The sequence below is a fragment of the Bos grunniens genome, chromosome 1, assembly GCF_055505025.1.
Source record: "Bos grunniens cultivar Pamir isolate PY7600 chromosome 1, Bosgru_T2T1.0, whole genome shotgun sequence".
NCBI lineage: Eukaryota > Metazoa > Chordata > Mammalia > Artiodactyla > Bovidae > Bos > Bos grunniens.
In genome coordinates this window covers 11,700,317-11,771,362 of record NC_141165.1, presented here as the reverse complement: position 1 = coordinate 11,771,362, position 71,046 = coordinate 11,700,317, and the positions used below count along the sequence as shown (strand labels likewise).

The 71,046-nt window shown below is 50.7% G+C and overlaps 1 protein-coding gene across 2 annotated transcripts; it reads left to right on the top strand.

Moving 5' to 3' along the window:
* The first annotated feature begins 34,347 nt into the window (after positions 1 to 34,347).
* Positions 34,348 to 65,463, top strand: COL6A2 (collagen type VI alpha 2 chain). Of its 2 annotated transcripts, none has more exons than XM_086319973.1 (28): positions 34,348 to 34,425; positions 48,002 to 48,141; positions 48,313 to 48,911; positions 49,111 to 49,131; positions 49,846 to 49,911; positions 51,168 to 51,221; positions 51,307 to 51,351; positions 51,644 to 51,670; positions 51,900 to 51,926; positions 52,025 to 52,069; positions 52,629 to 52,682; positions 53,083 to 53,145; positions 53,562 to 53,624; positions 53,909 to 53,998; positions 54,606 to 54,668; positions 55,256 to 55,318; positions 55,529 to 55,591; positions 55,958 to 56,020; positions 56,294 to 56,344; positions 56,589 to 56,624; positions 56,849 to 56,911; positions 56,997 to 57,059; positions 57,203 to 57,238; positions 57,426 to 57,471; positions 57,740 to 57,892; positions 58,059 to 58,511; positions 58,742 to 58,780; positions 64,352 to 65,463. In XM_086319973.1, the coding sequence occupies exons 2-28, from the start codon at positions 48,003 to 48,005 to the stop codon at positions 64,948 to 64,950; spliced, it is 3,084 nt and encodes a 1,027-aa protein (XP_086176099.1). In that variant the 5' UTR covers positions 34,348 to 34,425; position 48,002; the 3' UTR covers positions 64,951 to 65,463. The 2 variants fall into 2 exon arrangements, with proteins under 2 accessions (XP_086176099.1, XP_086176188.1); XM_086320062.1 differs by lacking the exon at positions 64,352 to 65,463 and adding an exon at positions 62,183 to 63,267.
* Positions 65,464 to 71,046: the final 5,583 nt, after the last annotated feature.

The window sequence follows — 71,046 nt, the reverse complement described above, 5'->3', positions numbered from 1 at the left end:
AAATCAACCAATGCAGTTCACTATATTATTAACAGAATAATTCTTTCAAGAATAATATGATTATTTCAATAGACAAAGGGAAACATTTGCCAAAATTTATCAGTTGTTTGTAATAAAAACTCTCAGAAATTAAGAATACTAGGAAATTTCCTCAACCTCATAACAGATAACCACAAAAATCTCATAGCTAATTTCAATATAATGTGAAAGGCTGAATGCCCTCCTCTTAATTATTAATAAGGCAAGAGTGAACTTGCTATGTTAACATCAGCCAAGGTAGACTCACCATCTTTGTTCAATGTTGTATTTAAAGGTCTAGCCTTGTCCTAAACCTGGTCTTTTTTCCAAGAAAATAAAATTCATCACTGTTTCCACGTTTTTCCCCATATATTTGCCATAAAGTGATGGTATGGAACACATGATCTTAGTGTTTTGAATGCTGAGTCTTAAGCCAGACTTTTCATTTTCCCCTTTTAGTTTATTTATTTATTTTTGGTTGTACTGGGTCTTTGTTACTGCTTGAGGTCTTCCCCTAGTTGCAGAAAGCAGAGGCTGCTCTCCAGTTGCAGTGTGAGGGCTTCTCACTGTGGTGTCTCTTGTTGCAGAGCACAGGCTCTAAGGCACATGATCGCAATAGCCACGGAGCACGGGCTTAGTTGCCCTGAGGCATTCGGAAGCTTCCTGGCCCAGGGGTCAAACCCATGCTCCTTGCATTGGCAGATGGATTCTTAACCACTGGACCACCAGGGAAGTCCCAAGCATGTTTTTGAAGAAATCAACAAGATTTCTCTAAAATTTATATGGAAATGCAGAGGACCTAGAATAGTAAGCTGCTGCTGCTAAGTCGCTTCAGTCATGTCTGACTCTGTGTGACCCCATAGATGGCAGTCCACCAGGCTCCCCCATCCCTGGGATTCTCCAGGCAAGAACATTGGAGTGGGCTGCCATTTCCTTCTCCAATGCATGAAAGTTAAAAGTGAAAGGGAAGTTGCTCAATCGTGTCTGACTCTTCGCAACCCCATAGACGGCAGCCCACCAGGCTCCCCCATCCCTGGGATTCTCCAGGCAAGAGTACCGGAGTGGGGTGCCATCACCTTCTCTGTAGAATAGTAAAAACAATCATAAAAAAGAACTAAGTTGGAAGACTTTACCCTACCTGATTTAAAAATTCATTGAAAAATTGCAATAATCAGGAAAGAATGGTATTGATATATTGCTTCATACATAGAAAAGACTATAAAGTCTAAAAATAGACTTCCTCATATATGGCCAAATAGTTTTTGACCAAAATGTCAGGATAATCCAATAAGGAAAGAATAATCTTTCAACAAATGGTGGTGGAAGTTTTTATCATGATAGAAAAAAATGATATACCTTGAACCTTACCTCACACCATACACAAAAATTAACCCAAGTTTCACTGACTGAAATATAAAGTTAAAACTATAAAATTTCTAAAAAAGAAAACAGGAAAAAGTATTTTGAAGCCTTGTGCTAAGCAACAATTTCTTAAACAAGACACAAAAGATGAACCATAAAATATAAAAAATGTTAAATTGGACTTCATGAAAATAAAAATATTTTTCTCTTCCCAAAGCTCTGCTAAATATTTTAAAAGAAATTTTAAAAAAAGCCACAGCCTGAAAACAAGTATTGATATTTGTAGTGCATATATCTGATAAAAGAGGTGTATGCCAAATATGTAAAGAATTTTTACAACTCAGTAATAAGGAAGCAAATATTTCAATTAAAAAATGAATGAAGGATTTGAATAGACACTTTAAAAAACATGTACAAATGATCGATAAGCACATTAAAAGATGCTCAGTATCTATCATCTGTCATCTCAGTTTGGTTCAGTTCAGTCCTGTGCGATTTTTTGTGACCCCATGGACTGCAGCACATCAGGCTTCCCTGTCTATCACCAATTCCCACAGCTTGCTCAAGTTCATGTCCGCTGAGTTGGTGATGCCATCCAACCGTCTCATCTTCTGTCGTTCCATTCTCCTCCCACCTTCAATCTTTCCCAGCATCAGGGTCTTTTCTAAAGAGTCAATTCTTCTCAGCAGGTGGCCCAAGTATTGGCGATTCAGCTTCAGCATCAGTCCTTCCAATGAATATTCAGGACTGATTTCCTTTAGGATGGACTGGTTGGATCTCCTTGCAGTTCAAAGGACTCTCAAGAGTCTTCTCCAATACCACAGTTTAAGAGCATCGATTCTTTGGCATTCAGCTTTCTTTATGGTCCAACTCTCACATCCATACATGACTACTGGAAAAACCATGCTGCTAAGTCACTTCAGTCATGTCTGACTCTGTGCGACCCCATAGACAGCAGCCCACCAGGCTCCCCAGTCCATGGGATTCTCCAGGCAAGAACACTGGAGTGGGTTGCCATTTCCTTCTCCAATGCAGGAAAGTGAAAAGTGAAAGTGAAGTCCCTCAGTTCTTAGGGATCCCATGGACTGCAGCCTGCCAGGCTCCTCCGTCCATGGGGTTTTCCAGGCAAGAGTACTGGAGTGGGACGCCATGCATAGTTTTGACTATAAGGACCTTTGTCAGCAAAGTGATGTCTCTGCTTTTTAATATGCTGTCTAGGTTGGTCATAGCTTTTCTTCCAAGGGGGAAGCATCTTTTAATTTCATGGCTGCAGTCACCATCTGCAGTGATTTTGCAGTCCAAGAAAAGAAAGTCTGTCACTATTTCCATTGCTTCCCCATCTGTTTGCCATGAAGTGATAGGACCAGATGCCATAATTGTTGTTTGTTAAACGCTGAGTTTTAAGCCAACTTTTCACTCTCCTCTTTCACTTTCATCAAGAGGCTCTGTAGTTCCTCTTCACTTTCTGCCATAAGCGTGGGGTCATCTGCATATCTGAGGTTATTGATATTTCTCCCTGCAATCTTGATTCCAGCTTGTGCTTCATCCAGCCTGGCATTTCTCTTGATGTACTCTGCATATAAGTTAAATAAGCAAGCTGACAATATACAGTCTTGACGTACTCCTTTCCCAATTTGGAACCAGTCTGTTGGTCCATGTCCAGTTCTAACTGTTGCTTCTTGACATGTATACAGATTTCTCAGGAGGCAGGTAAGGTGGTCTGGTATTCCCATCTCTTGAAGAATTTTCCACAGTCTGTTGTGATCCATGCTGTGAAAGGCTTTAGCGTAGTCAATGAAGAAAAAGTATATGTTTTTCTGGAATTCTTTTGCTTTTTCTATGATCCAGTGGACATTGGATTTGATCTCTGGTTCCTCTGCCTTTTCTAAATCCAGCATGAATATATGGAAGTTCTCAGTTCACATACTGTTGAAGCCTGCTGCTGCTGCTGCTAAGTCGCTTCAGTTGTGTCCAACTCTGCGTAACCCCACAGACAGCAGCCCACCAGGCTCCACCATCCCTGGGATTCTCCAGGCAAGAATATTGGAGTGGGTTGCCATTTCCTTCTCCAATGCATGAAAGTGAAAGTGAAGTCTCTCAGTCTTGTCCGACTCCTAGCAACCCCATGGACTGCAGCCTACCAGGCTGCTCAGTCCATGGGGTTTTCCAGGGAAGAGTACTGGAGTGGGTTGCCATTGCCTTCTCTGGTTGAAGCCTAGCTTGAAGAATTTTCAGTATGATTTTGCTAGCATGTGAGATGAGTGCTGTTGTGTGATATTTTGAACATTCTTTGGACTTGCCTTTCTTTGGGATTACAATGAAAACTGACCTTTATCAGTCCTATAGTCATTGCTGAGTTTTACAAATTTTCTGGCATATTGAGTGCAGCACTTTCACAGCATAATCTTTTTAGGATTTGAAAAAGCTCAGCTGGAATTCCACCACCTCCACTAGCTGTGTTCAGAGTGATGTTTTTTAGGAAATGCAAATTAAGTCACAATAAGATAGCACTTAAATTCACATACTAGAGCTACTAAAATTTGAAAGACTGCCAATGTTACATATTGGCAAAGATGTGAAATAGCTAGTAGGAATACCAAATGGTGCAACTATTTTGGAAAATTAAAGTTTTTTTTTTCAAATGAAACATATGCTTACCTATGACCTGTTAATTGCACTCCTATATATGTACCCAAGAACAATGAAAATATATAGTGACACAAATATTTATATATGGTTTATATTTTTATAAATATAAATAGAGTTTTGTCAAGAGAACGCACTGGTCATAACAAACACTCTCTTCCAACAACACAAAAGAAGACTCTACACATGGACATCACCAGATGGTCAACACCAAAATCAGATTGATTATATTCTTTGCAGCCAAAAATGGAGAAGCTCTATACAGTCAGCAAAAACAAGATAGAGAGCTGACTGTGGCTCATATCATGAACTCCTTATTGCCAAATTCAGACTTAAATTGAAGAAAGTGGGGAAAACCACTAGACCATTCAGATATGATGTAAATCAAATCCCTTATGACTATACAGTGGAAGTGAGAAATAGATTCAAGGGACTAGATCTGATAAACAAAGTGCCTGATGGACTATGGAAGGAGGTTTGTGACATTGTACAGGAGACAGGGATCAAGACCCTCCCCATGGAAAAGAAATGCAAAAAAGCAAAATGGCTGCCTGGGGAGGCCTTACAAATAGCTGAGAAAAGAAGAGAAGAGAAAAGCAAAGGAGAAAAGGAAAGATATTCCCATCTGAATGCAGAGTTCCGAAGAATAGCAAGGAGAGATAAGAAAGCCTTCCTCAGCAATCAATGCAAAGAAATAGAGGAAAACAACAGAATGGGAAAGACTAGAGATCTCTTCAAGAAAATTAGAGATATCAAGGGAATATCTCATGCAAAGATGAGCTCAATAAAGGACAGAAATGGTATGGATCTAACAAAAGCAGAAGATATTAAGAAGAGGTGGCAAGAATACACAGAAGAACTGTACAAAAAAGATCTTCACAACCAAGATAATCAAGATAGTGTGATCACTCACCTAGAGCCAGACATCCTGGAATGTGAGATCAAGTGGGCCTTAGGAAGCATCGCTATGAACAAAGCTAGTGGAGGTGATGGAATTCCAGTTGAGCTATTTCAAATCCTGAAAGATGATGCTGTGAAAGTGCTACACTCAATATGTAAGCAAATTTGGAAAACTCAGCAGTGACCACAGGACTGGAAAAGATCAGTTTTCATTCCAATCCCAAAGAAAGGCAATGCCAAAGAATGCTCAAACTACCATACAATTTCACTCATCTCACACTCTAGTAAAAATAATACTCAAAATTCTCCAAGCCAGGCTTTAGCAGTACGTGAACCGTGAACTTTCAGATGTTCAAGCTGGTTTTAGAAAAGGCAAAGGAACCAGAGATCAAATTGCCAAGATCTGTTGGATCATGGAAAAAGCAAGAGAGTTCCAGAAAAACATCTATTTCTGCTTTATTGACTATGCCAAAGCCTTTGACTGTGTGGATCACAATAAACTGTGGAAAATTCTGAAAGAGATGGGAATACCACACCACCTGACCTGCCTCTTGAGAAACCTATATGCAGGTCAGGAAGCAATAGTTAGAACTGGACATGGGACAATAGACTGGTTCCAAATAGGAAAAGGAGCACGTCAAGGCTGTATATTGTCACCCTACTTATTTAACTTATATGCAGAGTACATCATGAAAAACTCTGGGCTGGAAGAAGCACAAGCTGGAATCAAGATTGCTGGGAGAAATACCAATAACTTCAGATATGCAGATGACACCACCCTTATGGCAGAAGGTGAAGAGGAACTAAAAAGCCTCTTGATGAAAGTGAAAGAGGAGAGTGAAAAAGTTGGCTTAAAGCTCAACATTCAGAAAACTAAGATCATGGCATCTGGTCCCATCACTTCATGGGAAATAGATGGGAAACAGTGGAAACAGTGGCTGACTTTATTTTGGGGGGCTCCAAAATCACTGCAGATGGTGATTGTAGCCATGAAATTAAAAGATGCTTACTCCTTGGAAGGAAAGTTATGACCAACCTAGACAGCATATTCAAAAGCAGAGACATTACTTTGCCAACAAAGGTCCGTCTAGTCAAGGCTATGGTTTTTCCAGTGGTCATGTATGGATGTGAAAGTTGGACTGTGAAGAAACCTGAGTGCTGAAGAATTGATGCTTTTGGACTGTGGTGTTGGATAAGACTCTTGAGAGTCCCTTGCACTGCAAGGAGATCCAACCAGGCCATCCTAAAGGAGATCAGTCCTGGGTGTTCATTAGAAGGACTGATGTTGAAGCTGAAACTCCAATACTTTGGCCACCCTCATGTGAAGAGCTGACTCATTGGAAAAGACCCTGATGCTGGGAGGGATTGGGGGCAGGAGGAAAAGGGGATGACAGAGGATGAGATGGCTGGATGGCATCACTGACTTGATGGACATGAGTTTGAGTAAACTCCGGTGATGGACAGGGAGGCCTGGCGTACAAAATTCATGGGGCCGCAAAGAGTCGGACATGACTGAGTAACCTAACTGAACTATATTTTTATATATTTTGTTTATAGTAGTTTTATTTATAAATAGCTAAAAACCTGGCCCAAAATGTCCACCAGCAGGAGACTGGATAATCTAATTATGGCACATCCACACCGTGAATAGTGCATATGTGCAGGAACAGAAAGAAACTGACACATGGACACAACATGGGTGAACCTCAGCAGGGTTATGCTGAGTGAAGGAGTACGATGTTATCCATGCGAAACTCAGGAGAAAGGTAAACGTAATCTACAGTGACAGAAATTTCAGTAATGTTTGTTGGAGGGTGGGGGATGAATTAAACACAGAAGGGGCAATGGAAGTGTTCTAAAGCTTGACTGCAGTGCTGTTTACCAAGGTATATACATTGGTCAAAACTCAGCAAAGTTTACACATAAAACTGGTTCAATTGGAGGATATAAATTATATCTCAATAAATTTTGGTTGTCATAAACTTTTCCTTTTTTTTAAATTTCTTTTCTTTTTTTTTTTTATCCACACCACACTGCTTCACACTCACCACACCACACTCAATTCCGTGACTGAGTTCCATTGAACACAGGCCATGGCCATGAAAGCCCAGAATCCTAGTCACTAGGCAACCAGGGAACTTCTTATTTATTCATTTACTTACTTAGTTACTGGAGTCATGGGCTTTTCTTTTGCCACCTTCGTGTATTTATTGACAGGGATGGGGGAAAAAAGGCTTTTTTTTTTTTCCAGTTAATAGCTGCACACCACATCCCGGGGGATGTGCTAATTTGCTCAAGCAATGAAACAACGCCTGGAACAGCAGCTGCAGGTGAGGTCACCTCCTCGGAAGTCCACTGTCATGCTGCAGTGGCCAGCTGTCTTCTGCAGAGGCTGGCTGGGAGAGCTGCAGGAGGACGTGGGGGAACTGTCACCCCTGCATCTTTCAAGTCCTTGGGACTGGCTCTAATCTCTGCACTTCCCCGGGGATATGGCCTTGCTTTAGATTTACTGTTTTCCTGTGTAGAGGCAGTCTTGATGGCTTCTAGTTGGCCTTTGCCAACATAGTAGCCCTCACTGTACAGGTCAGAAAACCAGTGTGGGAATGCTGCCAGCTGTTAAGTATGTCTATCCCAATTATGCTTTCTGGAACTGGGGGAATAACCACAAGGACACATTGACACCCCATGAGACAGACCTGAGCTAAAACCTATGGATCACCTGACTTCCATAAGCCCATCCTCTGATTAGGAGGCCACAGTGATGTTTTCTCCTACTGAAATCAGTGTCAGTCAGTTCAGTTGCTCAGTCCTGTCCAACTCTTTGTGATCCCATGGACTGCAGCACACCAGGCTTCCCTGTTCATCACCAACTCCCAGAGCTTGCTCAAACTCATGACTCCATTGAGTCATGATGCCATCCAACCATCTCATCCTCTGTTGTCCCCTTCTTCTCCTGCCTTCAATCTTGCCCAGCATCAGGGTCTTTTCCAATGAGTCAGTTCTTTGCATCAGGTGGCCAAAGTATTGAAATCAGTGTCAGTTCAGAGCCATTGTCCAGCAGCCCTAGAAATGTCTGATTATTTACTCTTCTCCAAAACACAGTTCAGCTCAGTTCAGTCACTCAGTCATGTCCGACTCTTTGTGACCCCATGAACTGCAGCACACCCGGCCTCCCTGTCTATCACCAACACCCAGAGTTCACTCAAACTCATGTCCATCGAGTCAGTGATGCCATCCAGCCATCTCATCCTCTGTCATCCCCTTCTCCTCCTGCCCCCAATCATTCCCAGCATCAGAGTCTTTTCCAGTGAGTCAACTCTTCACATGAGGTGGCCAAAGTATTGGAATTTCAGCTTTAGCATCAGTCCTTCCAATGAACACCCAGGGCTGATCTCCTTTAGAATGGACTGGTTGGATCTCCTTGCAGTCCAAGGGACTCTCAACAGTCTTCTCCAACACCACAGTTCAAAAGCATCAATTCTTTGGTGCTCAGCTTTCTTCACATTACCCCTGGTTAAATGCTTCCCTGGTGGCTCAGATGGTAAAGCATCTGCCTACAATGTGGGGAGACCCAGGTTCAATCCCTGGGTCAGGAAGATCCCCTGGAGAAGGAAGTGGCAACCCACTCCAGTACTCTTGCCTGGAAAATCCCATGGACTGAGAAGCCTGGTAGGCTACCGTCCATGGGGTCACAAAGAGTCGGACACGACTGAGCGACTTCACTTTCACTTAAAAGCTGTATAGGTCCTTTTCAGGAAAGACTGGGAGAAAGATTAACAGTGTGTGTGCCAGGGTCCTTCTTTAAGGGGATTTGGCTTCCTCTTTATCCAAGAAGTTCTAGGTCTGTAAACTAGCTCAAATCTGGGGACTGACTGAGGGGCCGTGACTCTCTTCTTATGATCTGAGTTACACTTCTGTTCAATTGACCTAGAAGTTTTCTGCTTATACAAGGCAAGTAAGAATTTAGTAGATTTTCTGTGTTTCTCTCCAGGGACATCACAATTAACAGGCTGGTGCTGTCAGTCTATGAGAGTCCGACCATTCTGACAGTTCTTTTGACTCTGCTGCTTGTTATGGTGACCATGCCCCCCTTGCCTTTGGCAGCTGAGCGCCACCACTAGGCCCCTGACACCCCAGCACCCATACACTACACTGCATTCAGGGTTTCCAGTGAAGTGGCTGTCGTTCCTACTATAATGTCTGGGCTAGACAGAAAAACTACCATGGAGCCCCTGAAGGATGCCAGGCTCCCCTCTCAAGTTTACTTCTTACTGTAGTAGGGAAAGTGAGTCTTTTGGACCCTCCCAGGATGAATGTGTAGGTCTTAGTGGCAAATCCACAATCACATTCCAGTCCCATGAAGCCTTTGAGTCATTTCCTCTACTTGAAACCAAGAGAACTCGGGCATTTCTGAATTGCAGACAGTGGGCCAGTTTTTGGTCCACGTCTCAGCCAACTGGCCAGTCACACAGCTCTCCCTTACTCCTGGGGCTGTAACATTCAATGCAGAATCTCTGCCTCATGGACCCAGACCCATAAATTTGATCTGATCCAATTTGACCCTCCTTCCATCATCCTCTCAGGCCCTTAGGATCCATTCTCACACCAGTTCCGGGATTTCTGCTTGTATGAATCAGAACACTCAAGTCCTTCTTTTGGAGTCACACTTCCTCTTGGGTCACACTTTGCTCCTCACTTTTAGGGGCCTGTGGGGACTTGAGTCTAGTTATGGGTCTAAAAGCAAAGGAGAGCGGTGGGTCCTGAGGAGAGTCAACAAGCCACTAAGGTTTCCCCAGAAAATGCGGGGTCAACCCCTCAGATGAGATGGGAAGGCTAACCACCACCATGGGTGAAGACTCCACGGAGGAGGCCATTTCTGCTGGGGTTGATAAAGAGGCCTCATCATAATTTAGGGGCTTAACATCCATAGCTTTGTCAGGTCTTCCCACACATCCCATTACACCCTGTAAGATCCATTTCTTTCACAGTCAATTCCCTCACATTAACAGTAGGTACTCTGTGACGCCAGGAGCAGAGTTCAGCTTGGGCTGTAATTCAGGCAATCACATGGATGCATTTGATTTGAGCAATATCATCCCTTATATCCTTCAGAGAAATTCTAGAAGCTCTACGATCAGCACGCACAGCTGGAGCTGGGAATGTGAATTCTTGAACTCATCTTTTTCTTCCATCACTTTGTCCAGTGATATTAGGAGTAACCAACCAATGTCTTTATATTCCTCAGTTTTCCAAATGTTTGAAAGGATCATATACAGGGCCACCCAGCTCTTTGCCTTTCCTAAGTGGTTGGCTGGGAGCATCCTCTGCAGTACTCCGTGTGTCTCTATAAACAGTTCACGCTGTGGACTATCAGTGCTCTCTTGACTACTGAAAATAGTCTTTAATATCTTTAAATCAAATCAGATTAGAGAGCTAATTCCAGAAACCCCAGAACTAACTCCCCTGGGACCTAGGATATATTTATTAGTCTGGAAAATGCCCTTTTTTCCATCCCTGTCAATAAAGACCACCAGGAGCAGTTTGCTTTCATCTGGCAAGGCCAGCAATACACCCTCCCCAACCTGCCTCAGGCATATCATCTCTCCAGCCCTACATCATAACTTAGTTCACAGGGGTTTTGAGCATCTTTACCTTCCACAAGCTATCACATTGGTCCATCACATTGATGTTACTATGCTGACTAGACCTAGTGAGCAAGAAGTAGCAACTACTCCAGACTTACTGGTGAGGTGTTTGTGTGTCAGAAGGTGAGAAATAAATCCGACTAAAATTCAGGGGCCTTCCTTCTTGGTGAAATGTCTAGGGTCCAGTGAGGTGGGACATGCTGAGATAACCCTCTAAGGTGAAGGATAAGTTGCTGTACCTGGCCCTTCCTGGAATCCAGAAAGAAGCACGATGCCATGAGCCCCTTAGCATTTTGGAGGCATAGTATTCCCCATTGGGCTGTTACTCCAGCTCACCTACCAAGTGGCCTGAACAACTGCTGGTTTTGAGCAGGGCCAGAAAAAGAGAAGGCTCCTTGCAGGTCCAGGCTGCAGACATGCTGCTCTGCTGCGGGCCATGGTTCCAGCAGATCTAACACCTGAAGTGTCGGTGGCAGAAAGGATGCTGTTTGGAGCTTTGGCTGATAGTGCAGGTAATCACAGGGCAGGCCTTTAGGATTTGGGAGCAAGAACCCACCATTCCATGCAGACAACTATTCTCTTTCTGGGAAACAGCCCTTGGCCTGCTATAGGGCCTTAGCTGAAATGAATGTAGCTGTGGGTCACCGAGTTGCTGTGAGACCTGAGCCACCTGTCGTGAAGTAGGTGTCCTCTGATCCACCAGCCACAAAGCTGGGGATGCACAGCAGCACTCCATGGTCCCGTGGAAGCTCAGCCCGTGTGAGGGGCTGAGCAGGCCTGAGGGCGCAGGAAGTCAAGGGGAAGCAGCCCAGAGCCCTGGCCCCACTCCTGCTCCTCTGCCTCCTCCCCGCAGCATGCATTTGCAGCCTCATGTGGAACTTAACTCCCAGGATCGATGGCGGGAGAAGACAGACTCGAGCCTAGTTTACAGATGGCTCTATAGGTGATGCAGGCAGGCAGTGCCCACAGTGGATGACTCCAGAACCCCAGCCCCTCCCTGGCACATCCCCGGAAGTCCTGATCAAGGGAAGCCCCCCAGGGGGCGGGACTTTGGGCAATGCTCCTGGTTGTGCACTTTGCTTGGAAGGAGAAGCGGCCGGCTGTGTGGTTATGCACCGACTTACGGCTGCAGCCCGTGGTTTGGCTGGGCGGTCAGGGACTTGGAAAGACCATGGTTGGAAAACTGGTGACAAAGAAATTTGGGAAGAGGAAAATGGAAAGACCCCTCTAAATTGGGGGACAAGACAAATTATGTCTTGTAGAATGCTCCCCAAATGGTGACATCAGTAGAGAGGGATTTTAATAGTTAAGTGGGAAGGTGACCCATCCTGTGGGTACCATGCGGCCTCTTTCCCAGCCAGCCCTGTCATTGCCCAATGGGCTGTTGAGCAAGGCAACGTGGTGACAGGAATGGGGGATGCATGGGCCCCCCTCTCATCCAGGCTGACCTGACCACTGTTACTGCTGAGCATCCAGCCTGCCAGCAGTGGAAACCAACACAGAGGCCCAGCGTGGCACCACTTCCGGGGTGAGCAGGCAGCCACCTGGGAGCAGGTTGATTACATTGGGCCACTTGATCACAGAAGGGGCAGCATTTTGTCCTTACAGGAATAGACACAATGGATTCAGATTTGCTATTATGCTTCTGCCAAAACAACCATCGTGGACTTGCATAATGCCTTTCCATCACGTACTCCACACAGCTTCGCTTCTGATCAAGGAACTCGATTCACAGCAAATAAAAAAAGTGTGGCAACAGGTCCATGCTCAAGGTGTAATTCACCCTCTCTGGTTGAGTAGACATCCACCTTCTCCCACCCTCAGAACCACCCTCTCCCACCCTAGAATCTCCTGGTTCTGGGGCTTTTGGACCAAGACTTACAGCATCGGTTTCCCAGTCCTCAGGCCTTGGGCTTGGACTGAGTACACCACCAGTTGTACTAGGCCTCCAGCTTGTAGAGGGCAGCTTGTGGGGCTTCTCAGCCTCCGTAATCACTTGAGCCAACTCCTGTAACAAATCCCTTCTTATATATGTGTGCGTGCTAAGTTGCCTCAGTTATGTCTGGCTCTTTGTGACCCTATACTGACTGTAGCCCACCAGGCTCCTCTGTCCATGGGATTCTCCAGGCAAGAATATTGGAATGGGTTGCCATGTCCTCCTCCAGGGGAGCCTCCCAACCCAAGGATCGAACCCATGTCTCTTAGTCTCCTGCATTGGCAGGCAGATTCTTTATACCACCAGAGCTACGAAGCCCCTTCTCATGTGTATCTGTATATAAATAGGTCCTTATACAAGTATCTACAGGATACACATATATCCTATACAGCTATAGATCTGTGTATACCCTATAGATGTAAGGCTATATACGGTTTCTCTGGAGAACCCTGACTGAGCCTCTTGCTGGGTCCCACAGCTGGAGATGCAGCGCCAGGGATGGCCAAGACCTCGGCATCCTTCCAGACTCTCTGGGACCAGGTTGTGCATCCTGTAGCTTCCTTCCCATGGCTCAGCCCTGTCAGCCACCACAGACCACCCCACCTGGCCCACAGGGGTTCACTGTCGACAGTCTCGGGTGGTTTCTCCATTCTGCTGGCTCCCATCCGATGCACCTCCAGCCCTTCTGACTCTAACTAACACAGAAGGAGGGAAAACGGGCCTCTTCCATATTTCAAAATCTTAGTCCCTGAGCAAGCTAGAAGGACCTCAGGTTGGGCAGAAGATTCTAGAAAGATCCTGCTCCCAGATTAAGCCTGGCAAACGTGACTTTGGCAGGAGAATTGACGAGAGGCACCCCGTCCCCCTGGCTGGGCAGGTGTACGGGCCCAGCAGCAAGGCCACCCGAGCTGCATCCTCCTGGGTCCCCACCCAGCACAGAGTCAGAGAAGAATAGGCATCTGTGGTCCCAAGGGGCTCCACCAGAGGAACAGAGGTGACCACTGGGGCCTGGGGGCTGGGCAGGGCACGTCCCTGGCTCCTATCAGCATAGGCCCTGCTGTCTGCCCACTGCCCATGCCTCTGCCCCCAGGGGCCCCCTGGGGTTCCCTGGAGAGGGTCAGAAGATTTTCTGTGACAGAGATGTAACAGCCAGGGGCCCAGGGACACAGAGGTCAGGTGGACGCTGAGCTAGGCTGAGCTGTAAGGAAATGAAACGCGTGGTCCTGGCCCCACTGCACGTAGCTGCAAAGCACGAGGCACCCAGAGGACCAGGACACAGCTGGGTGGGACCAGCTGGGGAGGCAGCCCCTGGAGCCGCAGCCCCATGCTTTCAGGAGGGACCTGGCCTACCACACTGCCAACTCATCGGCCAGACCAAGGACCCAGCCAGGTGTCCTGAATGTGGGTCAGGAGCACTGACGCAGCCACTGCCGAATGGGACCCTGTCAGGTCACCAGCCTCCCAGAGCCCGGCCCTCTCGCTGCCCCATGGTGGATGGGAGCACCAGCCCCTGTGGGTCTGAGGGTCTGAGAGGCTATGAGGAGCTGCTCCCAGACACCAGCCCCCACACATGGCAGGCTCTGTGCCGGCAGGACCATAATTAGAAACAGACCCATATGTGACTCAGAGGGAGCTGGCGCCACCCTCCCCCACCAGCTCACACGGGCCTTTTAACCAGGGTTCACTTCCTGTGAGCCCCCGCCTCTGTCTGGCTGGCATGTGTAGGCTGCACGGCTGATGTCATCCAGCTGGGATATTCTAGTAGGCTCTGCTCCCATGCATGTCCACTCCAACTCTGGGAGAGAGGTCACCAAGTTCCTCATGCCTCCCAAGAGCACCCGGTTACATATGTACACATGCATACATGCACACACATTCCTTTACATGTGTGCACACAAACAGATACATATACACAGACATACTTACATACGCATTCCCTTACATGTGTGCATACACATACACTTACAGGCATACACACATATGCCCCTACATGCATGTATACACACGCACACATTCCTTTACATGTGTGCATACATATACATGCATTCACTTACATGCATGTACACAACCATGCACACACATGCATGTACATGCATTTCCTTGCATGTGTGCACACAGATGCACATATATGTCTGCTTAGCTGCATGCACACAGACACATTTACATACATGCACACAGGGGCATATACATATATACCTACACAGAGATGTATACACATCCACATACGTATGTATGCATAAACATGCACACAGACATGCACAGACACATATGCAAGTATACATGCACACAAACATACACACACGCATTTAATATGGCTACACATATACATGTGCACTTATATATGTGTACTACACATGCATACATAATTCAGACAGGCACATACACCTACATACACATACACGCAGCACATTCTACCAGCTCCTCACCCTTGCAGGGACATGGAATCCCAGCTCACTGCAGTGACCACTCAGGACTTCCAAACTCCTGCCCCAGCCTCTCCAGGGGCTCTGCTTTGGAAAAACACAGATCTGCCATGGGATGAGAGGGACACCAGTCCCTCCTACCAGCCCATGACCCTCTCTCATATCCTGCTGGAAAACAGCCTTCATTCTCACAGCAAATCAGCCCTGCTCTGTGGGTATGCACCATGGGAGTTATGTGTACCATGGGGGAGTGAGTGCACCATGGGGTAGGTACACCACAGGGAGGTGTGCATGTTGGTTGTGTGTACCATGGGGTTTGTGGGTACATGGGATTTGTGGGTACATGGAGTGTGTGCACCATGGAGGGTGTGCACCATGGAAGGTATGTACCAAAGGGGTGTGTGCCTGTGGGGTATGTGTGCACCATGAGGGTGTGTGCACCATGGGGGGTGTGCACATGGGGGGTGTGTACCATAGGGTGTGTGGGTACATGGGGTGTATGTATACCATGGGGGCGTGTGCACCATAAGGGTGTATGCACCATGGGGGTGTGTGCCCATGGGGTATGTATGCACTGTGAGGGTGTGTCCACATGGAGTGTGTGTGGACATGGGGGATGTGTGTACCATGGGGTACACCATGGTACATACACCATGGGGGTGTATGTGCACCATGAGGGTGTGTGTACGTGGGATATCTGTGCACATGGGGTGTGTACACCATGATGGTGTGTGCACATGGGGTATGTGTGCACATGGGGGGATGGTACATGCACCAAGGGGACTACCAGGATACATGCCACTTGCTCCCAGACCTGCCCCTCAGCCTGAACTCCTTCTGTACCCCATCCTTGTGTTGTCTGCTCTTGTTCCCTGGAGGAAGGTCCAGATGAACTTCCCTGGCCACACCCACCTGACCTCTGGCTTCCCAACTCTAGAACCCACTACTATGTGAGTGGGGAATAGCCATGAGCTTCTTCTTTTTTTTTACCTAAGGTGTAATTGGCATAATTAATAATAGTTTCAGGAGTATAATGTAATGACTCAATAATTGTATACATTGCAGAATGATCACCACAGTAAGCCCAGTGTGCCTCCATTACTACACACACTCATAATCTTGTGATGAGAACTTTTCAAGAACCACTCTCTTAGCTACTTTCACATATACATCTTTTTTTATATATACATCTTTTTATTAAGTACATGACATGCCCATGATGGATTCATCTTATAACTGGAAGTTTGTGTCTTTTGAGCCCTTCATTTATTTTGCCCACCCTCTACCACCCACCTGAGGCAACCACCAACCTATTTTCTATATCCATAGTTCAGGTTCTTTGCTTGAATTTTTGGTTTGGTTTCGGTTTTCTTAGATTACACATATAAGTGAAATCATATAGCATTTGGTTTTCTCCATCTAACTTATCTCAGCAAAACGCCCTCTAGGTCCATCAGTATTGTCACCAATGGCAAGCTTTCATTCTTTTTTATGACTGGGTAGTATCCTGTTGCATGCGTATACCAGTCTTCATTCTGTTGTATGCACACACCGCGTCTTCTTTACTTCTACTCACCCATCAGTGGGCACTTAGGTTGCTCCTACGTCCTGGCTATTGTGAATAAGGTTGGAATGAACATGGGGGTGCATATGTCTTTTTGTGGTAATGTTTTCTTTTCCTTTGCATAAATACCCAGAAGTGGAATTGCTGTATCATGTGGAGGTTCTATTTTTAGTTTTTTGAGGAATCTCCATACAGTTCTCCATAGAGGCTGCACCAATTTACATTCCCACCAACAATGTAGGCAGGGTCTCTTCCCTCCCCATGCTCACCAGCGCTTCTTGTTACTAGTCTTTTTGATGATGGCCATTCTGACGGGTGTGAGCTGATACATCACGGTGGTTTTGACGTGCATTTTCCCGATGATGAGCAGTATGAGCACCCTTCATGCACCTAAGCCTGTCCGTGTGTCCTCTTTGGAAGAAACATGAGCTTCTCCCTGGACACTGGGAGCACATCAGTGGGCACCAGGTGGACCAGTGGGATCTGCCAGTGGTCCAGTGGGGTCCGCCACTTGAGTCCAGTGGGATCAGAAAAGCAGTTAAACATTCAGGGCAGGTGCTGACAGCCTGCCAGCTCTGCAAGGACTTGGCAGACGGGGCCCCAGGAAGTGTATTCATTTTCTACAAACTGCGGCTTGAACACAACCACCCATAGCCCGCCATCCATGGGTGAGAACTGCAGGAGCCCTGCTGGTCCTCACATGCCAGCGGCAAGGACAGATGAGCTGGGGTGCGATCGGGTGGGGCTCTGAGGACCCCTTTCCAGGCTCATCCGGGTCCGAGGCTGAATCCAGTTTCCTGTGGCTGCAGGACTAGGTCTTTGGGCCGATGTCAGCTGGGGCCGCCCTGAGCTCCTGCCATGAGTCCCTTCGTCTCTGCTTCAGAGAGCTCCCTCAGGTCCAGTCCCTCCCAGGGTTCCCTTGCCTGCCTCCATCCAGAGAAAACTCAGCTCCGGAAGGACCTCCGGTCAGGTCAGGCCACCTGGACCATCTCCCCATCCTAAGGTCAGCTGACTGGCAACCTTGCCTGCCTCCATCCAGAGAAAACTCAGCTCCGGAAGGACCACCGGTCAGGTCAGGCCACCTTGACCATCTCCCCATCCTAAGGTCAGCTGACTGGCAACCTCAGTTATACTGCAACCATGCCGTGGTGCTCAGGCCTGGCTCAGGGGTCATCTCAGAATCCTGTGCCAAGGGACAGAGCTGGACTCTGAGCTGGGCACCAGAACAGGCAGATCTCCTGGGCAGCAAAGTCAGGGTCCCAGAGGTGGGGAATAAGGGTGGGGTCAAGGGGTTGGGAATGAGCCAATGCAACTATCACACCTTGGACATGCAAAGCGATATCAGGGATGGTGGGATGGGGGAGGAGACGCAAAGGCCCAGTGATTTCGTCTTCAGCTCATCCAGACACGGGGGGCCTGTTCCACAGAAAACGTGGGTGTTTCACTGTTTCCACAGTTACTCACAAACAGCCCAAATTCCTTGATAAATTTGCTGTGACACACTCACCTCGATCCAACCACCTTCGCAACATTTTCTTAGAGTGACTAATGAAGCTCAGCTGCCTGGGTTCTGGAAAGTGCATCGTTACAGGAGCCGCTGTGGCCAAGCTGGCTGGCCCAGGAAAGGGCTGTGGCTGTGTCTCTCCCCAACAGGGTGACATCCCCACCCAAGTCCCACAGGAGACCCTGGCCCCCAACCCTAGGGACTGAGATATGGGCACATAGCAGGGAATAAGGGAGGGAGCCCTGTCTCTGGGTCTCTTCTGCGGAGGAGCTGGTGGGCTGGCCAGTCACCCTGTCTCTGGCACTTGCCCTGCGCAGGGCGCCTGGGCCAATGGCAGCTGGCTCAGAGCTGCACGCGCCTTCCAGCCCCAGGTGGCAGGATGCCCAAGCTGGCAAGAGGCACGTGCAAGCCCTGGCGTCTAGGACAGCCATGGAGACGGCCACTGCCGGCCACCAGCACCACATCTGGAACAGGGTCCAGAGTGGACAGTGGCCCCACCCAAGAGGACTGGGCGGGTAGGTGCACCCTGACCTCTGGGGCAGGCGGATCTAACCCAACCAGTGTCCAGGACTGACTGCTGAGGTTGGTGGAATTTCTCACTGGTGGTATGTGGTCCGGTGATGTCCTTTTACCTTCGTAGCCATTTCCTTGTTCTCGGGTGGAGCCCTTCACGTGGGGACAGGAGAACCTCAACTGATGGCCAGGGTGCCTGCTCCATCTCACTGACCACTTCGCAGGATGTGTCTGCCCATTTCACAGGTGGGGAGACTGAGGCAATGTGGGGCCTAGCAGTTGGCCTCAAGCTACACAACAGATAAGCGGGGCTCCAGGATCCCGGCTCCTCATTAGTGCCATGTGTGGGCAGAGGTCTGCCCACCATGGAGTGACCAGAGTCTGAGGCCCAGGGGGAGTGGTCCCTCTGTCATGCCATAGCCATGCTACCCAGAGGCTGACCATGAGCATTTACCTTGGGCAGTGCAAGAGCCCATGTCCAGGAGGGCAGCCCCCAGGGCCAGGCTGAGTGGGTGGGACAGGAGGGCATGAAGATGGGGACCTCAGGGGCTTCATGTCAGAAACAGCTTTCCACATACACAAGCCTGACCCCCACCCTGGCAACCACTTGCTTGCACCAGCCAGAGCTCGACCACTATGCTGATGGCTTGGCCACCATGGCAGGAACCCTAGGAGGCCAAGGTCAGTCTTAAAGCCGGAAGGCAAGGCCAGGCTGTGGCCTATCTTCCTGGAGGGAGTGACCCAGGCCCCTACCACTCCCTTAGGATCCGCCACTGCATCCCTCAGGTACCTGGGCCCTCCAAGGCCCCACCCTCCCTTCTGACTGCTGACCCAGAGGACTTTGTTCTTGGGCCAGACAACTTCTCCAAGACCCTTCCTGCGGGCCCGGCCTCAATGGCAGAGCTGGGTGGGCAATGGAGGCTATCTCTTTGGGCCCCCATGTCGCCCAGGCAGCCATTCAGACCAGCGGGGAGAGAGGGCTCAGGAGGACCTGGGATCTGGCAGGACCAAGTGAGTCAGCACCTCCTCCAGGAAGACCGCTTAGAATAGGGGAGCCAGGTCACCAAACAGTCCAAGAGAGGCAGACTAGCAGGATCCAGGGACAGGGCAGGGTGCTGGGGTAACCAGATAAGGGGGCTCAGAGCTGATAGAGAGTGGGCTCCAGGAAGAGCTGGCCAAGGTAGGGCTTCGCCACAGGCCAGGCTCAGACCAGTCCTGTAGGCCAGGCCTATGCAGTCCTGTAGGCCAGGTGGGATATGGCAGCTATAGCCAGAGGAACACCCTGGCAGGGTTCTCCAGCCTGGCCAGTCCCTTCAACACTCAGCCACTTCCCCAAGTTTGGAAAGGTGCCCAAGGCTGGTCAGCTGCTTCCCCACCAAGTTCCAGGGTGGGTGAGGATTAGCCCTCTGCAAGAGGGTTGTCCACTCCCGCCAGACAGAAAAAATGACTTCCACACCCCTCCCACCTCTTCGGCTATGTCCACGCACGTGTGGAGGACTAAGTGTATGGAATAACTGAGTGGAGGGAGGGGCTGTAGGGACACAGCGCTGGTCTCTCTCAACCTCATCCACGTAACGAGGAAAGGCCTGCTTGATGGGGTTAACCATCCCCTGGGGCCCTGCAAGGGGAGGTCGGTGGCAGCTGCAGCCTGAGCCCCTCCAGGCCCGTGAGGCCCTGGTCTGAGGGAAACTCGATAGGGCTCGTTTGGCATTTCAGAAAAGCCCACACCCGCAATCACCCTGAGCCCTGGAACCAGGACTCTCTTGAAGTCCCTTCCAACTTGCAAATCCATCCCAATCACCGCCCACAGAGCCGCCCACCCGCAATGTAGGTCTGCAGGAATTCATGACTCTGCTCCTTCGTTCTGTGTCTTAAGGCTGTTAATCCTCAGACAAGCTGGTTCTGTTTAGGGCTTGATTTGTCAGACAATTGAGAATTTTCTTCCTGCCAGAAAGGGGTTCCATCAAAGGGCAGGGACCCTTCTCTGTGACTGATGTCTCCTCCTGAGAGTCAGCCATGGACCAGGGAGGGGACAGAAGGCCTCCAGAGTGGACTCACATTGGGGGAGGGGTCTGCAAGCACCAGGAGAACGCTCATCCCCGGGAAACCCCGCAGGGCCCCAGGTTGGTGCTGTTACACCACCAGCCTTCCTAATTTCTCAGAGCAGCAGCACACTTTGGGGTGGGCATGAGTCCCTGAGTCCTGACTCCATGGGGTGGGAGGACTGGGGGTGCTGTGAAGTGGGTGTCCCTCCAGGTGGACCCTGAGGTTCCTTCCAGGCAGGGGACGCTCCATGTATGACTCTCAGGCTGCGCTCTGTGCCCAGGGCCCTTCTGCCTCCTGAGCCTCCCTGTGTTGGTAGTAGACATCTAAGCAGCAGCAGTCTGACTGACTCAGTGTCCAGGCCCTGGGTATAAGTCTCCCCAGGTCAGTTGTGGCCCCAGACCTCACACTCCAGCTCTGGGGAGGAGCAGGGTCCCCTCCCAAGCCCTATGGTGTCCTCTCCCCTCTAACCACAGCATTTGCTTCGGCACAATCCCGCCAGTCCAGAGGCACCAGGACACAGCTGGGCGGGAGGAGCAGGGAGTGAGCGGGCACCATGGAGGGGGACTGCCATCCAGTAAGGTGCTGACCCCACAGCAGATGCAGTAGAGGAACAGCCAGAGAAGCAGAGTGAGCCTAGGCAGGAAGCAGTCACCATGCCAGCGGGAGAATGAGGAACACATGGGAGGAACCCTCCCAGGCTCGCTGCCAGTGTGAGTGCCATTTCTAACAATGTGAGAACAGGGCTCGTCAGGACAGATGCTGGGTGTTGCTAGAAGCACTCTTAGCTTGTCTCCTCCTCTTCATATGGGACACTCAGATGTGTTCCCTGGGTTCTGCTGGACCGATTTCCCATGACTGTGCCAACCAGCACACATGTGCACCCAGTGGTGACCTGGGGAAGACACCTGAGGGGCCAAGCTACAGACCAGCACTGTCCTGACCCTGGTACCCTGCAGAGTCCCTTACACGTGTGGGATGGCTCCCTGCCAAGAGTGCTAGGAAGAGCCCCGAGACAGAGGAGCAGCCACAGCTCAGGTGACCCCGAGGCCTGGTCAGCGTCACACGGCACAGCTGGGACTCTGCAGTCATGCCCATTGTGACCCGTCACTTGTGTGCCTGGGCCCCAGCGTCCTGACCACCGTCATCACAGACCAGCCAGAGGCAGTGATCTCCCGGACGGATGGGCCAGCACAGGACTGCTCTTCATCTCAGGAAGAGAGATGGGTCCAGCCACACAGGGAAGTCAGGCTCAGACACACCAGCACCGAAGTGGAAAACAGACAAATGAAAGATAAACCACTAAGACAAAAAGCTGATTGCCTGAAAAGATCAATACATTTGATAAAACTCTACCTATACTGATTTTTAAAAAGAGGGACATCACAAATTATCAACATCAGAATGAAAGAGAAGACACCACTACAGATCCAAAAGACACTAGACAGACAATAAGGAACAATAAAGAAAAGTGATGGTGAGAGACTAGAGAAGCATCAGCAGAGTTCCACCAAGCTGTCAACACAATGGGAATCACAGTTAGAAGACCCTGGGCTCGCAGGTTTCAGATTTTTGGTTTTTTTTTTCTCCCAGATTTGTTTTATCCCTGGTTCTTAAGTAATGATGTAAAGAGTTCTTCTCTCTCTACTTCAGTTTCAAAAAAAAAAAAAAAGAAAGAAGAAAAAAAAATAACAATGACCATCATTATGCCATTTAATTTAGACAACTTATATGAAACTAATTCATTGACAGACACAAAGTTTTCTAAACTAACTCGAGAAGAAACAGTCCTATATTTATTAAGGAAATTGAATTCTGTCTGAGAGGGATTCACTGAAGAATTCTATCAACCATTTAAGAAAGAAGAGGCATCAATCCTATATAAACTCTTCCAAAATACAGAGGAAAGGGAACACTTCACAACTCATTTTATGAGGCCAGCATTACCCTGATACCAAAACCAGACAAAGGTATTAAACGGAAAGCACAGAGCAACATCTCTGATGAATATAGAGCCTTAGAAACTGAACCTACCAACTTCCAAAACCATGACCAAGTGGGATTTAACCCAAAATGCAATTTGGAGTTAAGATTTTAAAAAATCAGACAATATAACAGAATAACAGTGATGCACATATTTGATCTCTTCAATAAACACAGAAAATATATTTGGCAAAATATGATACATGTTTATGAAAACACACTAAGAAAACTGGGAACTGAAGATAACTTAGGCTCAAATGGTAGAGAATCTGCCTGCAATGCAGGAGACCCAGTTCAACCTCTAGGTCAGGAAGATCCCCTGGAGAAGGAATGGCTACCCACTCCAGTATGGTTGCCTAGAGAAGTCCATGGACAGAGGAGTCTGGCAGGTTACAGTCCAGGGTGGCCCAAAGAGTCAGACATGAGTGAGTGACTAATACTTTCACTTTTCTCAACCTAATAAAGAACATCATCAACAGTAACCAAAATTCAGTTCAGTTCAGTCACTCAGTCGTGTCCAACTCTTTGTGACCCCATGAACCGCAGCACGCCAGGCCTCCCTGTCCATCACCAACTCCCAGAGTCCACCCAAACCCATGTCCATTGAGTCGGTGATGCCATCCAACCATCTCATCCCCTGTTGTCCCCTTCTCCTCCTGCCCCCAATCTTTCCCAGAATCAGGGTCTTTTCAAATGAGTCAGCTCTTTGCATAAGGTGGCCAAAGTATTTGCATTTCAGCTTCAGCATCAGTCCTTCCAATGAATATTCAGGACTGATCTCCTTTAGGATGGACTGGTTGGACCTCCTTGCAGTGCAAGGGACTCTCAAGAGTCTTCTCCAACACCACAGTTCAAAAGCATCAATTCTTCGGTGCTCAGCTTTCTTTATAGTCCAATTCTCACATCTATACATGACTACTGGAAAAACCTTGACTAGACAGACCTTTGTTGGCAAAGTAATGTCTCTGCTTTTTAATATGCTGTCCAGTTTGGTCATAACTTTCCTTCCAAGGAGTAAGCGTCTTTTAATTTCATGGCTGCAATCACCATCTGCAGTGATTTCGGAGCCCAGAAAAATAGTCAGCCACTGTTTCTACTGTTTCCCCATCTATTTGCCATGAAGTGATGGGACCAGATGCCATGATCTTAGTTTTCTGAATGTTGAGCTTTAAGCCACCTTTTTCACTCTCCTCTTTCACTTTCATCAAGAGGCTCTTTAGTTCTTCTTCACTTTTTGCCATAACCAAAATTACTCCTCAGCTAAGATCATATTTAATATGAAAACAGAAGGCTGTCTCTAAACTCGGAAATGCAGTCAGAGTGCCCCCTCTCACTGCTGCTACGGGACATTGGCTGGGGGGTTTCACTAGTGCACAAAGGTGAGAGAGGGAAACAAGAGAAACCTAGATCGGAAAGAAGTAAGACTGTCTATTCACAGACAACCACAGACTGGTTCCAAATAGGAAAAGGAGTACATCAAGGCTGTATATTGTCACCCTGCTTATTTAACTTATATGCAGAGTACATCATGAGAAATGCTGGGCTGGAAGAAGCCCAAGCTGGAATCAAGATTGCTGGGAGAAATATCAATAACCCCAGATATGCAGATGACACCACCCTTATGGCAGAAAGTGAAGAGGAACTGAAAAGCCTCTTGATGAAAGTGAAAGAGGAGAGTGAAAAAGTTAGCTTAAAGCTCAACATTCAGAAAACTAAGATCATGGCATCTGGTCCCATCACTTCATGGCAAATAGATGAGGCAATAGTATAAACAGTGTCAGACTTTATTTTTCTGGGCTCCAAAATCACTGCAGATGGTGATTGCAGCCATGAAATTAAAAGATGCTTACTCCTTGGAAGGAAAGTTATGACCAACCTAGATAGCACATTCAAAAGCAGAGACATTACTTTGCCAACAAAGGTCCATCTAGTCAAGGCTATGGTTTTTCCAGTAGTCGTGTATGTACATGAGAGTTGGACTGTGAAGAAAGCTGAGCGCCGAAGAATTGATGCTTTTGAACTGTGGTGCTGGAGAAGACTCTTGAGAGTCCCTTGGACGGCAAGGAGATCCAGCCAGTCCATCCTAAAGGAGCTCCGTCCTGGGTGTTCATTGGAAGGAATGATGCTAAAGCTGAAACTCCAGTACTTTGGCCACCTTATACAAAGAGTTGACTCATTGGAAAAGACTCTGATGCTGGGAGGGATTGGGGGCAGGAGGAGAAGGGGACAACAGAGGATGAGATGGCTGGATGGCATCACCGACTCGATGGACGAGAGTCTGAGTGAACTCCAGGAGTTGATGATGGACAGGGAGGCCTGGCGTGCTGTGATTCATGGGGTCGCAAAGAGTCAGACACGACTGAGCGACTGAACTGAACTGAACTGACTATGTACTTAGAAAATTCTATGAAATCTACCAAAAAAAAAAAAACCTGCAAGAACTAATGAGTGAATTTAGCAAGGCACAGGATCTATATACAAAAGTAAATTGTAAGGCAGGACTTAGGGAATGATGGAGTGAGCACCTCTGTGAATTCACACCTTCATACAAGCAATGAAGTAGCTGACAAAAGTAGCTAAATTAACTTTTTCTGAGCTCTGGAGATTAGCCAAAGGATTATAACAATCTGAAGAGCTTATTCAAGAAAAACTACTGTACTTTGGTAAGAATAAACTACTGAAACATGCTGTGAAATGAATGAACCTCAAAAACATTGTGCCGAATGACAGAAGCCAGACACAAGTGTCCACGTGTTATATGTTCCATTGTTTGTTCGTTTGCACTGCGAAGCGTATGGGATCTAGTTCCCTGACCAGGGATCGAACCTGTTCCCACTGAATTGGGAGCACAGAGTCTTAATCACTGGACCACCAGGGAAATCCCTATATGATTCCTTTTATATGAAACACTCAGAAAAGGCAAATCCATACAGATGAGTAGACTAGCAGTTTCCTGGGGCTGAGGTGGGAAAGGGTTGACTGTAAATGAGCCTGAGGGCTCTTGTTCGAATGATGAAAAAGTTCGAAAACTGATTTGTGTTGATTATTACACCACTTGGCAAATTTATTGAAAATCATTGAATTGCACACCATTGAATAGGATGAATTTAGTTATGTAAAATACACCTCAGTTAATCTGTTTTTTGTTTAAGCTACACATAGTCTTTGCTATTATCTCAGTTCAACAGCTAGAATGCTGGACCTTCAAAAGAACAGCAGCCTTGGTAAATATGCCACACTCTCAACTGGGTCACTTAGAAAGTTATGTTCTAAAAGTAAGGAAGAAGTGGTGATAATATACCATTCTTCACAAAGGCATAAACCTAGATTTGAATTACATCAGTTCCTGATTAGAAAAAGGTAATCTGTCCCTAAACTAACTTCCCACTAAAATAAAATTAAATCCTATAAAAAGGAAGATAATATTAAGAAGAATCTCTACAATCTTTCACAAATAACGTCCAGCATTTAATAAAAAATCACCAGGTTAGTCAAGAGACAAGACTATATGGGGAAATAAAAAACAGATCCACAAGTGGGTCTGGTTTCAGAGTTATCATATGTTAACTTTAAATGTGATTAATATCTCATATTATTAATATTGAGATATTATTATTTTTTCCCATAAAATGAAAGATGAGATAGCCAACTGAGTAAGAGAACTGTAATCTAGAAATTGAAGATAAAATGGAAATTCCAAAAATTAAAAAAACAATGACTAATAGTAAGAACTCAATGGATGGGATTAACAATGATGAGACACAGTGGAAGAGAAGATAAAATAATTGGAAAGTTGAAAATGATCAATAGGAAATGGTCAAGACTGAAGGACAAATGAGAAATGGAAAATACAGAAAAGAGCATAAGAGATAAATGCAAATGATGAAAATATCTAACATACGTGAAACTCAAGGCCCAGATGGAGAAAAAAGACAGAATAGGGCAGAGGCAGTATGTGAAGAGATAACAGCCAAGAATTTTCTAAAACTGATAACAGGCATATACTACAAGTCCAAACAAGGAATCCACATATGCCAACCAGGATAAATGCAAAGACCAGCACTCCTACGTATGTCACAGGAAAACAGCTATAAACCCAAGACAGAACATCGTAGAAGCAACCAGAGAAGAAAGGCACAGTATCTTCAAAGGAACCACAGAAGGACGGACTTCCCACAAGTCTGGAAGCCTGAGGTCGATGCCTATCTTCTCTGTCATCTAGCTGAGAGGGAATTCTGCCTAGGAAACAGCCTTCAAAACTGAAGGCTAAATAAAACGTTGCAGAGACGAGTGAGAGCTGACAAGATGTATTACCACCAGACGTACACTAAACTAAATATTAAGAGAACGACGATGGGCAGTGTCTGAAGCGTCCCCTGTGGAACCTGGCAGTGATTCTCTCCCGTCAGGCATTGCAGGGTGGGCTGAGAGGAAGGTCTGTTTGCTCTTCTCTGTCCTGTTGCACCTTTTGAATTTTGCACAATGAACAGGTGTTATCTGCTCCAAAATAAATAAATAATGTTATAAACATTCAGTGTCAAACGTTAGTCAAAATTTTTTAATTACTAAAATCGAAAAGGCCGTGGAAATGAAACACGACTGATAAGGGCACTCCTGCACACGGGCACACTCCCATCACACATTCCATGTGCCTCGTGGAGGGACGGAGGCCTCGCAGGAGAAAAGTCCCAGCCCCTCAGGCCCCCTGCCCTCTCTCTCCCTCCAGTCTGAGGGTGAGTGAGGAACACGTCGTTAGCACTCCAACATGAGCGCACCCATCATGAGTGTCGTTCATCTTCACTCACATGGCAAGGCCTTTGAGAACAGAGGCTGTAACTTTCTAAGATACAAGCCCCTGAAATGGTCAGCACTTGCCTGGGGAGAGAGCATGACGGGGCCAAACGGGATGGAGGCCACATGGGAGAGGGCCTCAGTTGTGGTGGGAGCATTGACCAACCACCGTCACAGAACCTCTGTACCTCTTCCCACACCTTCATTCTTGAGTCATAGTAGTCCTGCGTCTTGCTTTGACCAAAAACATGTGGCAAAGTGATGCAGTTCTTCTGAAATGTGGTGTTGGAGAAGACTCTTGAGAGTCCCTTGGACTCTTGAGTCAAGGAGACTCAACCAGTCCATCCTAAAGGAGATCAGTCCTGGGTGTTCATTGGAAGGACTGATGTTGAAGCTGAAACTCCAGTACTTTGGCCACCTGCTGCGAAGAGCTGACTCATTTGAAAAGACCCTGATGCTGGGAAAGATTGAGGGCAGGAGGAGAAGGGGACGACAGAGGATGAGGATGGTTGGATGGCATCATCGACTCGATGGACATGGGTTTGGGTGGACTCCAGGAGTTGGTGATGGACAGGGAGGCCTGGTGTGCTGTGGTTCATGGGGTTGCAAAGAGTCGGACACGACTGAGCGACTGAACTGAACAGATGCAGTGTGATTTCTGAGCCCAGGTCTCAAGAATCTCTGCAGCTTCTGGTCTCATTCTGTTGCAACCCTGCCATCACATCAACAGGTCTGAGTTTCTAGAGAGGCCACAGCACGGAAAGTCATGACCCTGGCCAACAGACAACTCCGCAGGACTTCTAAGTGATCCCATCCTGGATCCAAAGGCGGTGGTACTGGTGGTGGGGGTGATGGTGGTAGTGAAGGTCGTGGTGGTGATGGGGTGGTGGTAAAGGTGGTAGTGAAGGTGTTGGCTGGTAGTCATAGCAGGAGTGACGGTGGGGGGTGATGGTGGTCACAGTAGTGGTGTGACCCCTCTGGACCTCCTGCTGCTGCTGCCACCAAGTCACTTCAGTTGTGTCCCACTCTGTGCGACCCCATAAACGGCAGCCCACCAGGCTCCCCCGTCCCTGGGATTCTCCAGGCGAGAACACTGGAATGGGTTGCCATTTCCTTCTCCAATGCATGAAAGTGAAAAGTGAAAGTCAAGTCGTTCAGTCGAGTCCGACTCTTGGAGACCCCATGGACTGCAGCCTACCAGGCTCCTCCGCCCATGGGATTTTCCAGGCAAGAGTACTGGAGTGGGGTGCCATCGCCTTCTCCTCTGGACCTCCTAAGTCATCGTAAAAAGACTAAACTTTATTTCACATGGTTTTTGTATAATTTTTTGTGTCCCAGTTCTTTGAAAATCTGTGATGCCTTTGGAATTACTTATTCCTTCGAGAATACCATGAAACTTGTGGGTCCTCTTTCCTGGAAAATGTGCATGGGACAGTTTTGCTCAGACTTTGGGGGTCTGGTGACCTGGCCCTTAAGGCAGACCCACAGTGAGAATCCCTGTGGTGTGGCTGCCTGGCCATCCCATACCCCAACCATCCAGGCCAGCCCTGGCATCCCAGAGTGGCCTTCCCGAACCAGCAGAAGTTGAGTTGCATGACATTCTGGGCCCTTTCAGTTGAGGACAGTACGGCTGGTCAGGAGGAGGCATAAACATTTTGAGGCATTTTGTAAACTAATTCCACGTAGTTTACAAGTACCCAGAGGTGGTGGAGGGGAAAAACCACCGCTGCTGGGGAGATTAGATGTTCAAGACCTAGAACCTTCTTCCCCCAACCACCCTCCCTGTGAGCACCAGTCTCTTGACTTCGAGGCTCTCACAACACAGGATCCATTAGTCAGATGTGTGAAGGGAGCACTCAGGATGCTATCGTCAGCCTGGCTTCACTTCCTAAGACATGACCAGACATGCAGGAGAGGTAAAGACCCCTCAGGAGCATCACGTGGCTGGGTCGAGTCCACCGGGCACTCACAGCACCTTTCCACTCACCCGCCAGCACAAGTCCCCTGACCCTCCTGCCACCCTGTGCCCTGGCCCCTCGAGGGCCCCTCACCGGGGCTCACCGTTGTTCTGGCTCCCCCCAGAAAGGTGGATGGTGGTCCATGCTGAGCTGTCACAGCGCCCAGGGGTTGTCATCAATACAAGCACCCCACCGCCCAGCCCCGCTAAGATGGTCCAGACTAGTGAGTGGCTTTGGCTTAAAACCATGAAAGCTGAGGCTCTCCCGCTGACTTGGGATCCGAGCTGACACACTGCCTCTCAGCATCACTGCTGATGGCAGGTCTTGTTTCTGCGTGTCTCCCTGGAGAGTGGGAGTTAACTCTGTCAGCCCTGAGAGTGAGCAAAGGAAAATGTGAGTCCTCACTCATCTTCTGCACGCATTTCTGAGGATGTGAGAGCCCCGCCCGCCACCCAGAATGGTCCCACCAGAGGCCCTGAACATGAGAAAGCCGCAGAGGGCTTGTCCATACGGAAGCACTTAAGGCCTCCCTGGGCCTGAGAACGTGTGGGCAGAGGAGGAAATGGCCAGCAGGGCCCGCAGCCAAGCACGGCTCCCTCCCCCACTGAGAGCACACATGTGTCTCCTGGAGTCACTCGTCCCAGTCCTCGGAGTGTCTGAGCTGCTGAGGCCTGGGACCAGGCTGTCCACACCCTTCGTGCTGCTTGTCTCCACACCCTTCCCCACAGATTAGAGTGGCCCTGGCACCTGGCTTCCTCCTGGAAACTCTCGGGACTGAGAGCCCCCAGCCTCTGACTGAGCCAGGCCCTTCACGGATGCTGCCTGGACCAGGGGCCATCCTTGAGTGCCCCCTTCTGCACCTCAGAATCCTGAGGGAACAGTGGTGCAGGAGCAAGGGGACAGCATGACTGGAGCTCCCCGGGGGGAGCAACCCCCACCCCCACCCACTGTCAGCCTGCAAATGGGACTAACGAGTGGGGAGCAGACATTGCCCAGCTGCAATTCTAGGATGTCAGGATGGCCCCCTCCCACATCCCAGCTCTGACAAGGGGAGGCTCCTTGGGCTCAAGGATCAGAGAGGCTGAATAAAGCCAAAGCAGGAGGTCCTCCCAGCGGGTGTCTGGTTTCACTGCTGTGGTCTGAGATCTGTAACACACCTTGCAGAATCCCCCACCCCCACAGCCAAGGTGGGCTGGACGCAGCGGGCAACCCTAAGGGTCTCAGTCCCATGAATCTCCACGGAATATCCAGGCCCTGCAATGCCTGCACTTCTGAGGTTCAGGGATTCACTGATTCAGCAGCCATTCCCCATGCTGAAGCCGGGCACTGCCCTGCAGGCGGAGGGCTCAGGAGACCACCCTCAACTCCAAGGCTGAGGTTCTCTTTCCAGGAAGGTTATGTCCACTCTCAGACCTGTTTCCTTGGCAGCGAGGGCAGGAGGGTATGGACAACAGGTGTCAGAAGCTGCACAGAGGTACTGCCTGGCGGGGAGCTCCCCCTCTAGAAGAAGGAAGCCGTTGAGTGACTGATGATGTCATCACTGCCTGGACAGGCAAACAGAGCAGCAAGCACAGCTGGCCTTGCACTGATGGCTCCCTCCACAGAGGAAGCGGGGGACGCAGTGTCCCAGGAGGCTGCAAGTGCCTGGCACCCCTGATGGCGGGCCCCCCAGGGCAGAGAGCTGCAAGACTGAGCTGCTCCCCATGCTCGGGAGTCAGGAAGCATTTCTCTAAAGGTGAGTTTCGTCCACAGACACACAACCTCACTCCAGAGCCCAGGGCTTGCCCACAGCCCAAGGGGCACCTGCCCACTGACACCTCCAATACCACAGGCCCAAGTGCAGGGCCAATGGCCCAGGCCTGCTGCACAGACATTCCTGCTCCCTGACGCCCTCAATTTCTGCTTTATTGACTATGCCAAAGCCTTTGACTGTGTGGATCACAATAAATTGTGGAAAATTCTGAAAGAGATGGAAATACCAGACCACCTGACCTGTCTCTTGAGAAACCTGTATGCAGGTCAGGAAGCAATAGTTAGAACAGGACATGGAACAACAGACTGGTTCCAAAGAGGAAAAGAAGTACATCAAGGCTGCATATTGTCAACCTGCTTATTTAACTTCTATGCAGAGTACATCATGAGAAACGCTGGGCTGGAAGAAGCACAAGCTGGAATCAAGACTGCTAGGAGAAATATCAATAACCTCAGATATGGAGATGACACCACCCTTATGGCAGAAAGTGAAGAACTAAACAGCCTCTTGATGAAAGTGAAAGAGGAGAGTGAAAAAGTTGGCTTAAATCTCAACATTCAGAAAACAAAGATCATGGCATCTGGTCCCATTACTTCATGGCAAATAGATGGGGAAACAGTGGAAACAGTGGCTGACTTTATTTTGGGGGGCTCCAAAATCACTGCAGATGGTGATTGCAGCCATGAATTTAAAAGACGCTTGCTCCTTGGAAGAAAACTTATGACCAACCTAGACAGCATATTAAAAAGCAGAGACATTACTTTGTCAACAAAGGTCCATCTAGTCAAAGCTACGGTTTTTCCAGCAGTCATGTATAGATGTGAGAGTTGGACTATAAAGAAAGCTGAGCACTGAAGAATTGATGCTTTTGAACTGTGGTGTTGGAGAAGACTCTTGAGAGTCCCTTGGACCGCAAGGAGATCCAACTAGTGCATCCTAAAGGAGATCAGTCCTGGGTGTTCATTGGAAGGACTGATGTTGAAGCTGAAATGCAAATACTTTGGCCACCTGATGCAAAGAGCTGACTCATTTGAAAAGACCCTGATGCTGGGAAAGATTGAGGGCAGGAGGAGAAGGGGACGACAGAGGATGAGATGGTTGGATGGCATCACTGACTCAATGGACATGGGTTTGGGTAGACTCCGGGAGTTGGTGATGGACAGGGAGGCCCGGTGTGCTGCGGTTCATGGGGTCACAAAGAGTTGGACACGACAGAGCAACTGAAGTGAATTGAACTGACGCCCTCAAAGCTGCCCTCGCTCTGAGTTACCCAACACATGGGGTCAAGTGATACGCCTAAGAGTGGAAGATGCTGCTTCCAGAACCCAAGTGGCCTGTCAGGCCCGTGCTTATGCCTTGGAAGGGGACACAAGGCACAGCAACTTGTCCTTCACTTTGGGGACATCTGGGCATGCCCTGGCAACCAGCCCCTACAAGTGGCATGAAGGGAAGCTCCCTGTATTTCACAGGGCTCCTCTCCCACCTCCAGGGCACACATGTCTTAAGGCCCCCTGCCCACTAGCCTCCTGGCCCATCCTGACCAGTGTGAGATGACCTCAGTGTGAGGGGCCTGTCCTGTCCTGGGGGGATGTCCAACATCAGGACAGAGGGGAGAGTTGGCACCGCCCTGAGGCCAAACCGTAAATGAGCACTGTTGTGCCCCCACATGACTGCAAACTGTTTCTGAGCCTCTTTTGGTAATTGGGATGGAAAAGAACGTGATCACTGACCAACGGCCTCACTAACCCATGACAAGGGTGTTGCACCTGGCACAGCCTGGGGCCTGTCTGTTCCTCCCTCCGCCTTCTACCAGGGAGGCTTCAGCGCTTCCTTCCTGCTAACCATGGGCCAGCATTTTCTCCAGGCCTCTGTGAGTCATCCCAGAATTGAGTCTGTCCTGTGACCTGAAGACTGCTGGGAGATTAAATCCTGCATTCCAAGACGGTACCTCGGAGTCCAGCTTTCCTGCTTCTCTAATCTTCTGTCCTGGCTTCTGGGTAGTATACGCGTGTGAAGTTGCTTCAGTCGTGTCCAACTCTTTGCGACTCTGTGGACTATGGCCCACCAGGCTCCACTGTCTAAGGAATTCTCCAGGCAAGAATACTGGAATGGGTTGCCATCTCCTTCTCCCGCCCAGGGATCGACCTGTGTCTCGCATCTCCCGCATTAGCAGGCGAGTTCTTTCACCCCTAGCGTCACCTGGGAAGCCCTTCTGGGTCAAGGACCCACAAATCCAGCCCAGGACTACAGTCAGCACCTGTGGGCTCCCTCGCCACTCCTGACACTTGGCCTCTTTCCTTCTGACCAGGCCTGCATGTCCCCATCCAGGTTCAGTGTCTCAGCGTCACTCCGCCTGGGCCTGACAGTCACAGACCAGCAATGGCCAAGCAGACACCTTCCACGGCCTGGCCCGCTTCAAGGGTGCTGGTGAGGCGCCCTGTCCCTGAGCCAGGGACCTCGCCCCCAGTCCCTTCTGCATCCCTCCTCCAGAAGGAGCACTGGTCCTAGGGAGTGGCAACCCCCACCACAGCCCTACCTGGGACCTCTTCTGACTCTGCTCAGGCAGGGACATCACAGAAATCCCAGGGCCCAGTCCCAAGAGCAGCTCCGGGGTTCTCACAGGGTAACGGTCTGCCAGTCCCTTAGGCCCTCCTCTCCACCCAGAGAGCCTGAGGCTCCCGCTATCCTGGCCATCCTTGCCCCTCCTGGCTGGCCCTTCACCTCTGGGTGGCGGAGACCCCAACGCAAGACACACATTGTGATCCATGGGTCACAGAGCTGCGTGTCCCTGAGCGAGGAACGAGACCCCAGCCTGCCGGTTCTGAGCAAGGGGGACTTGGGAAGGAGACGCCTGGCGGGAGGACTCTGCAGCCTCCCAGGGCCATTCCTCCGAGGGCCGAGTGAGTGGTGAGTAAGGTGCCCCAGGCCCGGTAGTAGACACTCCAGGTCGCCAGGAAATGGGGGAGTGCGCAGCAAGCAGGGAGGTGGGCAGGTGTCCAGTCGGAGCAGCATCCAAGAACAGGGAGGGGTCCTGACTTAGCAGGGACCGCAGAGGGGCCTCTCTTCCGCACCCTTGCCCCCTGGGGTCCCTTCCCGCCCCACCCGCACCCCTGTCCCCTCGGGTCGCCTCCCGGCCCCGCCCTGCCGCCATCCACGTGGCCGCAGCGCCGCCCGGTGGCCGCCGTCTGGCCGCGGAGGGGCGGGGCCGCGGAGCAGTTGCCCGGGGCGCCGGGCGGTGGACGGGACGAGGCGGGGCGGGGGCGGGGTCTGGCGGCGGCCCTTCCCGCCGCCCCTCCCTCTGCCCACTCGGCGCCGTCTTGCGCGGTCAGGACCCGGAGCCTCTTCGCTCCGGACGAGTCCGACGAGGGCGCCCGAAGCACGGTCAGGTAAGGCCACTGGCAGCTCAGTGCCGCGCAGCGGGGACGCGGGAAGTTGGGTCTTGCCCGGTGGGGTCCACCCCCGCCGCGGTGCTCCCACTTGCACTGCCGGCCTCGCTTGGAGCCCCCGGGTACGCTCCTGGGGCGCCTCGCGCGGGGACCCATCCGGCTGCCCCCTTCTCTCCTGGGCAGAGCCGGGTCCCCTTTCGGGGCGCCGTGCTGGGGCTCCGGGCGCCTGCCATCTACGCCCGGTCCCCCATCTGCATCCTGACCCCTGGCCGTTCCTGGAGGGTTCGGTCCTGTGTCTCGTGCCTGGGGACATCTCTAGAGTTTGAGGAGCCCAACTCACTCCCATGGGATGACTCCCCCCCAACACGAAACTGGGCACGGAGTGTCCAGGGTTGCTGGCCCCCCTCCTCGGCTCAGCTGAGAGGGAGCGGTTGTCCCTCCTCCCCAGAAAGACTCGTCCCTAGAATGAGGTCCGAGGGGCCAGCTTCCCTGCAGTGGGCCTCAGGGGAGGAGGGGTCCCTGACATTCCGATGGAGAGCAGGGGAAGGGGAGTCACACTCACACCCCGCCTACCCAGGAGCCAGCAGGAGCCCAGCCTGCCCCATTCCTCTGAGGCTGGAGGTGTCCACTGAGCATCTGCCCCCGACCCGAGAGTCTGCTGAGGGAGACTGAGGGGAGCGCGGGGGGCAGGGCGGGTGCTGACTATGCTGGGCGGCTCCCCTTATGGGCCGGCCCCACACCCGCCCGGATCCTCAGGATCCACCCCAGCAGAGCCAGGGACAGGGCCCAGCACCCTCTGGGGTGGTGAGGGGAGGTCTGCCGCTGGGAATAACTGCTGATACCAGTAAGGACGACTGAAAACAGCAGGATGCCACCCCTGTGTGCCTGCCATCCTGCCCAGGGCCCCCAAACATCCTCCCCTGCACCTAGGAAGGAAGCTGACAGCTCCCACACCCCTAGGCCACCCAGCTGTCCCCAAGGAAAGGCTCTTCACTTGCAGATTGACACCCAAAAAGAAGGAGGCTTGAGGTCCACACATTTCCCTGGGTTTAGTTTCCAGTAAAGGAGCTCTGGCCTGGAGGCCCTCATAGCAGGGTTTATTCCCTGCCTGCCTCTGTCTGCCTCACCAGGGCCAGGAGGCCTGATGGGTATTTGGGGCTCCCAGGAAGGAGGGAAGTGGTCTGCTTCCTCCTGTCGCTTGGAGGCAGGAGGTGGGGTGGGAAGAGGGCCTGGGCCCTGGGGCATAGGTGACTGGAGGGGCTAGATGTAAGGGGCAGAGATGTGTCCATTCGGCCAGACGTGGGTCTCAATGGACCTCTGAAATACTCTGGCCACTGCAAAGCTGCCACCCTGGGCTGATGAAAGTGACCTGGGGGCAGGGCTGTGAAGACCGCAGCAGGTTGGGGGCAGTTGTTGGGCCTGTCCAAGGTGGAAGCTACAGGCAAGGCAACATACAAGAGACCAGGCTCCAGCCGCTGGGTCACCTGGTCAGGCAGGGCACATCCACACCCGGTGGACTCTGCATCGCCAGCCAGCACGGGTGGCTCTGTTGTGCAGTGGACCTGCCTGAGGTCCCTCAGGTCAGTCGAGCTCCCTGGAATGGGCCAGTGCCTGGGAGAAGGAGCAGGACCCAGGGGTCTTCCCAGGCCTCAGCAGAGGGTGTGGGCTGAGCCTGCCCTCCTCTCCATTGCCATTTTCTCATCTGTAGGACAGGGTCTCCAGGTACAGAGTGGAGGGAGACCGTGTTTGCTGCCATGAATGCTTTATGATACCTGGAAAACTTGGCTCTCATGATTATTTTAAGAAAAACCCAAATAGTTTGATTCTTTTATTTTAAACCCCACCGCACGTTCCACTGGATTGATCCCTCCTGTGACTCCTTTCAAGCATTTGTGCAGAGCCGGGGGACCCTGGTGTGGGGTACATCTGCAGAGAAGCAGGACTCATGGGGTTCTGCTCACTGAACAGGACCTGGAGGCCAGCCCCTACCCTGAGTACTCGTTGGGGTTGGGCCAGATCACACAGCAACAGTGCAGTTAATGCAAATGGAATTGTTTTCTTAATTTACCTTTTGTGTTGTTCATTGTTGGTGTATAGAAATGCAGATGATTTTTGTGTTGACTTTGTATCCTGCTACTTAAATTAATTCATCTATGTAACAGTTTCTTTCTGTGGACTCTTTTGTACATGGAAGATCATATCATCTGTGAACAGAGATAATTTTACGTCTATCTTTTATTTCTTTTTCTTGCCTAATTATTCTGGCTAGGACTTCCAATACTATGTTGAATAGAAGTGGTTAAAATGGGCATCTTGTTTTGTTCCTGACCTTAGAAAAACTTCTAGTTTCTCACGATTGAGTTTGATATTCACTGTGGGATTTTCATAAATGGCTTTTATTATGCTGAGATAGTTTCCATCTAGTCCTACTTTGTTGAGTTTTTGAATCATGAAAGGATATTGAATTTGATCAAAAGATTTTTCTGCATCAGTTGAGATGATCATGTGGGTTTTTCCTTCATTCTATTAATGTGGTGTGTTACGTTAATTGATTTTCATATGTTGAACCATCTTTGCATTCAGGAATAAATCCCACTTGATCGTGATGTCTAACCCTTTTTCCATCCTGTTGAATTCTGTTTCCTAATATTTTGTTGAGGATTTTAGGCTGTAGTTTTCTTTTCTTGTAGTGTCTATCTGGTTTTGGTATCAGGGGTAATATTGTTCAGTTGCTAAGTTGCTAAGTCCAACTCTTTGTGACCCCTTGGACTGCAGCACACCAGGCTTCCTTGTCCTTCGCTGTCTTGCAGAGTTTGCTCAAATTCATATTCTATGAGTCAATGATGCCATCTGTAATGCTGACTTCATAGAATGAGTTTGGAGGGATTCCCTCTTCTTCAATTTTTTTGGATAGGTTTGAGAAATATTGATATTAGTTCCACTTTAAATGCTTCATCAGTTCAGTTCAATTCAGTTGCTCAGTCGTGTCCAGTTCTTTGCAACCCCATGAATCGCAGCACACCAGGCCTCCCTGTCTAACACCAACTCCTGGAGTTTACCCAAACTCATGTTGAAGTCGATGATGCCATCCAGCCATCTCATCCTCTGTCATCCCCTTCTCCTCCTGCCCCCAATCCCTCCCAGCATCAGGGTCTTTTCCAATGAGTCAACTCTTTGCACGAGGTGGCCAAAGTATTGGAGTTTCAGCTTCGAAATCAGTCCCACCAATGAACACCCAGGACTGATCTCCTTCAGAATGGACTGGTTGGATCTCCTTGCAGTCCAAGGGACTCTCAAGAGCCTTCTCCAACACCACAGTTCAAAAGCATTAATTCTTCAGTGCCCAGCTTTCTTCACAGTCCAACTCCACATCCATACAAGACCACTGGAAAAACCATAGCCTTAACTAGATGGACCTTTGTTGGCAAAGTAATGTCTCTGCTTTTGAATATACTATCTAGGTTGGTCATAACTTTCCTTCCAAGGAGTAAGCGTCTTTTAATTTCATGGCTGCAATAAAGCCATCAGGTCCAGGGCTTTTCTTTGTCACATTTTCAATTACTGATTCAAATTCCTTACTAATAATACTCAGATTTTTCTTCATGATTTTCTCTTTATAGGTTTTGTGTTTCTAGGAATTTGTCCATTTCATCTAGGTTATCTAATTTGTTGATGTGCAACTGATTATAGTACCCTCATAATTCTTATTTCTGTAGAATAAGTAGTAATTTCTCACTTTCATTTATGATTTTAGTGATTTGAGTATTCTCTCTTTTTTTCTTAGTCCATCTATCTAAAGGTTTGTCAGTGTTGTTGAACTTTTTGAAGAATCAACTTTTGGTTTCATTGATTTTTTTCTACTGTTTATCTATTATCCATTTCATTTATCTCTGCTCTAATGTTTATTATTTCACTCCTTCTGCTAGATGTATGCTTAGTTTGTTTTTTTTTTTCCTAGTTCCTTAAATTGTAAAGTTAGGTTATTGATTTGAGATCTTTCTTGTTTTATGTAAACACTTACAGCTGTAAATTCTCTCCTTCATACTGCTTTTACTGTGTTTCATGTATTTAGTATGTCTTGTTTTCATTTTTATCAGTCTGTGAGTATTTTCTAATTTCCCTAGTGATTATTCTTTAATCTTTTGGTTGTTTAAGAGTGAGTTGTTTAATTCCCACAATTCTGTGAATTTTCTAGTTTTCCTTCTGTTACTGACTTCTAAAGTCATCCCATTGTAATCAGAGAAGATACTTTTCATGATATTTTCTTTTTAAATCTTTTGAGGCTTCCATTGTTGTTACACTTTTCCCTGTCATTACAAGCCTTACCCTCTCTGGTTGAGTTGACTTTCAGGGGATTTAAAAGACTGCCACCTCCCCCACCCTTTTATTTTTCTTTTTTTCTCATTTTGGAAGTCAGACATTGAAGACTATAACATTGGAAAGCAATTGCATATACAGGGGAAATTAGACAGGCACTGCACATATCTAGGGGAAAGTACAGCCTCAGGAAGGATATAAGAAGACCTTACCATTACTCTTCAGGGCTTCCCAAGTCCAAAGTGGTCAAGAACCTGCCTGCCAATGCAGGAGACATAAGAGATGCAGGTTCGATCCCTGAGTCAAGAAGATCCCCTGGAGAAGGAAATGTCAACCCACTCCAGTATTCTTTCCTGGAGAATTCCATGGGCAGAGTAGCCTGGCAAGCTACAGTCCATGGGGTCACAAAGAGTCAGACACAACTGAAGTGACTTAGCACGTACACATGCACCTTTACTGTTCAGGCTGATCCTTGGCACAGAGACAGCCTACAACATAAATAAAACAAAAACAATCAAAAATAGCAAACTCTAGGGAAGGAGAAGAATCTGATTTCCAGAGTTACATATTAGATTCAAATGTCTAGTTTTTAACAAGAATCAAAAGGCAAGTAAATGAACAGGAAAATATGGCCTATTCAATGGAAAAAATGTAAACCAACCAAAACCATCCTTGAGAAAGACCTGATGGTGGATCTACTAGACAAAGACATTAACACAACTATCTTAAAGATGCTCAAGGAGCTAAAGGAAGATGTGAAGAAAGTAAAAAATAATGTATTAATAAAATAGAAATATCGATAAATAGAAAACCTGGTAGAATCAAAAAAGATTTAATAGAGCAGAAGAGCACAATGATTTTACTTATTAGAGGGCTTCAAATGCCAATCTGAGCAAAGAAAGGATCAGTGACATTGAAGATAAGACAATGGAAATTATGAGTCTGAGGAGCATAAAGAAAAAAAGATTAAAGAAAAGTGAACAGAACCTAAAGGACCTGCATACAGTTTTAGGAGTCACAGAAGGCGAAGAGAGAGAAAGGGGCAGATGAAACATGTGAAGAAACTTCCCAAATTTGATGAATGACATGAATATAAACATCTAAGACAAATAAGATGAACTTAAAGAGACTCACATGTTACACAGTATAATCAAACTGTCAAAAGACAAAAACAAAAAGAAAAATTTTATATCAGCAAGAAAGAAGTGGCTCATCAGATCCAAAGGAACTTCAATAATGTTACCAGAAGATGTCTCATCAGAAACTCTGGAAACCAGAGGCAGTGGGTTAATATATTCAAAATGCTAAAAGAAAAAAAAATCTGTCACCCAAAAATTCTATATCCAGCAAAACTGTCCCCCAAAATTGAGGGCAAACTTAAAAACTTCACAGATAAACAAAAGCTGAAGAAGTTCATCACCAGATCCTCCCTATAAGAAATGCTCAAGAGAGTCCTGCAGGTGAAATGAGAGGACAATAGACAGTGGCTTGAAGTCATATGAAGAAACAAAGATCTCAGTAAAGCTAAACACATGAGCAATTTTATAAAGCTATTATTATAACAATGGCATATAACTCACTTATTTTCTACATGATTTGAGAGACTAATACATGTTTAAAAAAAATTAAAAAAAAACAATAATTAATCTAATGTATACCCCGGAGTGGAATTGCTGGGTCATATGGTAGCTCCATCTTTAGTTTTTTTGAGAAGCCTCCATACTGTTTTCCACAGTGGATGCACCAACTGATTACACGGTGGAATCCACCAATTCCCTTCAAAAGTGCGTGAGGGTCTCCTTTTCTTCACATCCTCATCAACAGTTGTTATTTGTATTCTCTCTGATGATAACCATTCTGACATGTGTGAGCTGATGTCTTATTGTGACTTTGATTAGCAATTCCCTGATGATTAGCAGTATTGAGAATCTTTTCCTGTACCTGTTGGCCATCTGCCTTTCCTCTTTGGAAAAATATTCAGTTTTCCTGCCCATTTTTTAACTAGGTATGAGCTGTTTATATATGTTGGATAGTAACCCCTTATTTGGAGAAGGAAATGGCAACCCACTCCAGTATTTTTGCCTGGGAAATCCCATGGACAGAGGATCCTGGCAGGCTACAGTTCATGGGGTCGCAAAGAGCTGGACACAACTGAGTAACTAACACATACACACACAACCCATTATTGGTTGTATCATTTGCAAATACCTTTTCTCATTATGCAGGTTGTCTTTTTGTCAATGGTTTCCTCTGCTGTGCAAAAGCTTTTAAGTGTAATTAGATTTCATTTGTTTAATTCTGGTTTTATTTCCTTTGTTTTTGGAGATAGAGCAGAAAAAAAAAATTGTGCTGTAATTTATGTCAGAGTGTTCTGCCCTTGTTTCCCTTGGGAGTTTTATGGTATCCAGTCTTACATTTAGATCTTCAATCCATTTGGAGTTTATTTTTGTATATAGTGTTAGACAACGTTCTAATTTCCTCCTTTACATTTAGCTGTCCAGTTTTCTCAGCACCAATTATTGAAGAGACTGTCTTTTCTTTATGGTATATTCTTGCCTCCTTCGTCATAGATTAATGACCGTAAGTGCATGGGTTTATGCCCTGGGCTCTCCGTTCTTTCCTGTTGATCTGTGTCTGTTTTTGTGCCGGTACTATATGGTTTTGATTACTGTAGTTTTGTGGTGTAGTCTGAAATTGCACACATGATTCCTTCAGCTCTGTTCTTCTTGAAACTTGTATTATTGTAACTTCAGTTTGTAACTCCACATTTTGTTTTCTACATAATTTAAGGGACCAATGCATTACAAATAATATTTGCTTGTGTTTTTGGAGCAGTTTTTTGTGTGTATGTTGTCAAACTTAAACTGGCTTCCCAGGTGGCACAGTGGTAAAGAATCTGCCTGATAATGCAGGAGACACAAGAGACACAAGTTCTATCCCTAGGTGGGAAAGATCCCCTGGAGTAGGAAATGGCAACCCCCTCCGATATTCTTGCCTGGAAAATTCCATGGATGGAGCAACCTTGGGGGGCTACCAGTCTATGGGGTCGCAAAGAGTCGGACATGACTGGGCAGGCAGCACAAAGTTAAACTGGCATAAATTCCAATTATATTGTTATAATTTTATAATGTTAAGTTAATCCCTTGGTAACCATAAAGAAAGTACCTAAAAACTCAAAAAGAAATGAGGAAGGGATGTAAATGTTTTACTACAACAATCAGCTACACAGAAAGGAAGAAAGTAATGCAGAAAATGAGGAACAAAAAACTATAAGGTACATAGAAAACAAATAGCAAAACTACAGAAGTAATTCTCTCCTTATCAATAGTTATTTGAATTTTAAATGGATTATACTGTCCAAGCAAAACACAGATACTGGCTGAATGGACTTTAAAAAACACCATACAGCTAAATACTGTCTATAGAAGATTCACTTTAGATCCAAAGACACAAATAGGTTGATAATGAAAGGATGGAAAATGCTATTCCATGCAAATAGGAACCGAATGAGAGCAGGGGCAGCTATACCAACACCAGGTAAAGTGAACTTTAAATCAAAAAGAGTTGTAAGAGACAAAGAAGGATATTATATATTAATAAAAAGTTTACAACAGAAAATAACATATTATAGTTGTAAATATATACACAATAACAGGCTATCAAAATGTTTAAACCTTAAAAATGCTAAATCTTGATCAAGCATTGGGAAGATGGTTGCCTGGCTCTTGGTCCACTCTGCCCATGTCGCTTTGTTGTAATAAAGGTGATATGTGAGAGCCCACTTATCACGACTGTGGACTCAAAACCATGCTGCCTGGATTTGGAGCTCCGCTACTAGCTGAGCACCTCGGACAAGGTACCTATCTTGGTCTCAGTTTCCTCATCTGCGAAATGGAGGTTATATTGGCACTAATATCCAAGGGCTGTTGTAAAGGTTAAAAGTCTGCAGTGTACCATCTGGTGCAGAGTAATCATAGGCATTTCATGCCACTTCATCTTTTCTATTTTCTTCAAAGGCTTTTTAGTCCATGCTCTACACACAGTTATTTGCTCCTCCTGGATTTTATTTGGGTGCCCTGCATGAGGTAGGATTACTTTCAGTCATATTGTGAGCCCTTTTCCCAGCCTTCTTTCACTGCTCTGAAAACAGCCATCTCATCTTTTCAGTTCTCATCTGGTTTTATGCCGCTGCTGTGTGGTCTTCTGGCCATTTCCAACACCAAAACAATAAATACTTCATTACTGTGATTGTATTCCATTATTATACTTGATAGCATAAATTTTATCAACCTTCATTTTTTATTTTTCTCACCTACTCTTATTTATTCCTTCAGATGAACCTAGAATTTATTTTGTCAACAAATAATGGCAAAAAAGAAAATTTATTGGAAATTTTAGTCAAAATTACATTCAATTATAGATTTGGTTAGAAATAACTGATATTCTGAAATAACTGATATTCTTAAGTATTGTGTCTCTCATCTAAAAACAAGGTTTTTCTCTCCAACTGTGTTCTTTGGAAATTTTTTGAGTTTTTTCCATAAGTCATGCACATCCTTAGGTTCTTGTTAAGTTTATTCCTTGGATTTATTTTGGTTTTCTTGCTAGTGTAAACAGTATTTTTTCCATTACCTTTTCTAATTGGTCGTTCCTGATAGAAGAAAACCTGTAGATTTTTATGTATTTTTCTTATAACTGCCTCAGTGAAACCCGTTTCTCTCTCCCCTAAACTTTGTTCAGTTTATCTTATTGAGTTTTCTAGGTAGATAGTACCATCTTTAATAAGGAGTTCCCATCTCATCCTTTACAAGATTTATACTTGTTTCTTTTTACTGTCTTATTGCATTGGCTTCCAACACAACAGTGAGTAATAGAGTGAGATCAACACTCTTTGTCTTTTTTAATTTTTGTACTCTAATGGTCATTCTTCAAGGGCAGGAGTTTCAAATCCAGAGTCAGTTCCATAGACGGGTCCACTGAAGTAATAAGGAATCTGATTTCTGTATATGAGTAATCTGTGTATTTGTGTCAGGTAAAATTGTCCACATTCTTAAAGGAGTCTGTGACCCATGAAGACAAAAACATCTATTTTAGCTTTGTGTAAAATTTGATTGCTGTTGTTCAGTTGCTAACTTGGGTCTGACTCTTTGTAACCCACTGGAATGTAGCACACCAGGCTTCCCTGCCCTTCGCTGTCTCCCAGAGTTTGCTCAAACTCATGTCCATTGAGTCGGTGATGCCATCCAACCATCTCATCTTCTGTTGTCTCCTTCTCCTCCTGCCTTCAGTCTTTCCCAGCATCAGGGTCTTTTCCAGTGAGTCATCTCTTTGCATCAGGTGGCCAAAGTACTGGAGCTTCAGCATCAGTCCTTCCAATGAATATTCAGGGTTGATTTCCTTTAGGATTGACTGGTTTGATCTCCTTGCAGTCCCAGGCACTGTCAAGAATCTTCTCCAGCACCACAATTCAAAAGCATCAATTCTTTGTCATTCAGCTTTCTTTATGGTCCAACTCTCACATCTGTACATGACTTCTAGAGAAACCATATCTTTGACTAGATGGACCTTTGTCAGCAAAGTGATGTCTCTACTTTTTAATACATTGTTAAGGTTTGTCATAACTTTTCTTGATTTGAAATTTATATCCTTTATGGTGTTAATCCAACTCCTAAATCTCTTAGGAGGTTTTGCCTTGTCTGATTTTTTTTTAATCATAAATGGATGTTTGGTGGCTTTAATAGAGCTGTTACATACATACCTTATTTTAATGTACTTCACATTATTGAACCTTGCAGATATTTTGGTTTTTACAAATCAGCAGCTTGTGGTAACCCTGCATTGAGCAAGTTTATCAGAGCCATTTCTTCAACTCTATTTGCTCACTTTCTGTCTCTGTCACATTTGGGGAGTTCTTGAAATATTTCAGACTTTTTCATTATTACCTTGTTATGGTGATCTGTGATCAGCAGTCTTTAATATTACTAACACAACTCTCTGAAGGCTCAGATGATGATTAGCATTTTTTAGCAATAAAATATTTTTAATTAAGCTATGTATATTATTTTTTAAGACATACACCATTTCACACAATAGATTACATTATAGTGTGAACATAACTTTTCTATGTACTAGAAAACCAAAAAAAATCCATAAACTCCCTTTATTATATTTGCTCTATTATGGTGGTCTGGAATCAAATCCACAGTACCTCCCTATTGTTTGCAGAAACTCCTTGCAGAATATTTTTTAGGAATTGTGTAGGTGGCATAGATCTGAGCCCATTTACATCTGAGGTGCTTATCCATTTTTTACTCTTTGTTTGTTTTTAATTGAAGTATAGTTGATTCACAATATTGTGTTAATTTCTGCTGTACAGCAAAATGATCCAGATATACAGGTATATGCTTTCTTTTTTATGTTCTTTTCCATTATGGTTTATCTGAGGATATCGAATATATTTCCTTATGCTATATAGCAGGTCCTTCTTTTTTATCCTTTCTAAATGTTAGTTTGCACGTACTTACCCCAGAGTCCCTGTCCATACTCTCTCCCCCTTGGCAACCACACGTCTGCTCTCTATGTCTGTGAGACTGTTCTGTTTGGTAGATAAGTTCATTTATGCCATATTTTAGATTTCACACGTGCTATCATATCACTTATGTCATATGGTATTTATCTTTCTCTGAATTACTTCACTTAGTTTGATTATCTCTAGTTACATTCACGTTGCTGCAGATGACATTATTTCATTCTTTTTCTGGCTGAGTAGCATTCCATCGTGTGTATTAACTATGCACCACCTCTTCTTTATCCACTCCTCTGTCAGTGGCCATGTAGCTTGTTTCCATGTCCTGGCTATTGTAAGTAGTGCCACTATGGACATATGGGTGTATGCATCTTTTTGAACTAGAGTTTTGTCTGGATATATGCCCAGAATTGGGATTGCTGGATCATATGGGAATTCTATTTTTAGTTTTCTGAGATGTTTATTCTTGTATATGAAAGACAAGGTAGCTGGGGAGACATCCTTGGGTCATTTCATTTTCCTGTCAAAATTCTGAATTATTATCTCATCTTCAGTCTACAATGTTGTAGAAGAAGAGTTTGATGCCTCTATTAGTGATTTATTGCTGTATAATAAAGTATTCAAAAACAGTGATTTAAAACAATGTGCTAAGTCACTTCAGTCATGTCTGACTCTTTGCAACCCTATGGACTGTAGTCTGCCAGGCTCCTCTGTCCATGGGCTTCTCCAGGCAAGAATACTGGAGTGGGTTGCCATGCTCTCCTCCAGGGGAATCTTTCTGACCCAGGACTCTAACGCACATCTTTTATGTCTCCTGCTTTGGCATGTCGGTTCTTTACCACTAGCGCCACCTGAGCATTTACTATCTCGTAATTTATTCAGGTTAGGAATTCAAGGGAGGCTTTGCTGGGTGCTTCCAGCTCAGGGTCCCTTGCAAGGTGCAGGCAGGATATTGGCTCTGCCATGGTCATCTGAAGTCTTGGCTAGGGTGGAGGCTCTGCCTCCAAGATGGCTCACTCACCACTGTCAGTTGGAGGCCTCATCGCCTCCCCTAGTGAGCTGCTGCAAAGGCTGTTGTGACAGCCTGTCTGTCCTGTCGTGACAGACAGCCTCATCCTTAGCAAGCAGTTCAAGAGAGGACCAGGCAGAAGCCACCATGCCTTTTATGTCCCACATGTGGAAGTCACACAACACACTCTGAGTTATTCTGTCAGCCACAGTGGTCAGTGATAATTTGGGGCTGAAAGGACTCCAAGGAGGGTACCTTGGAGATTGCCTCCCATAGGACAAAGTGATTTATCCCTTTGGGTATTTCTGTATTTTGTTGTTGCTTTTGTGTTTTTCCACTGGGTAGATACTTTTAGAAGTTTTCATTACATTTGAGAATAATATTTTCCACCAGTACACTTTATTATTGGAGAAGGCAATGGCACCCCACTCCAGTACTCTTGCCTGGAGAATTCCATGGATGGAGGAGCCTGGTGGGCTGCAGTCCATGGGGTCTCTGAGGGTCGGACACAACTGAGCGACTTCACTTTCACTTTTCACTTTCATGCATTGGAGAAGGAAATGGCAACCCACTCCAGTGTTCTTGCCTGGAGAATCCCAGGGACGGGGGAGCCTGGTGGGCTGCCGTCTATGGGGTCGCACAGAGTCGGACACGACTGAAGCGACTTAGCAGCAGCAGCACTTTATTATGTGGGCCTCTTTTTAATTATGTGGGCCTCTTTTTAATTATGTGTGTTAGTGCGTGGTGTGTGTGGTGTATGATGTGTGTGTGTGATATGTGTGTGTGGTGTGTGTGGTATATGTGGTGTGGAGTGTGTTGTGATATGTATAATGTGTGTGTGGTGTGTGTATGATGTGTGTGATATGATGTATGTGTGTGATGTGGGGGGGGGTATGGAGTGTGTGTGGTATGTATACTGTGTGTGTGTGGTGTATGATGTGTGTTTTTGTGGAATGTGTGTGGTGTGTATGGTGTGGAGTGTGTGTGTGATGTGTATAATGTGTGTGTGGTATGTGTGTGATGTGTGTGTGATGTCTGTGTGTGTGGTGTCTGTGTGATATGTATAATATATGTGTGCCATGTGGTGTGTATAATGTGTGTGGTGTGTGGTGTGGAGTGTGTGTGTGTGATGTGTATAACGTATGTGGTATATGTATGATGTGTAAGTGATGTGCGGTATGATGTGTGTATGGTGTGTGAGTGTATGATGTGTATGTGATGTCTGTGTGTGTGGTATGTGTGGTGTGGAGTGTTTGTGTGATGTGTATAATGTATGTGGTATAATTCAGAACCCCTGGCCTGCACCTCACCCCACCTTCTCCGTCAACACAATCGAGTGTTGCCCCCAGCCCTCTGTAAACTAGATTCCTCTGGGCGGGGAGTTCCCTTCCTCTGGACACTTCTCTCTGGGCACATCCATCACCTCCTGCAGGAAACCCTCCTGGATTTCCTGATGCTCCCATGGGGCTTGCTTTAATCTCTACACCCAGGCTGCGCAGGGCAGGGAGGAACAGTGAACGTCCCACTCAGAATGGAGCCCAAAGCCTGCAGTCTCTGCTCCCACTGTGTTTGTGGTCCCTACCCAGGCAAAGGAACAAGGCGCACCCTGAGATGAGGTGCTTCCTGACCTCCGCGTGTCCCCCAGCATCATCTGGGGCAGGGGGCTGGGGGCTGGTGATGTGAGGGTGGGGCACGGTCTGCAGCGCCACTCTTCCCTTTTGCAGGATGTTGAGGCGCAAGGGTGCTGCCAAGATGCTCCGCAGCCCCTGCTCTGCCCTCCTGCTCTGGGGGCTCCTGGGGGCCGTCCATGCTCAGCAGCAGGAGGTCATCAGCCCTGGCCCCTCGGACAGGAATAGCTGCCCTGGTACGACTGGTGTGGGTGTGGTGGGGCGGGGCCGAGTGGGGCAGGGATGGGGCGGGGCCCAGGGTGGAGGGGCGGGGCCGGACCGAGGGCGGGGCCGGCTGCAGGGAGACCTAGCAGGCAGACCCCAGGACCACCGGCTCAGGCCCCGAGGTGACGCCTGTGCATCCCCAGAGAAGGCCGACTGCCCGGTCCACGTGTACTTCGTGCTGGACACGTCGGAGAGCATCACCATGCAGTCCCCCACTGACAGCCTGCTCTACCACATGCAGCAGTTCGTGCTGCAGTTCATCAGCCAACTGCAGGATGAGCTCTACCTGGACCAGGTGGCCCTGAGCTGGCGCTACGGCGGCCTGCACTTCTCCGATCTGGTAGAGGTGTTCAGCCCGCCGGGCAGCGACCGGGCCTCCTTCACCAAGAGCCTGCAGAGCATCAGCTCCTTCCGCCGGGGCACCTTCACCGACTGCATGCTGGCCAACATGACCCAGGAGGTCCGGCGGCATGTGGGCAAGGGCGTGGTCAACTTCGCGGTGGTCATCACCGACGGTCACGTGACCGGCAGCCCCTGCGGGGGCATCAAGCTGCAGGCAGAGCGGGCCCGCGAGGAGGGCATCCGGCTGTTCGCGGTGCCGCCCAACCTGAAGCTGAATGAGCAGGGCCTGCGGGACATTGCCAACACACCCCACGAGCTCTACCGGAACAACTACGCGACCATGCGGCCGGACTCCACTGAGATCGACCAGGACACCATCAACCGCATCATCAAGGTCATGGTGAGTGGCCGGGCTGGGGCAGGGCAGCAGGAGGCAGTATGCTCCAGGTCTACCTGCTGTGAGGTGACTGAGGGTGTGGGCCGGGGGTGAGGAGGGGTCTGATGTCTGCTCTGATATCCTGGGTCTCCACCCAGATGGGGAGCTGGTGCCACCTCCAGTTCCCCACTCACCAGGGTTTCTCTCTGTGTCTTTTCCGCAGAAACATGAAGCCTATGGAGAGGTGAGAGTGTCTCCATCCCAGCCCCATGGCTGCCAGGGCCTCTGACTCAGAAGAGATGACCACTTCTTCCCACACCCCACTCCCGGGAGTTAGGAAAATGAGAAGGGATGAGGGAGCATGACCCCTCTGCTCCCTGTGGAGCCTGAGACTGGAGCCTGATTGAGGGGCTCTTGGCCAAAACCATGCTGTTTAAGCCCAGGAGATCAGCATCAGGGTCACCTGCAATCCCTGTGGATGAGGCTCGAGGTTGAAGGTTGCCCCCGGGCTGACAGGCTCTATCCACCTAAATCAGGCCAGGAGAAGGCAGGTGGCCAGCTATGTGCCCAGTGTGGGACCCTCGTCCCTGTGCTTCCCCAGCACCATCTCACAGCCCTGGCTCCTACAAGCGTACGCTTTCCCAGGACAGCTGCTCAGAACACAGAGATTTAACATGCAAGATCAGCGGACACTGGCCAGCAGCGACTTAATCCTTCCTATTGCCAGTCGTTGCTTAACCCAGCCTTGGTTTCCCAAACTTGACTGGAGCTCTCATGTGGACCCCCGAACCTGCCCCTGGTGGGCACAGAGGCCTCCTGGACACCTCTCAAGTCTGTTCCGTCACACAGCCCCGTTTTCAGGATGGCCCAGCGTCCAGGGGGCCCAGGCTACGCCCCTCCCTCCCTCCTGGTACTTGTGACCCTGGCCTCACACACTGCCCCTTGCTTCTGATTTTAGTGCTACAAGGTCAGCTGTCTGGAGATCCCTGGGCCCCCTGGCCCCAAGGGCTACCGCGGACAGAAGGTAAGCTGCCCAGACCACCGGTGGGGTCGATGCCACAGGAAAGCCTCTGACCTCTCCCCAACTCCGTATCTTAGGGCCAGTGCGCCTTGGATGGACTCCCCACTTCTCACCCCGGAGGATCTAAAATTCAGTTTTTATCAACTTCTTTTCCTATGGCATTTTCAGAAAAGTAGGAATACTTATAAATTAAGATTTGCCCATAAAATACTCCTCTAAAGTAAACAAGCATGCCCATGTACATAAGGAAGCACGAGCTACATTACTGTTAGTAACATGATGAAAATTCATACAGGGCACCCATGCTTGTCGTTTATTAAATAAGTGGTTTTTAAGAGGTCAGGTTGGCCCTGCATTTTCATAACAGCAGAGGTGTATAAAATGAAATTCTTCCAAAATTACTACCCGAGTATAAGAAACGCCAGTGATTCATGTCAGAAAGCTGCTTCTTTCCAAATTCAGTGAGGTATCTAGGTGCTTGTCTGCCAGGCCACTGGTCACATGTTCTCGCTGCCTCCCTGGTGACTCCAGTCCTAGATCCAGGGGTGAATTTTCCACCAGAGGCAGCTTTGGCCACCCATGGCAGGGCTGTGACTCTGGTCCTTGGTGGGGAGGGGGCATCTCTGGAAGCTGCTGCGGAGATCACTGTGGTTAGTGTGGGGGCAGAAAGAACCCCAAAACGGGGCACAGATGTTCAGAAGCCTCTGCCCACCCACTAGTTCCTGTCTGTGGTCTCCCTCTTCCTGGATCCCCAAGACCTTCTGCTCCTTACTCCTCCCTTCTCTGACCTCTCACTTCTGCCCATCTTTGCCCTGAAACTGGAAGCATCTTAATAAGTAGATGCATTTACTTAATACAGCCCCACACTGTACTGTTAAACCTTGAATTCTGAGGAGCCGGCCTGTCTTGAGGTGTTATTTAGCTGCCCCCACAGGATTCAGAGGAATTGACATCATGGCATGAGATACGGGCAGGAGCAGCCAGGTGCAGAATTGGAGTCCTGTAGATCTGTGTGGGCACCCCCACCCCAGGGCCGCTCCAGCCCCACCGCAGGGTGGCTTCTCAGAGAGCTGACGGTCAGAGCTCAAGGGAACAGGTCAGATAGGCCTGTTCTGACAGGGTCCAGGATTCTAGGGGTCCCAAGGTGGCGCTGTAATTGTCACCTGGCCACCCAACCCCAGGACCACAGTCTTACCACCTCCCAGGAGCTCTCCTGGCCCAATGCCTCCCTTATTCCTTTCTCTGTCATCTGCTTTCAGGGCGCCAAGGGCAACATGGGTGAGCCTGGAGAGCCTGGACAGAAGGGGCGACAGGTGAGTGCCCTCCCCACCCCGGCCCATCCAGAGGCCCCTGTCCCCACGGCTGGGGTTGCATCCACCACCCTCTGTTCTTCCACAGGGAGATCCAGGCATCGAAGGCCCCATTGGATTCCCTGGACCCAAGGTAAGTTGCTGCTGACCCTGCCTGGGGGGTGGGGACATGGGGACAAGCCAAGGGCTTCCTGCCTCCAGGAGGGGCCAGCCACGGGGTCAGGCTGTGCCCGGCGCAGTCCATCACCCCGCCCCTGACCCACGGAAGCGAAGTGCCTTGGTATTTCCGGCGTCGCATCATCCCTGGTGGCATCTCTCCACCAGAGCCTGCCGACACACCCCGTTCTCTTCCCTGGACCTGGTGGGTGGGTCCCAGCACCCTGCCCACCCGTGGTAATGCTTCTTTTCTTTTCTTCTGACCTCAGGGTGTTCCTGGTTTCAAAGGCGAGAAGGTGAGATTCCACTCTGGGCATCTGAGCATCTGGGCATCACCCAGCCCAACCCCCTCAGCTGCATCCTTCAGTGAGCCCAGGGTCCTTGCTGGGACACGAGACCCCGCGTCATGCCAGTCATGACCTCTGGGGCCTCTCTGGCCCTTGGTCTGAGGCAGACTCCGCCCGGAGGCAGTGGTGTCTGTGATGCGGGAGATCAGCACTAACTGGCCTCTTTCCTCCTGCACAGGGCGAGTTTGGAGCCGACGGGCGGAAGGTGAGCAGAGCGGCGGGCAAGGGCAGGGTGCCCACCTTCCCACAGCTCTGAAGGAAGTACCAGGGAGCTAATGGGGTCCCTCCTCCCCTCTCCTCCAGGGTGCCCCGGGCCTGGCGGGCAAGAACGGGACAGATGGGCAGAAGGTGAGTACACCGTCCCTGGGCGGGGCAGCAGTGCCCACGGAATGAGCATGAACCCTTTCAGACTCTCAGGTCCTTCAAGGGGTGGGCTTCTGGGCCCATCCGCCCACTGCCCACACCTGTGGCTTGGGCAGCCCCTGGTCGTGCCTCCTCAATGGACACAGGACAGATGGGGACCCGCATGAGGGGAGTGGACATTTGCTGCAGAAAAGCAGGTACTGGCCAGGCAGGAGTCTCCCAGCCTGGCCTGCAGACCTTATGTCTGGCCTGGCTGGGGGTTCACAGACCTGCACGGGTGCACACTCACAAGTGTTGCAGGAGACCATGCATGTACGCACACATGCACACATGTGGAGGAGACACCACAGACCCACACGCTCCCAGCCACACCCCAGGGGTGCCCTCCCACCTTCACAGAAGTGCCACCCTGACAGCCATTCACACAGATGTCCCACAAGGGGTGCCCAGTGTACCCAGACCTGGCACCTCTGACCCCTGTCATCAGGGCTCGTGTCCCCACATCCAGCCCTGATGCGTCTTCTGCTCCCCTCTTCTCCTTCAGGGCAAGCTGGGGCGCATTGGACCTCCTGGCTGCAAGGGAGACACCGGGGATCGGGTAAGTGCAGCCTGGTGGCTCTGGGAGATGCTGGGCACCAGGCAGGGGTCAGTCCACCAGCTGTAGCAGGAAGCCAGGTGGCAGGGGCCATAGCGGAGCTCCTCCCCAACCACTTGTCCTGGACCCCTGCCAGAGTTCAGCCGGTGTTGGGGTCACAACGTGACAAGTGACCTCAGGGCTCTTGAGTCAGATGGAGGGGAACTGCTCTACAGTCCCAAGGCACGTCCCCCCAGGTTAGCAGCTTGTCTAATTGGCCCACCCAGGCCCAAGGGGTCCCGGCATCCAGTCCAGAGATGGGGTGCTGGTCACCCACCCCCTGGTCAACTGGCCCTGAGCTCACAGAGAAAATTCAAGCATGGCCCCAGGCAGGAGCCCAACACAACCCTCTCCCTTCTCTCAGGGCCCTGATGGCTACGTGGGGGAAGCCGGCAGCCCTGGGGAGCGAGGAGACCAAGGCTCAAAGGTAGACCGCCTGGCCATGGCGCGGGCAGGCCAGAGCAGATGGGGCCACCACCCTTCCAGGGCCTTCTCCCTGCCCACAGCACCCGGCCTAGACACCCAAGAGGCACTGTCCCTGAAAACCAGGCCGGGGGCCATGGGGTGCCCACACATGGGGGTCATGTGGTACCCACAGTGGGGGCCATGAGGTGCCCAAACATGGGGGTCATGGGGTGCCTACACATGGGGGTCGTGGGGTGGCCACACATGGGGGCTGTGGGGTGCCCACACATGGGGGTCATGGGGTGCCCACACGGAGGCAGGGCTTGCTCCATGGACACAGGAGGAGAATTGCAAGCCCCCAGCCCCACCGGGGTCCTGTCCTGCTCCTGGGTCTGAGGAACAAGAGGCTGATTTCTTGATTTCTCCAAACACTTCCAGGGGGACCCTGGCCGCCCAGGACGCAGAGGCCCCCCCGGGGAGAATGGGGCAAAAGGAAGCAAGGCAAGTGTTCCCGTAGGCCCTGCGCTGAGGCCTGTGCTACCCCATGTGGGGAAGGGGCAGTGAGGAAGGGAGGGAGGTGGTCATGCAGGCCAGCCTGGATCCTGAGCACCCCCCACCCCATCTCTCTGGCCCTGCTGCCAGGTGACCGGGGTATACTGCACCTGAGGCAAACGTGGTCCCTCTGGAGGCAGCGGGTGTGAGTCCACTTGGGCCTGGGCCCTGCCCCTGGCCACTCACACATGTAACCAGGCCATCACTGTAACTGAGTTATCTCCTCCCCACAGGGCTATCAAGGCAACAACGGAGCCCCAGGAAGTCCTGGCCTGAAAGGAGCCAAGGGCGGGCCTGGGCCCCGAGGACCCAAAGGCGAGCCTGTGAGTTCACATCCGCCCAGCCCCGGGGTGCCCGTCCCCCTGGCCCCTCCCTCCTGCTGAGCCACCCCAGCACACTCCCTGCTCTGGGCGTCTCTGAGCCCAACATCCTCTGGCATCTCTAAATGTGCCCCTTGTCCCCATGCTGCAGACACCAAGCAGGGCCACCAAAGAGTGGCCTGCAGGGCCCAACCACGCCCCTGCCAGACACTTGGTGCCTGTGAAGTGGCCCCGTGTCCCCATCTCACCCCCCTAGCAGGACTCCCCTGAGGGCTAAACCTAGACCCAGAGACACACAGGGCCGATCTCCGGGCTGACCCTCAGAGAGGTCGCAGCCTGAGGCCTGGCCTAATCCAGCAGGGACCTAAGTGACCACGCAGAGAGCTGGTCCAAGCTGGTGTCAGTCATGTCACCTGAACCCCCAGCCCGCATCATTCCCAGACCCTCGGCTTGGACAAACTGGCCCATCAGAAGACACAGTCTAGGCTGAAGCACTCTGAAGGGGGTCCCAGGCCCCACCGCCAAAGTCCTCATGGCGAGAACAGAGAGTAGGGTTCCCGTGTGGCCCCCACCATCAGGACCCCCCTTTCCACAAGCCTGTTTTCTGCAGGGGCGCAGGGGAGACCCTGGAACCAAAGGCGGCCCAGGCAGTGACGGCCCCAAGGGTGAGAAGGTGAGTGTCTGCGTTAGGGGAGCCTGGGGCATTGTCGGCCGTGTCTGTGTCTGCACTGGGGTCTCACTGGGTTGAGGGGCCAACGGGGCCCCTGTATCAAGGGATGACCAACACCCCCTCCACAGTCCACCTCAGACAACGAAGGCAACCCCCAGGGCCTGACCGTCAAGGGGTGCTTCCTGCAGGGTCTGGGAGAGCAAGAGGCACTCCCTGCTGAGGGGCCTGGGCAGGGCCAATTCCATGCACACCATGCACAGTTGAGCAAGCTGCATTCTGCTCCACCCCCGGCCTCCCCTCCCCTCCCCTGCACACATGTGTTCCTGTAGTTGGCACAGGAGGTCTTGTGATGAAAGCCGAAGGTGGCCAGCTCCCTGTGAAATGTGAGTGAAGGGCTCCAAGGAGGGCTTCCTCCTCTGGACATGAGTGGTGGCCCCTGCCTGCCCAGGCTGCAATGAGGCTGAGTGGACAGGCCTGCTGTTCCAGCGTCACCCTCCACAGTGTGCGGCCTCCTCCTCCAGGGAGTTAGTGATCCCCTCTCCCACCTCCCTCACATGCAAACCAAACTAACCTGGCCTTTCTTCTCACAGGGGGACCCTGGTCCTGAGGGGCCCCGGGGCCTGGCTGGAGAGGTTGGCAACAAAGGAGCCAAGGCAAGTGGTCATGGCTGGGTGGTCACAGGGGCCACGTGCCCTCCTGCTGGAGGGGCTGCACCAGGAGCCCCTGCCTTCTCCTGCCCTCCACCTTCAGACTCAGCCCGGGGGCCACTGTGGTCAGGGCTGAGGGCCTCTCAGAGGGCAGCACAGCCCCACCTTGCTCACGTCCACAGTGAGTCTCAAGCGCTTCATCCCTCTTCCTTCCAGGGAGATCGTGGTTTGCCTGGACCCAGAGGTCCCCAGGGGACTGTCGGAGAGCCTGGGAAACAGGTCAGTAGCAGAACGCTGAGGAGGGCCCGTGGCTCTGGGACCCAGGCCCCTTGCTGTCTTTTGACCTCATTGTCCCCCTTCCCCACCCTGCAGTCCACTTGGGTCTTCTGTCCTTGGGCAGGAAGGACACTGTCCCCAAAAACCTGGGCAGCGGGACAGGGGGCATCTCACACCCTCATCCTGCCCTGAGGGGTCCAGCTTTATCAGATGGGAGGCGGTGTGGGGCCTGGGAGCTGGACGTGGCTCATGGAGAGTAGAGACCTTCAGGATGCCCAGCCCCATGGGGCAACAGTGTCACCTGGGGGTCAGAGCAGGATGACGTCAGTCCCCCTCTGTGCCGACTCCTTGCCTCCTTTCTGTTCTCAGGGATCTCGGGGAGACCCTGGTGATGCTGGTCCCCGCGGAGATTCGGGACAGCCTGGCCCCAAGGTATGCCCCCTCCCCACCCTCCAGGATGGGGCTAGGAGCCTGACCAAGTCTTCCAGGAATCTGCCCGCTCAGCCCCCTTGGTGTGGGAGGACATCAGGGGCTGAGCAGCAACCCCCCTACCTCCCCCATTTTCTCACCCTTGGGGGTAGTATGTCTTCCCAAAGCGGTCCCTGCCCATGAGGCCCCTCCCCACCTGCCCCAGTCCAGGCCAGCTGGCTTAGTCTCCACATTTTTCCACTGGACCTGCCCTGACTGGCCTCCTGTGTCCCCCAGGGAGACCCTGGCAGGCCTGGATTCAGCTATCCTGGACCCCGAGGAGCACCTGTAAGTCCTGGCACCTGGCGTGGGACAGGTACTGGGGGAGGGCCATGACCAGGGAAGGTTCTTGCTAGTTCCTGCTAGGCCCAGGGTGATTGGAGAAGGGCCCGGGGCGCCAGCAAGAGGCAGGCCTCCTGGAACCTCAGACCTTCTCCCACAGCCTGTGTGGCTCACCGTGAGGGCTGGGACGGGGCTGCAGGGCCTGCCAGCCCTTGGCCCTTGCTGAGTGATCCCTGTGCTTGCTTCCCAGGGAGACAAGGGTGAGCCAGGCCCCCCCGGCCCCGAGGTACGTACTGTGGTGCATGGGGCCGTCTGTGCGCCTGGCCTCCGCTGAGCTCTGGGGGTGGGAGCTGGCTATGCCCTGAATCTGTGCGGGGTTGCATCTCTGCCAGCAATGCTGAGTACGGGTTCCTCCTGAAAAAGCCGGCAGGTCTGCTGAGGCTGGGGCAGGGAAGCAGTGCTGGGCCACAGAGCTCTCTGCGCTATTAACAAGGGTGTCCTGTGTCACAGGGGGGCAGAGGTGACTTTGGCTCCAAAGGAGAACCTGGGAGGAAAGGCCAGAAGGGAGAGCCTGTGAGTACCTCCATGCCCAGGGCAGAGCCTTGTGCGGGGACCACCCAAGGCATTGCCAGAGCCCACCTGCCCTTTTCCTTCTCAGGCAGATCCTGGTCCCCCTGGTGAGCCTGGCCCACGAGGGCAGAGAGGAGCCCCAGGACCTGAGGTAGGTCAGTCGCCATGCCTTTGGCCTTGAGGCCCAGCCCCTGGGTCAGCCTGACCAACAGGCACCCAGACCACGTGGTCCGCAGCCCTCGCAGCATTGGCCGTGAGGAATGTCACCTCTCACGGTCACCCTTCCTTCTCCAGGGAGAGCCTGGCCCCCCAGGAGACCCCGGCCTCACGGTAGGTATCAGTTGGGTTGGACTCAGGGGCCTCCTGCGTCTTAAAATCCTAAGAAAGGGCAGCAGGGACAGACAGGTCGGGGGTGAGCTCAGGGCAGGAGGTGGACAGGGTCGGCAGGCTCCCAGGAAGCACTTCTGGTCCCTCCCCATGGTTCACGCTCTGCCCCGCCCACCCGGCTGTGTTCCAGGAATGCGACGTCATGACCTACGTGCGGGAGACCTGCGGGTGCTGTGGTGAGTCGCGGCCCCCACGCAGCTACATCGGAGCACTTGTCTCCCTTGGGGCTCCTGTCCAGGGGTCAAGGTCACCTGCCCTAGCCCTGCCCTCCGGGTTGCGTTCACTGTTTCCCATGGTGCACTTGGGTGCACGCCCCTGGCGTCTAAGGGTGTCTCCATGGGCCGGGGGTCAGCGCGGCGACCCTCCCGCCCCTCGGTCGCCCGGCTCCGCCCTCCTGCCCGGTTCCCGCTGACCCCACCCCACCACTCTCCCGGCTCCCGGCAGACTGTGAGAAGCGCTGTGGCGCCTTGGATGTGGTGTTCGTCATCGACAGCTCTGAGAGCATTGGCTACACCAACTTCACCTTGGAGAAGAACTTCGTCATCAACGTGGTCAACAGGCTGGGAGCCATCGCCAAGGACCCCAAGTCGGAGACGGGTCAGCTGCACCGCAGTGGGGTGGGGTACGGGAGCGCCGGGCCGCAGTCTTGAGCAGAGAGGGGCCGGCGCGCAGGGCACCTGGGATCCAGACCGAAGCCCATGGGAGGGGTCTCGGAGGGGCCGTAGCTCTGCCAAGGCTGACCTCACGCCCGCGCCCGCTGCAGGGACCCGCGTGGGTGTCGTGCAGTACAGCCACGAGGGCACCTTCGAAGCCATCCAGCTGGACGACGAGCGCATCGACTCGCTGTCCAGCTTCAAAGAGGCCGTCAAGAACCTTGAGTGGATTGCTGGTGGCACCTGGACGCCCTCGGCCCTCAAGTTCGCCTACAACAAGCTCATCAAGGAGAGCCGGCGCCAGAAGACCCGCGTGTTCGCGGTGGTCATCACAGACGGCCGCCACGACCCCCGGGACGACGACCTCAACCTACGGGCGCTGTGCAACCACGAAGTGACGGTGACGGCCATCGGCATCGGGGACATGTTCCACGAGAAGCACGAGAGCGAGAACCTGTACTCCATTGCCTGCGATAAGCCGCAGCAGGTGCGCAACATGACACTCTTCTCCGACCTGGTGGCCGAGAAGTTCATCGACGACATGGAGGACGTGCTGTGCCCGGGTGAGTCCTGGCGGGGGTGGGGGGCGGGGCCGAGAGGGGTGGGGGAGGGGCGGGGAGGGCGGGGTGAGGGGAGGGATAGGGCGATGCAGGGAGAGGTGGGGCTGCGCGGGGAAGGAGCCGGGGGTGGGGCGGGGGGGGGGCGGGGTGTAGGCGGGGAGAGAGGAGGGGCTCCTGGCCCCGTAGGACCTGAAGGAGTCTCCAGGACCCCCGCCTCTTTTCCTCTCTCCTAGATCCCCAGATTGTGTGCCCGGATCTTCCCTGCCAAACAGGTAACGCAGGCGCCACTGACCCCCAAACAAGTCGGCAGCCAGGGCCGTAGAGAGGGCTGTGCAGGGACCTCAGGAAATGCTGGTGCGGCCACCCCCAGGAGAAGCCTCAGGTTCCAGACCTGTGGTGGCCCAGCCTCCAGGATCCCAGCATTTCTGAGGAGAGGGCTGGGGGTGCTCAGCCACCCCCCACCTCATGCATGTGGGGAAGGGGAGCTGCCCACTGGGCACTGCGCCGGGCTCTCCAGCTACTGGTCTCAAACACACAGGTGCCTAGAGGGACAGAAACCCCAGAGTTGCCTGGGGTTGAAGCCCTGGATCCATACATGAAATAGCTGGTCTTAAACCCTCCAGGAGGTGAACACATTCACAGCCCAGGGGCGGCTGAGCGAGGCAGAGGGACCTCTCCCCTGACAGCCCCATGCTGCTGCTGCCCAGCATCTCCGGTCTGATCTTCTGTCCAGAAGCAGACGTTTACGGGGCCATGCCCCCCGCCCGACATGCTGGCACTAGTGTGGGAGGCTGGGGACCCACAGAGGCTGCTCCAAGGAGTCCCTCAGGCAGGATGGCATCCTCCAGCCCCACTGGGCATCGAGCTGCTGCCTGCAGGGCTCTGCTGCAGTGACTGGGCCATGGAGGTGCCCAGGGACACCAGGAGCTGAGCCCCCACGGCTCGCCCTGCCCTTGCCAGCCGGGTCGTAGAGCCAGCTGGATCCTTGCGCTAAGTTGTGGGTGCTGGGCCTGTCCTGGAAGTGGGTCCTCCAGGGCTGACTCTGGGAGGTAGGGGCTGCCACAGCAGGCAGGGGCCAGGTTGGGCTGGGCTGCTGGCGGGTCCAATGTTGACGGGAACATGGGTCGTGCATCCACATCCATGTCTGCCATGAAGTTGGCGCTGGGGCTCCTTCCAGGCGTCAGATGGACCCCTGGGTAGGTTCAAAGGCTCCAAGGCAGCCTGAGGAGAGGGAATGTGTTGACTTGGGGACAAGGGTCCCTACTCTTACTCTGACAGAGAACTTCCAAGGAAGTGCTCCTGAGGTTGTACCAGTGACCACGCCATGGCCGATGGCGAGCAGTGGGGGCGCCCCAGAGTCAGCTGGAGACAGTGGTGTGTGGTGCCCAGGGCCACCCAACCCCCAGAGGCTGACCCAGTAGCACCAATCCCCATCTCCTCTGGGGCTAAAGGGGCTGGTGTCCCCACAGAGACCCAAACAACCCATGGTCTGTGCCCCTGCTGCCCTCAGAACGCCCAAGTCCTCTCAGGGTAGGAGCCCTGTGGTCAGGTGGCTGCTTGAGGGCAGAAACCTGAACCCAGCCCTGGTGCCAGGGCCCAGCAGTCATCTTGCTGAGGAAGTGTAGAGTCTCTCACCATGGGCAGTCGGCTGAGGGTCTCTGTAGCTACTTCTCACAAGCTGAGGCTGGTCCCCTCGTTCCTAGTTACTGAGAGTCTGTCATGAACATGTGTGGGATTTTGTCAGATGCTTTTTCTGCACCTATGATATGATTGGGTGGTGTTTTTTCTTTAGCTTGTCAACATCATGAGGTAAAGTCTTTGGATTTTGAATGCTGACCCAACCTTACAGACCTGACATAGATCCTACTTTGTCATGGTGTGTAATATATATACATGTGTATGTATATATGTGTGTATACACACACACACACACACACACACACACTGTTGGGCTTCCCTGGTGGCTCAGCGGGTAAAGAATCCACTTCCAATACAGGAGACACAGGTTCGATCCCTGGGTTGGGAAGATCCCCTGGAGGAGGGCATGGCAACCCACTCCAGTATTCTTGCCTGAAAAAAATCCCATAGACAGAGGAGCCTGGCAGGCTACAATCCACAGAGTCGCAAAGAGTTCGACATGACTGAACAACTGAACACACATAGATACAGACTGGTGGATTCAGTTGCTAGTATTTTGTTGAGGATCTTTGCATCTGTGTTCGTGAAAGATGAACAGAGCTGTGTGACCTTTCTTGTGATGTCTTTGGTTTTGATATTAGAGTGATGCTGGTCCCCAGCTTGGTGATCTCACTTCTCCTGAGCCTCCAGGACCTGAGAGTGAAAGGGAACAGACCCCTGAGAGACCCCTTCTCCCTTCTCCTAACTCTTCCTTTCACTAAACTCACACCCTCATTCTCCTTTTTTTTTTTTTTTTTAATTTCCACCTTGTCCTCTTTTTTTTTTAAATATTTATTTGGCTGCATTGGGTCTTAGTTGTGGCATGCTAGGTCTTTGTTACAGCGTTTGAACTCTTCATTATGCATGTGTGATCTAGTTCCCTGACCAGGGATTGAATCTGGGCCCCTTGCATTGGGACTGTGGCATCTTAGCCACCACCAGGGAAGTCCCTCATTTCCTTTAAAATGATTTGAAATTTCCAAGTAAATTAGACACTGTGCCCAGAGAGGAAGAGACCAGATGTAACTACAGAATGTGCTCCTTGACACGAGTGGACTCCGTCCAGCATGCTGAGGGCTGAGCAGACAAGGTGCAGGGGGATGCTGCCCACTCTAGTGCAGCCTGGACCTTCTGGGCCAAGTGGCCCTGTCCACCCAGAGACTCAGCCACATCTGGGCTTGGATTGAGCTGGGTGGCAACTCAGCTGGGGTGGAACCATGAAGCCGCCGTCAAAGAGAAACAACGCTGGACACCAGTCAAAGGCAGCAAAGGCAGGTTTTCCTCCACGACAGCTGCTGTAGGAGGGAGGAGAGCCAGGAGGCCTGAGCCCTGCTCCCCACACCAAGGCCAGGGCTCTGGAACACTGCGGCCCGAAGGAAGGGCGCAGGGAAGGGGTGGGGCCATGGGCCAGGCCACCTGAACGAGCTAACTGGACATGCTGAGGCAGCCCCAAGGACAGGAGGCGTTGGGCCCATTGGACCCAGGGGGTAGGCCCTGACCTCCCCAGGGACATGGTGGGTAGAGAGCGAGAGGCTCTCCGAGCGATTATTCCTCGGTCCTCGGAGATGGCTCTGGGCCTAGAGATTTACATCTAAAAGGCGAGGCAGATTTGTCTAAAGAAGTTGCTCCAGAGGGGCTTCAGGGGTCACCTGCCTAGCACCAGGTGGGGCTGAAACAGGCAGGAAATTCTCCTGGCAGTGCTGAGGCCCTCCCAGGGCAGGGCCCTGAGTTGTCAGCAGCCACCAGGCCGGGTCCATTTCAGAAGCCATCTGTGCTCAGAGTCTAGCGGTTCTCGAGCTCTTGCTCCATCTCCTCGGGGCTCCCTGAAGCCCCACTTTCTTGGCCTTGGCCCTCAGGGCCAACAGTGCAGCCTCCCTGGCTCCTCATCTAACCCCTGGCTGAGCCTTTGGCCCCTCCTCGTCTCTGAGGAGAGAAGCGGCCGGAGGCGTGCTCATACCCACCACATCCCTGAAAGGCCTCTCTGGAATCCCCCGCAGATGGACCGTGGCCTGGCGGCGAGCCCCCGGTCACCTTCCTCCGCACGGAAGAGGGCCCGGATGTCTCCTTCCCCAGGACCATCCCCCTGATCCAACAGTTGCTAAACGCCACGGAGCTCACACAGGACCCAGCTGCCTACTCCAAGCTGGTGGCTGTGCTGGTCTACACTGCGGAGCGGGCCAAGTTCGCCACAGGAAACGAGCGGCAGGACTGGATGGACCTGTTCATTGACACCTTTAAACTGGTGCACAGGGACATCGTGGGGGACCCTGAGACCGCGCTGGCGCTGTGCTAAAGCCGCAGGGTGCAGCCCCACCTGGCTGCATGAGCTCCTGGGGGCTGCCTGCCTTACACTGCCAGGCTTGAGACAGCAAGAAGCTGTTCTCTCAGTCTGGAGGCCAGAAGTCCAAAGTCAAGGTGTCCTGGGCCACACACCCCCTGGGCCTCTAAGAGAAGGTCCTTCCTGCCTCTCCAGTTCCCCTCTCTGCCTCTGTGGTCATGAGACTTGTCCCCTTCCCCTCTGCCTCCTCCTACAAGGACTCTTGTGGTTGCACTTAGGGCTAGATAACCCAGGATAGTCCCCCCCATTTCAAGGGAATTGTTCATTGAATTCCATCTGCAAAGTTCTTTTTGCCATATAAGGTCACAGTCACAGAATCCAGGATTAGGCTCTCTCAGGGGCCATTATCTGGCCAGAAAGAAAGAGACCAGCAGAGCCTCACACAAGACCCAGCTCCCAACTCCACCTCTGGCCTGTGCCCAGGGCCCCTGTGCAGTCCTCTTGTCCCCTGGCTGAGACATGGAGCCCCTGCCCACACCACCAGTCCCTACATCTCAGACTGCCTGCCAGGGACACAGAGGGAGCTTGCTGGGCAGTTTCAGTCCACCTCGAAGCTGCTCTTCATCTGCACCACCACCAAGATAAGCCGCATCATTAATAAGCTCCTTAAAAAAAAGAAAAAAAAAAATCTACTGAAACCCTCGCTCCTCTGCTGGGAGCAGCACTCCAAGGACACACCCAAGCGTGTCCTTCAGGTGCTGTGAGATCATCTCAGACATTCTATAAAAGCTGAAAAGCAAGGTACCTGAGTGTGTGCTGTGGTCAGCGGCTTGCTGGGGTGAATTGGTTGCTCACCGGATCTTGAGGGTGACCCATGTGGCACAGGGGGGTGGGGGTCACCTGGTGCCTACAGGACCCAAACAGGACTTCCCCCTCATGGTTGCTGCCAAGGGTCAGGCACCCCTGTGTGCCCAGCCCTGGGTCAGCACACCTGGGCTATGACCAGAGTCCTTTTCTGCCCAGGTCAGGAGGGGTGACCAAGGGCTGAGGAGCTAGACCCAGGTGGGAAGGACCAGCCTGGTCCACGCTGAGCCCCTAGGGTGGTTAGAGTTGCGATCTCAGCAGTGGCTAGGGGAGGGGTTTGGCTGCACATTCCTGGCATATGGATGGGGACCAAGCCTGTGGTCCCTCCTGTGTGTGGAGCGGGTTTTCAACCTGTGTAGTGGCATGGCCCCTAGGTCTAGCCTCAGCCTGGCAGCAATCTTGCCTGCACACTGTCCAGCATGTCCAGGCTGGTGACTGCCCAGATGAGGGCAACGGTGTCCTGGCCACACCTATGCCCACTGGCCTATCAAAGCCTCATCTAGTTGACGGGCCCCTCTCTCTAACATTCCCAAGCCTGGAGAAATCTGGCCAGAGGCAGGTCGTTGAGTCTGAGGATCTTCTTGAGATGTTTTTACACAGTCATACCCTCATTTCCCATGGACTGTGATCCTTTGGGGGCGTATCCAATTCTTGGGTCAAAAAAGGGGGCTTTATGGACCCCCTCCCATGAGGGCCTGGAGGCTGCTGGGCAGAGATGGTGCTGGTAGAGTGAAAAGGGGCCCCTCAGTCTTGGGGTTGGGGACATTTCCTGGTGGCAGCACAACCGAAAGAGACGGTGTCGGTCTCAGGGAGACGGTGGGAGTCTGCACCAGCGTCCTGGGCACTGTCAGGTGGGGAAGTTCCCTACCGGAGTGGCCTTGGGGGAAGCTCCAGCGTCTCAGTGCTCCTGTGGGCGGGGTGAGTGTAAAGAGGCCAGCGCGGGGCGTGGCCCGGCGGGCGCTCCAGGGGCCGGGCCGCCGGGCCTCACGTGGGTCGCCCGCGCACCACCCCTTCTCGCTCCTAGAGCTGTACGTGGCCCAGTGCACACAGCGGCCGGTGGACATCGTCTTCTTGCTGGACGGCTCTGAGCGGCTGGGCGAGCAGAACTTCCACAAGGTGCGGCGCTTCGTGGAGGAGGTGTCCCGACGGCTGACCCTGGCGCGCAGGGACGATGACCCGCTCAACGCGCGTGTGGCATTGCTGCAGTTCGGGGGCCCGCGTGAGCAGCAAGTGGCCTTCCCGCTGACCTCCAACCTGACCGTCATTCAGGAGGCGCTGGCGAGCGCGCGCTACCTCAACTCCTTCTCTCACGTGGGCACGGGCATCGTGCAGGCCATCAATCAGGTGGTGCAAGGCGCTCGGGCCGGGGCACGCCGCCACGCGGAGCTGTCCTTCGTGTTCCTCACCGACGGCGTCACAGGCAACGACAGCCTGGATGAGGCGGTACACTCCATGCGCAAGCAGAACGTGGTGCCCACCGTGGTGGCCGTGGGTAGCGACGTGGACACGGATGTGCTCTCCAAGATCAGCCTGGGCGACCCGGCCGCCGTCTTCCGCGAGAAAGACTACGACAGCCTGGCCCAGCCCGGCTTCTTCGACAGGTTCATCCGCTGGATCTGCTAGCGCCCCCCTCCCCCAGCCCGCACCCCCACCAGGCCCCGGGCCCCAGCCCCGTGACTCCTGCCCTACGGGCTCTGTCCTCCTGTCCATGGTGCTACTCCGACCCCACTGAGAGGTCCAGCCGCTGAGGAATGAGTCTCCACGTATGGGTATAAAGTCAGGAGTGAAGGACACCGGCCCACCCAGCTCCTACTGGGAATCCCATAGCTCCGGGCACCCCAGCCCTCCTCCCCTCTTCATCATCTGCCCTGGCCCTGCCCTCTATGCCCTCCCAGGACCCCAGAGGCTTCCTGGGGTGCACTTCTCCAGTGGACCTCCCTCAGCCCAGCCTCATTCACAGACTCATCCTCCCCCCTACCCCTGCCCCGTAAAGGCTCCCTGCCAGCCCCAACAGCCCCCCTGCCACTTTCAGGTCTCCAGGGGTCACCTTCCCCATCAGACTGAGCTGTGATAGCAGGCCCCATACCTCCCTGTGTGCACACACCCCAGTCCAATAAAGGCTTTGACCCCTCTTGCTCCCCAGTTTCCAAGTGACTGTACCAATAGGGATTCACGTAACCCCCAGGACTGATCATATCGCTGGGGACCCCGGATTGTTCTGTGCACCGAGATGTTGCTGGGCCTGGCCCCGTGTCCTTCAGTGTTCTGGGCTGAACTGTGTCTCTCTTCCCTGAACTCCCAACGTTCAAGTCCTTCCAGACACCACACTCCCAAGGGACAGGATGGCCTCAGCCATGGAATTCACCTCTGTAGTTGACTCTGGGCTGAAAACAATGTACTTGGTTGATGAAGTCTCACTCTGTCCCCGGACCAGGGCCAGAGTGCTTTAGGCACACTTGTTGGTGTTTGCACGACGATATTTGTGGATAGAGATAGATGGTGGAGAGATGATGGAGAGGTGATAGAGACAGAGGATAGATAGATAAGCGATAGAAAAAGATGATAGGTAGACTGATTGATTGATTGATGGGTATATTGATGATTTTAACAGAGTGATAGACGATAGATATAGATAGGAGAAATGAGACAGAGGCGGTTTTTTTCTGGCAGCCTCGGTGACTTTGTGTTCAGACACCCAGGTCTTTTAAGTTCACCTCTGGGGAGTGCCCTCTTAAACCCGGGCTGTTTATCATCTGCAGGGCCTGGCCTAGCAAAGGGCCTCAACATGGGGTCTTAAACACAGTCTAGAGGCCAGCGTTTGACCAGGTGTCTGCAGGGCCACCATCCCCCCAAGGCTCTTGTTCTCCCAGCCCACCTGTGTCCACGTTTCCCTTTCGTGCACGGACACAGTCATGTTGGATTAGGGCCTGTTCCACCCAGGATGACCTCATCTCAGCTAATAACAGATGCCATAACTCTACTTTCAAATAAGGTCAAATTCTGAGGTGGGGGCTAGAACTTGGACATGGAGTTTGGGGAAGGGAGACACAGTTCGGCTCAGAACATGGGGAGGGGGCATGAGACTGACTCACTCCACCTCTCCTCATCTGCCTGTGCAGGCTGCAGCTAGAGGGCAGGATATCCCACCAAGTACCTGCCCTTCCTCCGCCCCTCTCTCCCCCTAGAGAACCCAACAAAATGCCAGCAGGGGACAGAGAAGAGAGCCCCAGGTCTCAGAGCGCAGTGCTGGTGCCTATGAACTCCCAGGGTCATGGCAGGGTGGAGGGGAAGGGATGGTTGGGGTCCCTCCCTCCGGGTCTCCAGAGTTCTGCCCACTGGGCCCTGCACAGGTCCCCTCTGCAAAGGGAAGGACACACACTCTCTCTCTGTGATGCTGGTGAGTAGGGGGCCAGGTTCCTTCCAGGGCGCAGGCCACCCTGGAGAGCTGCAGCGTGCTTGCCACACTGGCATCCCCCACGTTCTCCCCTGAGGGCCCCAACCTCCCCAGAGGCCAAGGGCAGAGCTCCCTCTCAGGGCTGTTCTCTGAGGCCCCACGTGCCCAGCTCTCAGCCCTTGGGGGACCTCCAGACTCACTCCCTGCCACATACATGTGCTGATATTTTGGTTTCCTACAAGGCCCTTCACTCCATACACACAGGACACCCTCAGACCTCTAGCAAGGCCGGGTTTGCAGGGCCCTCCCACTCTGCCTGCTCACCCCCACCCAACCCTACTCGATGTGGATCCTCTCCCCTGAAAGCACTGGACATGAGTGAAGGAAACCCAGCAAAGATGAACCCAAATGGGCTCACTTGGGGCAAAGGTCACAAAAGGAAGCCCAAAGAGTGGCCACAGGACCCATAGGACAGTGAGGGGCGCCAGCCACGCCTCCAACCTCCAAGCAGGCATCGCCAGCATGAACTGTTCATGAGCTGGGACTCCACGTCCTCGTGGGAGCCCAGTGACTCCCAGGCGACAAAAGCGTGCACAAGGCTATGGGTCCACCTACCTAGGAATGACGTCCTTATTCCAGGACCAAAACATAGTGTTTGAGGAGGACCCTCAGCCTGAATGGATGTCACGCCTGTCAACTCCACTCCCCACAGGAAGGACAGAGTCGACCCAGAGAGTCTAGGCCCTCGAAGTGTCCATAAGGGGCCTGACCAGCCACACTCCTGTCTCTAGAAGGCACATCCCCTCACTGGTGTCCCCACACAGACACCCCTCGTGAATAACCCCACTAAGGCCCCCCCCACCAGCACCCCTCAGCAACAGCCCTGCACAAACATCCCCTCACCAAGGACCCTCACCAATGTCACCATTCTAATGTCCCCACACCAACATCCCACATGAATGTCCCCTTCACTAACATCCTGTCATCACTCAGCAATGCCCACACCAATGTCACCTCAGCATCATGCCCTCAGTAACGTCCCCTCAGTAACAACCCCTCACTAACGTCCCCTCAGTAACGCCCCCTCAGTAATGTCCCCTCAGTAACGCCCCCTCACTGTCCCCTCACTAATGTCCCTCAGTAACATCCCCTCAGTAACACCCTTCACTAGTCTCCTCACTAGTTTCCCATACTAACAGTTCCTAGTGTTCCCTCAAAAATGTCCCTTCAGTAATGTTCTCTCACCACCATTTCTCACTAATGTCATCTCACTAATACACTTCAAGAGACTCCTGGAATAATAGGCAAATTTGGCCTTGGAGTACAAAATGAAGCAGGGCAAAAGCTAATAGGGTTTTGCCAAGAGAACACACTGGTCATAGCAAGCACCCTCTTCCAACAACACAAGAGATGACTCTACACATGGACATCACCAGATGGTCAATACCGAAATCAGATTGACTATATTCTCTGCAGCTGAAGTTGGGGAAGCTCTATACAGTCAGCAAAAACAAGACTGGGAGCTGACTGTGGCTCAGATCATGAACTCCTTATTGCAAAATTCAGACTTAAATTGAAGAAAGTAGGGAAGACCACTAGACCATTCAGGTATGCCCTAAATCAAATCCCTTATGATTATACAGTGGAAGTGAGAAATAGATGCAAAGGATTAGATCTGATAGACAAGTGCCTGAAGAACTATGGATGAAGGTTTGGAACTCTGTACAGGAGGCCATGATCAAAACCATCCCCAAGAAAAAAAAAAAAAAAAGCAAAAAGGTTGTCTGAGGAGGCCTTACAAATAGCCAAGAAAGCAAGAGAAAAGAAAGGCAAAGCAGAAAAGGAAAAATAAACGCATTTGAATGCAGAGTTCCAAAGAATAGCAAGGAGAGATAAGAAAGCCTTCCTCAGTGATCAGTGTAAAGAAATACACTGAAAAAATAGAATGAAAAGGAAAACAATAGAATGGGAAGGACTAGAGATCTCTTCAAGATAATTAGAGATACCAAGGGAATATTTCATGCAAAGATGGACTCAATAATGAACAGTAACAATGTGGACCTAACAGAAGAAGATATTAAGAAGAGGTGCCAAGAATACACAGAAGAACTATATGAAAAGGATCTTAATGACCCCGATAACCACTATGGTGTGATCACTGACCTAGAGCCAGACATCCTGGAATGTGAAGTCAAGTGGGCCTTAGGAAGAAGCATCACTACAAACAAAGCTAGTGGAGGAGATGGAATTCCAGTTGAGCTATTTCAAATCCTAAATGATGATGCTGTGAAAGTGCTACACTCAATATGCCAACAAATCTGGAAAACTCAGCAGTGGCCACAGGACTGGAAAAAGTTAGTTTTCACTCCAATCCCCAAAAAAGGCAATGCCAAAGAATGCTCAAACTACCGCATAATTGCACTCATCTCACACTCTAGTAAAGTAATGCTCAAAATTCTCCAAGTCAGGCTTCAGCAATACGTGAACCATGAACTTCCAGATGTTCAAGCTGGTTTTAGAAAAGGCAGAGGAACCAGAGATCAAATTGCCAACATCCACTGGATCATGGAAAAAGCACTCATCTCACACGCTAGCAAAGTAATAATGCTCAAAATTCTCCAAGCTAGGCTTCAACAGTACATGAACTGAGAACTTCCAGATGTTCAAGCTGGATTTAGAAAGGCAGAGGAACCAGAGATCAAATTGCCAACATCTGTTGGATCATAGAAAAGGCAAGAGAATTTCTCAAAAAGAAAAACATCTATTTCTACTTCATTGACTATGCCAAACCCTTTGTATGGATCACAACAAACTGTGGAAAATTCTTCAAGAGATGGGAATACCAGACTACCTTATGTGCCTCCTGAGAAATCTGTATTCAGGTCAAGAAGCAACAGTTAGAACTGGACATGGAACAACAGACTGGTTCCAAATTGGGAAAGGAGTACATCAAAGCTGTATATGTCACCCTGCTTATTTAGCTTCTATGCAGAGGACATCATGCAAAATGCCAGACTGGATGAAGCACAAGCTGGAATGAAGATAGCCAGGGAAAATATCAGTAACCTCAGATAAGCAGATGGCACCACACTTATGGTAGAAAGCTAGGAGGAACTGAAGAGCCTCTTGAGGAAAGTGAAAGAGGGGAGTGAAAAACCTGGCTTGAAACTCAACATTCATAAAACAAAGATCATGGCATCTGGTCCCATCACTTCATGGCAAATAGATGGGGAAACAATGGAGACAGTGACAAACTTTCTTTTTTGGGGCTCCAAAATCACTGCAGATGATGATTGCAGCCATGAAATTAAAAGACACTTGCTCCTTGGAAGAAAAGCTATAACCAACCTAGACAGCATATTAAAAAGCAGAGACAGAAGGCATGAAGGTCCACAAGGGCCTGGCTCAGGTTCTTCTCCAGGGCTGTGGCAGCTTCCTTATTGCCCAAAGTTTTATCCCATTCATCTTGGGATGGCTTTTGCACATCCTAGAAGAGGGCATGGGACACCGTGCTGGTTTTCCATCTTCAAGAGATGCTAGGGGCCCTGCTCCTTCTTGGCCAACTCGGAAAAAGTGGCCCACGCTGTCCAGAGCCACATCCTGGCAGTGGAAATAGAAGCCCATAGAGAGAAGCAGAAGGTATTAAGAAGAGGTGGCAAGAATACACAGAACTATACAAAGATCTTCAGGACCCAGATAACCACAATGCTGTGATCAGTCACCAGAGCCAGACATCCTGGAATGTGAAGCCAAGTGGGCCTTATAAAAAAAAAAAAAAAAAAAGCAGAGACATCACTTTGCCAACAAAGTTCCATCTAGTCAAAGCTATGGTTTTTCCAGTAGTTATGAATGTGAGAGTTGGACCATAAAGAAATCTGAGTGCCAAAGAATTGATGCTTTTGAACTGTGGTGTTGGAGAAGACTCTTGAGAGTCCCTTGGACTGCAAGAAGATCCAACCAGTCCATCCTAAAGGAGATCAGTCCTGAATATTCATTGGAAGGACTGATGCTGAAACTGAAGCTCCAATACTTTGGCCACCTGATGCAAAGAATTGACTCATTAGAAAAGACCCTGATGCTGGCAAAGACTGAAGGCAGGAGGAGAAGGGGACAACAGAGGATGAGATGGTTGGATGGCATCACCGACTCAATGGACATGAGTTTGAGCAGTCTCCAGGAGTTGGTGATGGGCAGGGAAGCTTGGCGTGCTGCAGTCCATAGGGATCACAAAGAGTCAGACACAACTGAGCAACTGAACTGAACTGAATATGCTTCCAGTTCCATCTCTCATAGACATTCCTTCAACAGTTTCCTCACCGGTGACC

Coding starts and splice junctions, on each gene's coding strand:
- COL6A2 (XM_086319973.1), top strand. CDS start 48,003: ATGTTGAGGCGCAAGGGTGCTGCCAAGATGCTCCGCAGCCCCTGCTCT. Junction 51,671..51,899: donor CTGGTTTCAAAGGCGAGAAG/GTGAGATTCCAC, acceptor CCTCCTGCACAG/GGCGAGTTTGGAGCCGACGG. Junction 53,146..53,561: donor GAGGAGACCAAGGCTCAAAG/GTAGACCGCCTG, acceptor AAACACTTCCAG/GGGGACCCTGGCCGCCCAGG.